The sequence below is a fragment of the Lactuca sativa genome, chromosome 9, assembly GCF_002870075.4.
Source record: "Lactuca sativa cultivar Salinas chromosome 9, Lsat_Salinas_v11, whole genome shotgun sequence".
In the NCBI taxonomy this organism is placed as follows: domain Eukaryota; kingdom Viridiplantae; phylum Streptophyta; class Magnoliopsida; order Asterales; family Asteraceae; genus Lactuca; species Lactuca sativa.
Window position 1 is genome coordinate 176,020,999 of NC_056631.2, and position 72,089 is coordinate 176,093,087.

Genomic DNA, 72,089 nt, shown 5'->3' on the forward strand with positions numbered 1-72,089 from the left:
TTTTCAGCATGTCCTTATCGTCCTTGGACTTTATAAAAGATTCGATTTTGTCCAGACCATACATATAGGTGGGATTCACATCATCAGACGATACAACACTTTCACAGTTATATGCTTCAGCATCGATTTCATCCTCCTTAAACTCAAGGAAGGGTAAAATCATACGATGAATTTTCTGCCCTATTTCACAGTTTAGATGCAGTTGAGTGATGTTAGTATAAAGACGTTTAGCAATTAAACAAAAAACATTTCTCAGTTTCAAAAGTTTTAAATTGTCTCTTTGTAAATAAATGTTTTCGTCCTTAGACTTAATCAGCTCTGACTCCTTCAGCTCTATCCACATCCTTCGTTCCTCACTCTTGGATGACACCCTGCTTATTTGGTCAGTTAGGTTAGAATCGGTGACCCGTGTTTGAGTTAAACAACTATCCAAATTTGAGATTCTTGAATTTAAGCTATTTAATTCTCTTTCATATGATTTCTGTGGGACTTTAAATGAAATAAAAAGAGATTGTACCTTGTTGATCAATTCATCAAGCTCATTGATCTGCACACTGAGAGGTTTTGCTGTGAAGCATAAGTCCTCTCGCTCCTTGGTGTCCTCATTCCCACCATCTGTATTGTATCCCCTCATGTGAGACACATCAGTCACCATCAAACACTTCCCACTGCTTTCGTCACCTCTCGCAACATATGCCTTTCCATGAGATGGCTTCCTGACTTCATCATCCTCTGAGTCGGTTGACCACACCTGCACGCCATCGAACTCGTCATCCTCTGCCGAACCCTGTACAATAAGAGCATTCATAGAAAGGTTAGTAGCAACTTTCTTCCTCTTGATCTCTTCCAGCTTTTTCATCAACATAGCCTCTTCATCTTTCTCCTCATCCTTTTCTGCCATTTTCTTCAGAATGCAGTCTTTGGCATAATGGTTCTTTCCTCCAAAGTAGTAGCAGTTGATGCCAGAATCTCCTTCAGCCTTCGCCTCTTTCTTTGGTTCTTCTGTCTTTGGCTCCTCCCTAACCTTTTCAGAACTATAGCTTCCCTGCCAATTTCGGTTCTTATTGGTAGGGAACCTTTTCTTGATGAACCTCTTTTGATTAAACACCATCATTGCATAATCTTCAGAAGTAAGATCATAGTCTTCTAGGTTCAGATCTTCATCTTCTACCACATTTTTGCTTTTAGACAGGAGGGCCAAGGACCCCAAACTTGAAACAACATTCTTCTCTTGTATGACAATCTTTTCTTGAGATTTCAAGATTCCCACCAGCTTTGCCAGCGAATAAGATTTGAACTGCTCATGAGCTTTGACTGTGGACACGACAACTCTCCACTCGGATCTTAGGCCATTCAAAAAGGTAACCTTCTGTTCAATCAGCTTCCTTTCTATATCATGTTTGATCATCTTGCTAAGAAGATGATTGAAGCGATCGAACGTCTGAGTAACAGTTTCATCGGTATTCTGCTTAAATTCACCGAAATCAGATAAAAGCAACGTCTGAATGGAATGTTCCAAATCTTCATCTGTGGAATAAAGCTCTCGCAACCTATCCTAGATTTCTTTAGCGGTACTGCAGGAACTCACTAACCTGAATGTATCAGATTGAAGAGCGAATCGGATTAGTCTCAATGCTTTGATATTGCACTGAAACTTTTCCTTTTCGTCTTGAGCGACGTCTTTTACATCTTTTAACAGATCATTATATTCTTTCTGAGTTTTGATGATCTTTGATGTTCCTAAGTGAGCGAATGGTCCAGACACGATTGCTTCCCAAATAAGATATCCATTATCTTCAGATCCGATGACATAATCTTCAAAATGATGCACCCAGACTTCATAATCTTGGGTGTAAAGAATAGGAATCTTCGTCGTTGAACCAATGCTGTTTAAGATGTTGATAGGATTAGATTGAGACTCGTCCATGCTTGATCGTTTAACCTGTTTGAAAGATCAGACTTGTAATACGTAATATTAGGGCAAAACAAATAAATGCTGAGTTACGTCAATTATGGAATGACGGCTCAATAAATATCAGTTAATGCGGAATAACCCTAATCGTAAACTCTTTAACAAAAAAGATGTGTATCGATTACACAGCCTCCCGCTCTGATACTAATTGTTGAGTTATAAACTCTTTTGATCGATTAGATCTTTGTAACAGGTAAATAAAGAACATAAAAAACAGTGAAATATAACACAAGTATGGATCACAATGAGTCGAATGATTCAATTACTCAATCCTCAGCAGAGCTCGACTAAGAACTTCCGCTGTAGAGGATTCTAGGGTTACAAAACAAGAACGATGAATATGATTGAAAATACTTATCTAATCGTTTCTTATCATTACTTTCTAGGACGCATGCAAGCATCTATTTATAATAAACCCTACAAAACTCACGGATGGACTGGCCCATACTGGAGATAAACATTGGACTAGCTAATTAGCCCAATAGACGCAACACAATACTAGACCTAACAATTAATTAATTAACATTTAAACCATTTTAAGATTAGGGTAATAGTTTAATTAAAATTTTAATTAAATATTTTATTAATTAAATAATTATCTTAAGTAATTCTTTAATTAAATAATATTTTGATTTATGTCTTCCTTTAATTCAAATTTAGGGTTTATCAATTACCTAGTTTTTAGGAGTTCAAATTTAATCAAGTAAAACAACAAATAAGGAAACTAGTAATACTGTAGTGATATTCAAAAAAGGCAAGAGAAAAATTGATAACCCTAGAGGACTAGGGATTTTTGAAAATCAGGTATAATCTAGTTTTTTTTTTCAGTTTTTCGCAAGTGTTCATATTGTAGACAAAACCCTAGGCTCTGATTCGAATGATAGCTTTTCTAGGTTACAAATTTTAATCAACATGATTTGTACAACGAAATTTACATGAAACTATTTAAAGGTATATGCAACCTAAAGATCTATGGCTTTTCTCATAATATCAACATACTTTGAAAAACCTAATCTAACCAATGTATAATCAAAACTCATAAGTTTAAAAACATATCTTTTGTAACATCCCAAAATATCAAGGTGAATATTTCATTTTTAAAGACAACCAAAACACCCATTTATCATTTACTTAACCCCTTAGAAGTATTTTATTGTAAAATAATTATCAGAGTATAATCTCAAAATCATACAGTTGCAGAAAAACATGGGTGTATGCGATGTGATCAATCTGAGCCCTTCCCTATCGAACCGGAAGTACCTAAACTATAAACAATAATTGTAAGCTCAAAGCTTAGTGAGTTCCCCAAAATACTACATACCATACATAACATACAAGTCATACATATCATACATATCCAACATTCAATAGGAGGTGCTATGTGCCAACCAGAGTCTTGTTATTATACCACGAGCCGTATCATGGTCTTTCCTTGTCAAGCCGGGGGCCAATACCCTGGGTCTTAAAAACAAGTTCCATGAGCCATCTCCTGGTCTTCCATGCAAGCATCACAAAGACAACTAGCATACAATCTACAACTAACTATCTACTTAAGTGCCAAAGTCGGAACCTTGGTCTTGCATACAGTTTTGCTAGGAGCCACCTCCGGGTCTTTAATACAAATGCCAAGGGCCACCCCTGGTCTTCTAATAACATAAACCAAATGGGCCAGCATTGGTGCCTTTGACCCATAGTACAGTGAGGAGACTCACCTTAGACAGCTGAAACCCACAGATAAAACTTTGACTGTAGATCCGCTAAAATCCCTGCTCTATCAAATACCAGAATAACATCAAATTAATAATTAGGTCCGGACTCACATTAAGATTCCAAATTCGGATAAAAGACCTTTTTACCCTTCCTCTAACTTGGCCAAAGGCCAAGGCCCAATCCAAATGTATAAAAACCAAAATCCAATATAACATCTAAGGCCCAAATATGGCCCAATTTTCCAAATTGGGCCCCATCCCTTTCATGGGCCTTTTCCCTAAAAGTCCAAAAAAATATCAATAGCCCAACCCATGAATTCTGATGGCCCAAGACAAACAAGCCCACTCAAGCCCAAAATAATCCATGTTACGGAGTACGTTGTGCGTACTCAACCTGTATGCACAACGTACAACTTAAAAGGCTTATACGTGCAACGTACATGCTTGTACGCCCCCCGTACTTACCAGGTTGGCTAACTTTCCGAATCTAGCTCTTAATCCAATAAGACTTCGATCCAAACTCAGTTCTGACTTCCCTAAGGTGGTTAATAACATAAAGTTGCCAACTTTATGTGCATGCATGACTTAATGGGGCTCTAGAGCTCAAAAGAGCTTAATAAACAACTTAATACATGCTTGAGACCAGAACCACCATAAATTTTTCACCTTTATGCCCATGGAACCCTTAATATGTCCATATCTATAAAGCTAAGCTCCAAAAATGACCTTAACTCCCAATCACCAACCAAAAAAGACCAAAATAACCAAAAACATGCCAAGGAGTAGATCTAATAAATGAAATGGAAAGGTTTGAACTTTATAATTCACAAGCCATCAAAAGAAGGTGCTAAAGCTGGATCTCAAAGCCATCCTCCAAAGAACAAGTCTTCAAGCTTCTTCTTCTTCTTCTTCTTCTAGATACACAAAACCCTCCACAAAAAACTTCACAAGAGCTCAAAAGCACCCAAATAATGGCTAACGAACAAATTAGGGTTTCAAGGGTGAGGAGGCTGGTTAAACAAGGAAAAAAGAGGCTAACTTATGGATTATATAGTGTACAACCCTTAAATTTAGGGTTTTTCTTTCCTCCTCGTACGCCATGCTTACTCCTCGTACGCCCAACGTACAAGGCCTCGGACACACGATCATCCGCCACTAGTACGCTAAGCGTACCCATGAGGTACCCCCGCACACTAATTTCTTAGCTAGTACACTAAGCGTACCCTTTTGTACGCCACACATACTACTTACAAGCGTAAAATGCAATTCTTCCAATTCCGAAGGGCAACAGGGAACATCTACATTTCTAAGCGTTACACCTTTGATATTTAAAAAAATAACAACCAACTTTTCTTCAAGATCTTCCTTGAAAATCAAGCACCAAAAGAATGATGCCTCTAATGGCTTACGTCCAAAACCCTAGAAACTAAGAAATAATTTGAGAGAGAGGAGACGGAAGGAAATTTTTGGTTATGACTTCTCTAGGGAATGATTGTCGAAAATTCCATCCCAATGGTCCTATATATAGGATACCAAGATAAACACTAATTTGAATATTAAAATAATACATTTTAATCTTTATTCATTCGTTTTCTTTTATGCATTTGGAGGCTTCCAAAACTTCTTGGAGGGGCTTCTCAAAACTGTCCCATGCAGGAAGTTTCTAGAATCTATCATTTGCTCAACCTTTAAACAATTGCAGCTTAACCCTTGTATCTATAACTAATTCTAGTTAACCCTAAATTGATTTCTAATTAATTATAATTAAATTAAATGAATTCTAGTCAATTTATAATTAATTTATTAATCATATAATAAATTAATAAGTTATTTCTCTCTCTCTCTCTCCTGATATAATTCTTAACTATTTCTGGTTACGAGGGCAACCCAAAAAAGACTTTGATATTATTCATAGGATTATACAAATTTAGTTAAGACCTTAGACACCTTAATCCAACATATATTTTTTTTCTCTTTTAATTCTCGATAATATCAAACAAACACTTCTAGTTTTCTTGCCTAAACATGAGTAAGGGGGTGTTTGATATATTGCTGACTGGGTTTGGGTCAGCACTTTTGGCTGACTCGGTCCAATCAACATGTTTGATAGATGTGAATTTCGTCTAACTCGGTTAGTCCTTGCTGACCCACCTCCTGATTTGGTCCATTAATAGAATACAGCTGACCGAGACCAAGCATCATCTTTTGCCTCCTTTCCCTTCTCCTTCTTTTGCAGGCACCTTCTTCTCACCATCTTCTCCATCGCATACACCCATAACCTCCATTCCAACGACTTCCTCCCCCAAACCAACAACTGCCTCTGGCCACCAGACATGAGCGTCGCTACCCTATTGTTGCCCTCTCCTTCTCTTAACGTTGACGTGATTTCTTCCTTCTCCTTTCCCCATACACTATTTCTTCCACAACTCCTACCACCTCCGAACAAATCCTTCGCCACCTCCCTGGAGCGTCACCTCACCTAAGCTCCAACCTCCTTCATGAGGTAAGAAAAACCCCATCTTTTTCCTCCTTTTTTGTTCCAGGTATGTATTTATTTATCCGATTTTCTGCCATATATTATCGTAGATGTTTTTCTCATCTTTATATCTTCTACTTTGGAGCTGTATGTGATTTTATGTACAAGTTCGAAGCAAAACAATGTAATATTTTGGTATGCATGTTAGCTATTTGATAAAATGCCTGAACAAAATAAGATGAAAAGTCAGTGGGATTTCTTTGTTTGTGAAGTTAGATTATGTATGTATATGTGAAATCAGATTTTATATATATATATATATATATATATATATATATATATATATATATATATATATATATATATATATATATATATATATATATATATATATGAATTTCTCTGTTTTTTTTCCATGTGGGATGTTGGTAGAAATCTTATGTATGTGTGAAATCTGATCCATGTTGGTACGTCTCCATGATTCTCTATGCAGGTACTTCTCCATGCTCATCTTTTATCAGTGTTTTTCATGCTCATGCTTGTCATGATGTTTATGTCGATGTTTTTGTAGTGAGACTCAAGATCAAATTCAAATCCCCTGCAACCAACTTGGAAGGCTTTTGGAACAATTGTGCATGCTTGAGATTAATTGTATAGGAGACTTGCTTTTCATAATTAGTGGATATGTTGTTTTTTGTGTCATTTGTTTCTTTGAATATTGTAACGACCCAATTATCAAAAGAAATTTTTTTCATTTTTAAATAACACAACATTTCCAATAAACCACAAAATCTCAAGAACAATTGTTTTCAAATTCATAACATCAACAATTTTATTTCAAATATCAGAGTGTCCCATAAAAACGTCTGAGAGAGTGCATGCCACGCCGTCAAGCCTTGCCCTTAGGCTTAGAAGTACCTGAAACAAACCAACAAACTGTAAGATAATGCTTAATGATCTCCTCAGAGCATACCCTACACAGTCCACATAATCACATAATCCATATTAGCTATAAAAGCTACATAAACCATATAAGCCATGCATACACACATATAAGGATGCCGTGGACTCCCCCAGGGTCTTACTCCAGGATGTCATGGGCTCCCTACATGGTCTTACACGTAAGTGCCATGGGCTCCCCCATGGTCTTCAATAGGAAAGCCATGGGCTCCCCACATGGTCTTACATCCACGTGCCATGGGCTCCCTCAATGGTCTTTAATAGGAAAGTTATGGGCTCCCCACATGGTCTTACATCCAGGTGCCATGGGTTCTCCCATGGTGTTCCATTCAAGTATACCACATATACAACTAGCATACCTCCTAGTACATAACCAACTAACATGCCACATAACACTACATCAACTAGTGTACCACATATCATAAAATGGGCCGACCTTGGTGCCTTCGACCCATTGGTATGGTAAGGAGACTCACCTCTATCTGCTGAATCCGAAAGGTGCTCTCCTAACAGTCCATGAGCACCCGTGTTGAACAATAACACCATTACCCCGAGTTAGGGTTAAACATAATCTAATTGAAGAACCCAAACCCCAAGTCCTTTCACAATGGCCCAAAAAGTCTTCCTTTGCTAATGGGCCCAAAGTCCATGTCCAAAATCATTAATGGGCCTCATGGCCGAATAAAGCCCAACCATAGTAACCATGGCCCAAAACCGAATAGCTGACCCACTAACTCAAAACATGACCATCCCCAATGACTAATTTAGGCCCAAAGGGCTTACAATCCCAAAACAAGTTTGGGCCCATCTGAAGTGTGTACGCCTTGCGTACCACACTAGTACGCATAACGTACTGAGTCCCTGAGCTATATGCGCTGCGTACTCTAAGTTACGCCCTACATACAAACATATTAAGCAACTCTTCCATTAAGTGCTTAATACTCGATGTGCTAACATTAAATATCAAATCTGAGCTCATTAAGACGTCCTAGAGCATAAAGTTGGAAACTTTATGCCCTTGCATGCTATATGGAAGTTAAAAACTTCATTCTTCACACTAGGACTTCATATAAAGCTTTAAAATCATGCATGTAGTCTAGATACTCTTCATGCTAGCACCTTTATGTATCTAGTATGCTCACAAAGCTCAGATCTAACCATTTCAGTCCTAGGAGTTGCTAAACTCTCAAGAGAAGGTCCAAAACCAACTAAAGGAACAATATAGAAAACCCTAGCTAGATCTAATGAATAAGATGGCAAGATCAAGACTTTATACCTCCAAAGACTCTTCAAGGTGAAGTAGATGCAGATTCTTGAAGCCCAATGCCACTCCATGCTTGCTTAGCAATTCCTTCTTCTTGAATGAACTCTAATATGGCCACAAATACACTCCTTAATATCAAAAACACTCTCACAAGGTATCTCTGGTGTAGAAGGGCGAAATGAGGCTATGGGGGCTGATTAGGGTTTGGTCTAAGAGGCTTAAGGGTGTTTAAATAGGTGTTAAGTCCGAGAATTAGGGTTTTGGCCCTCTATCGCGTACGCCCTGCGTACACGGCCACCCTCCGCGTTCATGCATCCTTAGTACGCTAAGCGTACGCTTGGAGTACACCTGACGTACTAAGGGACCTTTTATGCCATCATTTTCATTTCAAGGGTCTAAAGAATAATACCTGATTTGGAGTGTTACAAGTCTCCCCCACTTGGACTAGACTTCGTCCTCGAAGTCCGTAGATGCAAATAGATCGGGGTAATGCTCCCGCATCTCGTCCTACGGCTCCCATGTCCATTTGTCGCCTCTTCGGTGTTGTCATTGCACCTTCACCAGCTTCGCCTCCTTGTTGCAAAGAACCTTAGTCTTCCTATCCAAAACCGCAATGAGTCTCTCAATGTATTTTAGGCTCTCATCAACCTGAATGTCATCCAATGAAATAACTGCGGCCTCGTCAATGACACACATCCGAAGTTGAGACACGTGGAAGGTGTTGTGAATCTGGCTATGCTCGTCTGGCAGATCTAAACGGTATGCCAACTTGCCCACCCGGGAAAAAACCCTGAATGGACCAATGTATCGGGGCCCCAACTTGCCCCTATTCCGAAACCTGATGACTCCCTTCCGTGGCGACACCTTCAGCAAAACAAAGTCCTTCACATGAAACTCAAGATCCGATTGGCACCGGTGAGCATAGCTTTTTGGATGGCTCTGTGCGACTCGAAGCCGGTCGCGCACCTGCTAAATCAACTCGGTAGTCCTGAGCACCACCTTGGTGCTCCTCATGACTCGGTGTCCAACCTCACCCCAACAAACAGGGGTCCTACACCTCCGACCATACAACATCTTGAATGGGGGTCGGTGGATACTAGCGTTATAACTATTGTTATATGAAAAGTCTGCTACTGGGAGGTATGTATCCCAACTCCCTCCGAAGTCTAATACACATGCTCGAAGCGTATACAGTAGTGTCTGGATCGTCCTCTCACTCTGGTCATCTGTCTGGGGGTGGTAAGCCGTGCTGAAATGTAACTGAGTGCCCAGTTCCTCGTGGAACTTCCTCCAGAATCTAGATGTAAATTAGACATCCCAGTCAGAGACCACCGACACTGACACCCTATGCCTAATCACCACCTCTCACACATAAATTTCTGCTAATTTCTCAGCGGAGATGCTCTCGGAGATCAGAATAAAGTGGGCACTCTTCGTCAATCTATCCACAATAACCCATATGACATACACCCCCTCGATGTCCTTGGTAACTTTGTGATAAAGTCCATGGTGATCTCTTCCTATTTCCACATAGGAACGGGTAACGGCTGAAACTTGATGTGAGGCCTCTGATGTTCGGCCTTGACCTTCTTGCAGGTCAAGCACCGCTCTATGAACCACACAATCTCCCACTTCATACAGGGCCACCAATACGTCAACCTTAGATCCCTATACATCTTTGTGGCCCCCAGGTGAATAGAGAACTTGGATCTATGTGCCTCTTCCAGGATCTTCTGTCTCACACCCCCGATTACCGGTACCTACACCCGGCCACACTATGTTAGAAGACCTCGGCTATCCTGGATAAACAAGGGAAATTGACCCCGAATCTGCTCTATCTTCCAGTTCTCTTTCTTCAATCCCTCTATTGGAGCCTTCTTGATTATATCTATCAGTGGAGAGGCCACTGTCATCCTCAAACAAACGTTGGCCTTCCCTAGATGATACAGGATCTCACAATCATAATCTTTCAGTACATCCAACCACCTTCTCTGTCGCATGTTTAGGTTTTGCAAATCCATCAAATACTTTAAACTTTTGTGGTCAGTGAAGATGGTGCACCGAACTCCATACAAATAGTGCCTCCAAATCTTGAGGGAAAACACCATTGCCCCCAATTCCAGGTCGTGAGTGGGATAGTTCGCCTCGTGAGCCTTCAACTTCCTCGAGGCGTATGCGATCAAATTCCCTCTCTGCATCAGTATGACGCCTAACCCCAAGATCGATGCATCAGATTATACTACGAAATCAACCAACCCCTCAGGTAGTACGAGGATTAGAGCCTCACATAACCTCTTTCTCAGGGTCTCGAAAGCCAACTGCTGATCCGGGCCCCATCGAAATGTCATATTCTTCTTGGTCAGGCAGGTCAAAGGCACCATAATCTTGGAGAAATCCTGGATGAATCTCCGATAGTACCCCGTTAGACCCAAAAAGCTACGAATCTCAGATGCCTTCTTTGGTACTCCCCACCGCATCACTGCCTCAACCTTGGCAGGATCCACCAAAATACCCTCCTGGTTGATGATGTGCCTCAAAAACTTCACCTCTCGCAACTAGAAACCACACTTTGAGAACTTGGCATAAAACCTTTTTGTTCTCAGTGTCTCCAATACCTCCCTCAGATGCTGCTCATGTTGCTACTTGGTCTTAGAATAGACCAGGATATCATCAATAATAACGATCACGATCATCGACCGATCCAACACCGGTCTACACACCCTGTTCATGAGATCCATGATCCAGTTATCTCTATTGTAACGCCCGTATTTCTGGGCTAGGCATTAATGTTGATGTAATAGTCTAGTTTAACCTTTATAACTCATTTGAAATAATAAGAATGTATTATTTGAGTATTATGTGTTTTATGCTTAATTGTGTGGCTTAAATGAATTAAGAATAAAAATAAGCATCAAAATGAAATGTTAGATAAACCCGATATCTATGAAGGATGTGGTAGTGGTCGTGATGAGGTTTCAGAATATATAAAGAATGCCAAAATCCGAGTTATAACGAAGAAGTTATGACCTGTCAAAGTTTCGCGACAGAACCGACACGACGTTGTATGACGTAAAATATGAATTTAAGATAGAGCGACACGACGCACATCGAGGAATAATTAGCAACATATTTTTGATTTTCTGAATTTTTAATGTTTTTGGATTTTTGAAAATTTTCAATTTTTGATTGGATTTTGTTTATTTCTCCCCCTAAATTTGTGCATGGGTGAGAATGAAATTAAAATGTGCAAATTTAAACTAACCTAAAACAAAAATTAATCCTCAAAACGAATTATTTTTAAAAGGCTCAAAAGCACATCGAACCGGGCTTTGTTAAACGGCTTTGTGAACAAATCCGCCACATTATTAGCAATGGGAACCTGTTCCAGCCGAATGAGCGATCGCTCATAACAATCTCCGATGAAATTAATTTTGATGTCGATGTGCTTGTTTTTTGAGTGCTGGACTGGATTTTTAGCAATCTGAATAGCAACCTCATTATCACAAAAGATAGGGGTTTCTAGATAGTTCAAACCGTAATCCAACAGCTGATGTTGGATCCATATAACTTGAGAGCAACAAGCAGAGGCAACAACGTATTCAGCTTCTGCTTTTTAGGTTGAGACTGTGTGGTATTTCTTGTACTGCCACGACACCAGCCGGTCACCAAGGAATTGACACCCTCCTGATGTAGATTTCCTGTCAAGATCTCAGCCTCCATAATTACTGTCAGCAAAAACATATAAATCAAATTCTAAATTTTTTGGATACCAAAGACCCAACTTTGGGCTGCCTTTGATATACCAAAAGATTCTTTTGACAACAATAAGATGTGAAAGTTTAGGATTAGCCTGATAACGTGGGCATTGAAAAAGTGCAAACATGATGTCTGGTCAACTTGTAGTTAGATACATTAACGAACCGATCATTGATCTATAGTGAGTTTGATCTACGGATTCTCCATCGGTATCTGGAGTTAGCAGGGGTCTCTCGGCCATTGGTGTCAATGCAGGTTTTGCGTCCTGAAACCGAAACTTCTCAAGTATATCCTCCACATATTTAGCTTGATGGAGCAGGATTCCAGTTGACTTCTGTTGGAACTGAAGCCCCAAAAACATGGTCATCTGACCCAACGAACTCATCTCAAACCTCTTTTTCATAACACCTTCAAACTCTTTGCATAGCTGCGGATTGGTAGACCCGAAGATAATGTCGTCAACATAGATCTGAACTAGAATCTGATCATTACCCACATGCTTGATGAACAAGGTTTGATCGATAGTGCCATGAGAATATCCATGCTCAAGCAAGTGCTTTGTGTGAGTCGCATACCACGCTCGAGGAGCTTGATGTAACCCATACAAGGCCTTGTCAAACTTGTAGACATGATTGGGAAACTTCGAGTTAACAAACCCAGGGGGCTAATCAACATAGATTTCTTCCTTCACCTTGCCATACAAGAAAGCTGTCTTGACATCTATTTGGTAAACCATGAAGTTCATGTAGGAAGCATATGCAATGAAAATACGGATAGCCTCCAAGCGAGCCACCGGAGCATAAACTTCAGCGTAATCAAGACCCTCGATTTGTCTAACCCCACGAACCACCAATCTTGCCTTATTGCGCACTATGACTCTGGAATCATCCTGCTTATTGCGGTATACCCAACGTGTGTCAAGAGACTTTTTGCCCTTAGGTAACTCAACAAGTGTCCAAACCCCGAGTTTTTCAGATTGATTTAACTCTTCGTGCATAGCATCTACCCAACGGAGCTCATTCAAAGCCATTTCAACGTTCTTTGGCTCTATTTGAGAGATAAACCAAGAATAGAGACATGTGTTGACATCTCCACTCTGACTTTGCGTTTTTACACTATCGCTCAGCTGACCAATGATATTTTCAATCGGATGATCGCGTTGAATTATTGAAGGTATCTCCTGGCTGATATCATTGAGTGATACGGGAAGATTGTGAATGTTGATAGCTACATCATTTGCCGAATGATCCACATCAGATGAGCCTAACTCATTAGATGTATCTGCTACAAACTCATTGGCAATTTATTCAGGAAAGAGTAGTTCCATGAAAGTTGGAGTAACAACGGAAGCATTTATAGACATAAACTCTCTTTCAACAGGAGTGAGAGGTGTAGCATCAGCATTTGGATCATCAGGTTGAGCTAGAGATTTTGGACAAGTAAGTGGAATAGATGACTTCCCCGTTGGAATTGAAGAGGATGCCGTTGGAGGTCTATAAACAACTTCTTCGTCTTCATCTTCAGGAACAATCTTCGAACCAGAGGAAGAACCAGATGAACCATCTGAATACACATTGAACGATTTGATCAAAGATGTGTAATAAAACAGCCAATCAGGGCCCACTCTAGCATCTGTATCATTCTCCTCCAACCAGCGCATGTCGAAGGATTCTACAATCTGCTTCTTCTTATTGTAAACCCTATACGTAGTGCGTGCAGCATACCCTACGAAATAACAGTCATCGGCTTTGACATTAAACTTCGGGTTGAACTCCAGGTGAAGAAGGGTGCAAGGGCAACCAAATACACGGAAATGACTGACTGAAGGCTTATGACCATATAGAATTTCGTACGGAGTCTTTATCTGGACTTTGTTGATCAAAACACGATTCTGAATGTAGCAAGCAGTGTTGATTGCCTCAGCCCAAAAGAAAACAGGTAACTTAGAGTCACAAACCATCGTCCTTGAAGTGTCTTGGAGTGTATGATTTCTCCACTCAGCAACACCATTTTGTTGAGGTGTGCGAACAGAGCTGTATTGACGCACAATTCCATTTTCTATGCAAAAGTGATCAAGAACCGCATTCATGAATTCTATTCCATTATCAGTTCGAAGCGCCTTCACCCGGTTGTTGGTTTGGTTCTCAATCATCACAATGAATTTCTTTATCAGATCAGCAATCCCATCTTTGTTAGATAAGAAGAAAACCCACGTAAAACGAGAGAAGTCGTCGATCACAACCAGACAATACGAGTTTTTGTTGATGCTTAGGACGTTGACCGGACCAAATAAGTCCATGTGTAATAATTGGAGCACCTGGCTAATTGAATTGACCTGTTTTGGCAGATGTGGTTTTCTATGATGCTTGCCCTGGTCACATGACACACACTTCTTAAATGTTATGAAGACTTTGACAAGCAAGCCATGCACCATTTCATGTTTCACAAGACGATTCAGATTCTTAGCATTCGCATAACCTAGTCGATGCTGCCACAACATTGAATTTTGTTCTGAGACCTTTGAAAAAAGGCAAGGGACTTGATCAGGGATGTTTCTATTCATGTCAATTATGTAGGAATTTCCATCCCGCTTTGATTTGACAAGAATCCATTCTTTCGGGATGACAATGCCAAGCTTTAAGATCAGACATTCCTTATCAGTCAAGTGGGTTGAATAACTTTTGTCGCAAATCTAGGATACACTTAACAGGCTATGCTTTAACTCGGGAGCATAGTTAACGTTCTCAAAACTCAGCACTCCATCGGATACGGTTCCTTTTTGAGTGATTTTACCACCTTCTCCGCCCGCAAAGGAGACATATCCCCCATTAAAAGTCTGAATGTTGTGCAACTGGGAGATATCTCCTGTCATGTGCCAGGAGAAACCGCTGTCGACATACCAGGATTTGACGACATTCCTCTGCAACTGTCCCTGCACGATGAGCGGAATCATTTAGATTTGGGGACCCGGGTCATTACAATCCTTGGTTGACCCTTAACATTCACAGATTTATCTTTTGATTCTTTAGATTTTGAACTATCATTTACAGCATAAACATAGGATGATGATGACTGGTTGGAAGTTAATTTGGGCATCCACTGATATTTAGGTTTCTGAACAATCACAGGTGGTTTTGAAACATTTTTCTTTTCAGTTTGCTTTGAGCATCTGGATTTTCTACAAGAAGTGGTTGAAGACCCAGATCAGCTCTTTGATGAAATCAACCTTGGCGGAGCCTTGTTCGATTTTGGCAAACTGTTTGTGACTTTGTTATTAAAAACCTGTTTATTCCTTTGAAAAACATCCATTTTCTTGTTTTGATCATCCTTCCAATCATCATCTCGAGAGCGAGTTGTTGGGGACTTTCTAGTTAAAGACCGTCCTCTAGACTCATTCTCCCTTCTTTGTGACAAGTAATGCACAAACATCCTATTTAGACAATTCTAGCAATATGACCAGCAGTACCACAATTAATTTTATTATTATTATTATTTGAGCTGGTACTGCAATTCTCTGATTTATTTTTCTTAATAACACCCTTACTTTTCCCACATGAGCATCTACAAGAATCAGACTGTGAGATTGGTGAAGGTGAATCAGGTTGTGTGCTTTGTGAAGAGTCAGATTTTGAGGAAGATGTGCATGAATTAGAAATATCAGGATTATCAAACAAATCATCGAAAATATCAAAGAAATTATAGTCACCAACACACAAAACATTAGTTTTGACATCGGAAACATTAGAAACAGAAACATTAAAATGTGACGAAGAAACATCATTTTCAGGAACACATTTATTCTCAAAAATGTTTATAGCAACTTCTTTCTCAGATGCACTTAAGCATTGATCTGCATTAAGAGTAGAATCATTAGTATTTTCAAAATGAACAACACCTCCTGAAACAAAACCAGTGGGATTGCCATATTTGAGATGAGGTTCCCTGGCAATCTCCTCTTTTGTCAAAGGGTTATACACATAAGTGTGATTGAAAGGTGGAGGCACTTTATCATATCCTAACCCCTTTTTCTGGTTATGTTGGAATTCTAAACTGTGCTCAATCATTGAAGCAACTACTTCACTTGACACGTCGAATTTTCTAAAATTAAATTATGCATTTTCAAATTTGTTTTTCCATGTGTCAAGTTTTGCAGTTAGCTCAGTGAGTTTTTCAGTTACAAATCGATAATTGGCACATTTATTATTGTACTCTTCTTGAAGTTTCTGAAATTCATTTGTTTTTGCCTCTAATTTTGCTTTTAATGGTTTTTGTTCTTTTCTAAGTTGATATCCTTCATACTTCAAGTCCTTATTTTCTCTACGTAACAATTCTATATGTTGAAGAAGATTCCTAACATTTTCAGCGCATGTTTGAGAACAAGTAGAATGACTTACCTCCTTCTTGTCGGGCTCTGAAGCAGAAGACACCATAAAATCAAATTGTAAGTTCATCATCTCTTCTTCAGGATCTGCTACAACCTCTTCCTCAAGAATAATGTTGATTTGAGCTAGATGAGCATTCTCAGGTCCTGAGATGCTCAGGGCCTGAATCTGATCCTCCCAGTCGAAGGATTGAGCTACAATAGCAAGATTTGCAGTTTCATTGTGACATGCCACATTTCCACGACCATTTCCCATGGGCACCATAGTTCTATCATTATTCACCATCTGGTCTGGCTTTGGACATTCACGAGCGAAGTGACCTGGATTGTGACAATTATAGCATCTCAATTTTCCTTTATTGAACCCAACTTTCTTGTCAGCATTCATTCCCCAGTTATTCTTTCCATTTTTCTTTGCGAATTGTTTAGCTCTGAAAACAGCCATTGCTATTTGCCAAGTAATGTCCATTTCTTCTACATCTTCTGGATGAATTTGATCCAGATCTGCAATAGACAATTATGGGGGAAGTTCTCTAGCTATGAAGGCATTATAGCAGTTTACAAGTCCGATAGCAAGCGCCAAGTTTTCATCGCTTTATTTGGAATGGTGAGAAAGAGTCAACACCGGTGCATTTGAAGAGGATGCAACTTGTGGAACTAGGAAAGGTTGATTTTGTGGATGAGGTACAGCTTATGAAGCAATGAATGGTGCTACAAAAGGAGTAACAAAGGCTTGGTTCTGAGGTTGTTGGACGGCAAACGCTTGGCTTGGAGGGGGATTCAATGACGAGAAAGCACTGTTTGATGAGATTCCAAGATTTGCTGTCGAATAGGAATTCACATGGTTAATCTCTCGTTGTTTGTCATCAAGGTCACATGCTTTGATTATCGCCATTGTTTCAGCAAGATTGAGATGATTAAGATCTTTCTTCTTCTTGATAACATCCACATTCATATCCCAAGATTTAGGGAGTGAATTTAGTAGCTTCTTGTTGATCTCAGATTTTGTCAAGAATATCCCAGTTGTGCTGATCTCAGTAGTAAGTGAAGTGAATCGCTACAGTTGAGCCTCTAAAGTTTATCCAGGTACATAATTGAACATGTTGAATTTCTGTCTCAACATATCTTGACAACTTTCTTTCATATCCTCATTGCCCTCGTACACCTCTATCAAAGCTTCCCATAGAGCTTTGGTTGAGTCATACTCTCTGAAGCCTTGTGCAATGTCAGGAGATAGAGCCATAGTCAGGGTAGCCAATTCTCGATCTTATTCTTCAACTTTCTCAAAGTCCTCATCAGTGTAGTCAGTATAAGCCTTGTCAATTATCTGTCCATTTGTAAGGGTGGTGGTAATCCTAACCGGTCCTCGAAGAATACTTCTCCAAATTTTAAAGTCTTTCATTTTTATGTATTTCTAAATCCGGTACTTCCATTCTGGGAACCCTTCTGCAAATAACAGATGTGGAATGCGTGTGGTTGTCCCCATAATAGACTCAAGTTCATGGTGAATTGTAGGTCCTTGTGATTCCCTTTTTTAGAGGGAACAACTCAACAAGAAAAATACTAAAAAGAAAAAAAAATTGTCAATCAAGATGAGTACAGCCGCATACGCCAACCGCACACCTGGCCGCACACTCAACCACACACGTGACCGCACACGTTTAAGAGCTTTAACCGCACACCTTCAAGAGCTTAACCGCACACCTTCAAAATCTAACCGCACACCTATTGGGTTTTGAGCATTCTAACACTCCTAAGTGTACATGCAACCCTAAATACCTTGGATCTATGTTTTCTCTATTATACATGCAAATATGAACATCCAAGGTATTATCCTAATCTAGCATACAAAACAATGAATATAACAAGATAGAATACATACCTCTTTCATGTAGAATATCTTCATGAAGCTTGAGTGCCTAGTGCCCCAAGTGTGACACCTCAAATGGTTCACACAACATCAATTGCTTTTGGAATAACCTTGAGAGAAATGTAGAACACTTGAAATCGGCTAGTCCTTCTCTTTTTTTACATAGTGGCCGATTTTTCCAAGAGTTTGATCTTTATATAGTGTTACAAATAGGGTAAACCCTAATTGTGATGACTTTCCATTTCCTTGGATCCATGGGTTCAAATACACCATGGAGCATCCATGGAGCATCCTATGGGTTTTAGCCCAACTTGATAATCCATGGAGTATTAGCCCACTATACAAGTATGGATGATTTACACAATCAACCCATATATTTAATTAGTCTTCTTTTGATCACTTAATTAATCCTAGATTAATTCTTGATCAATACTAATTAAATAATCCTATTAATATATTAGAACTTATAATATATTAATAATCCTTAAGTGTTATTTCTCTCATTATAGTCTATCCAAATGCATGATGCCATGCAACCCAAATGGACCATGCCGGGTTGGGTCAAGTCTCACCAATTATAGTTATGGACTTAGACATTAATCCAACAGTCTCCCACTTGGATAAGTCTAAAACTATTATTGTGTGTGACTTCAAGAACCGACTGGCAATCGTAGCTCTCAAAAGCTTCTGTCGAACTCTGACCTTGTAGACGAACTCTGACCTTTGTCAATGACTTGTCCATTAGATAAGGGATCATATATTCCTCCATTCTAGATATCATATGGATTGAGACATGGATTATAATCATTCTCTCTGTCCATTTGTTGTTTCCCGATTTCCGATTTATGACGACTGACTAACTAAACAAATCAAATCAGTCCTGGCCCGGCCGAGCACTTCCATTTGTCATCATCAAATCATTGAGGGGCCCACAGATATCGCTTTTATCCCGAAGGTAAAAGGAATGGATAAACTTCGACTCATATGGCTTGTTCTACTACTTGTTGAATCATACACAAAGGCACGTTTTATAACACCGAGTTACCGTATGCGTTTTCGTGCAATCAATGTATAACCAACTCATAGTAACAACTCATATCTCTAGGTTTAAAGAATATAAGATTATCATCTCATGATCACTCGTGATAAAATCCATGAAGTGATTCCAATGAGCGCGGGTTGAATCCAATACTCAGAACTTATGAGCACTCACGAGTGTTGTAGCCCTTTGTCCAACATCTTAGACCTCTACAAGCCAACCCATGACAATCTTAATTCATATCTACTTCCAACATATGACCGACTGTGGATGGTTTGAATAACTTAGTCATTCCAGAAGAATAACCTAGTTTATTCTGGAAGTCAAAACATGCAAAATGAAACACAAGAATAATTGAATCCAATATGGTATCAAAACCTATGAACATAAATAAAACACCTTTTATTTATCACCATATGATTACACATTATTCATTGTATACTGTTTCAGCTATCAACTTTATTCTTGAATTTAAAACAATAGTTGTCCCATGCTCCAAGCATGCACACTATGTTTTCTAAACACTAGTCATGCCATACACCAAGTATGCATACTATGTTTGTCTATGATCTTTACTTTGTGAAATAGATCAACTGAACATAACTCCAATGATCCTCTTTTCACAGTCCCAAATCCTTACTGCAAATGCAAGAATTCAAAATTCATGCCATTTACTGAAATCTTTTAGATTCTAAACTTATATGCATTGATCTTCTTGTAATGATTATGCACAGAGTCAGAAAGACTTGACAACAACCATTACAGAGCATTCCAAAGAAGACCAGCTCCTTAAAAACATCCTTCTTGCATTAAGTTTCCTAATCGTACACAGATTGAATAATTTCTAACTTTGAAACATTTCCATATTCCATTTTGACTATCACTTCTGAACAAGAGTTTCCTCCTTACAGATTATGTCAATATGGTCCTTCCAGAATTATCACTATACTTCCAACTGTCCTTGAGCAACCAATCTTTGGTAAACCTTAGATTGTCCTCGACAATTGTTTAATCCTTTTAGTCATATCCAATTCTAGACCTTTTCCCTTCTTAATGCCCCAGGCATTTGGAAAATTTTAGAAAGGATGAATATAGCACATGTAATCGATCCTATATCCGAAGCGTATGGGACACGATTCATGATGTCTCACATAAAGACTAAACCAGTCTTTTGCTATAATATTTCCATTTCTATTTGCCATGTTCTCATAATTCAGATTATGAAAAGGGATGCCGTAATCATAATCGAATTTAAGAACGCAAATAATGGACCAATATATACATAATTTCCTTATGTTGAGCCATTCTAACATGAAATTCATATATATATATATATATATATATATATATATATATATATATATATATATATATCCTTGACTAAATACGATTAAAACCTCAATCTAGGCTTTTAGATTTGAGATGAAGTATAATTTATCTCCCTTAATTATAGCAAAACAACTCTTTCCCAATTGAAACTTTTTGTTTTCTATAATTAACATTGCTAACTTGCAATACTTATCATAATTACCATGCTCCCGCTAACATGATGATTATTAGCATAACACTTATGCTCCCACTAGCTTTGACATGTACTCAGAAATCAATTGGACTTCTAGAAATCAATACTTTATTGACTTTCTTACCAAAGTTTAGATTTCTGATACTAGATTGCTTTGATAAAACTTTATCAAAATCATAAACCTTATCTTAGATAGCTTACAAGTGTGTCTAAACAATTTTAAGAACTATGAAAAGGGATGCCGTAATCATAGTCTCAATTTTTTAGACCTTTGCCACTTCTCACATGTTAGTGTGCCGGTAAACCACACACGCTCCACTAACGACTTTGAGAATGCAAATATCACAATTGCTATCTAGCTAAAATCTACTTAGTGAAAGTGTTTCCTCACCATCATTTTCATGAATCGGAGAGAAACCTTATGACACTTAGATTTAATGGTGTATGTGCTCTTATCCATGTGAATTGTCAAAACCATAGTCACATGACAAGGATAATGACAAATCCAAACTCATATGGACTGAACTCAATCTTAATTTCTTGCCACTTGGCAGCTCAAGGGCCTACCACTGCTTCCAAGTTGTTGTGCAACCAATTGAGAACTCTAAGAACTCATATGCAAAGCCAACTTTAATTGGAATGGGCACAGAATATGTCAACACGATAGGTTATGAACCTCAAGTCGTGTGCTAGTGAAGAACTTTAGGTTTTATTCTTGATTAGTTCTTGAGACTTTCAAGACTTTTAAGACTCCCACTGTCCTCTTGACATATAAGACTTTCTTGTCAGATATTCAATAGATAGTGTGGTTCTAATCAAGACAAAAACTTCACACAATTGGTCTAAGTTGGTCTTTGTTTTATCCAAAACATCACAACTTACCAATTTCAAATGTACAAGAGTAGAAAACTTTTACTCTTACATTTGACAAGTGTTTTAAACCTTCTTTAAGACATGTCACTCAAATTACAATCTTGGAGTATGACTCTAAGACTTGTATTGGAACGAAGTATGACTCATCTTCTTGATTTAACCATTTCAACAATTCAAGTACCTCTTCTTAGTCATAAGAATGCACTAAGATTTCCTTAGAGAACTAATTGTGCTATGGTTTCTTAATCATTAAGATGGTCACAAAACTGATACTAAAGTACTCTCCCATCTTTTCATATTTGAGAATCTTTTATCTTTCTGCCTAAGTTGATTCTTCTTATTCGCTCTGCCTTACATTGGAACATTTTCCAATGTCTCAGAATTACACTTAAGCTTGTAAGTATAATCATATTTACTGAGCTTTACTAAACAATGACGAATAGTCTTATCGATCTTTTGTGGTGGACTTAATCAGTGCACAAGAATGTGTACTCGATCCCTTAGTCCATTACTTGACTCACACATCCATGTGAACAAGTAATTAGTCTTAATTTTTCCAATACTTGAAAGTTCTCATTCATCATGTTATACAACTTTCATGATTCCAAGTTCCGGTCCAATTGAAACTTGGGTGATGAAAATCTTTCCTTATTTGGTAAATTTAGACATTACCACAAATGAAAAAATCAATTTCATATTTCCACTCTTGCTATTAATGGAATCTTATAAACAACAAAAATTTTCACAGATGCCATTGTAAGGATATTTTAAAATAAATAAAATCAGAAATTTTCCTTTTATTTTAAAACTTTGCGGAAGAACTTGTCCATACAGTGCAAAAGCACATGAAAACTTTGTTGTTATCTATTCCTAAGCAATATATCATAACTCCTAAGAAGTAGCTCAAGAACCCGATCTTCAAACTATGCAATAGAAATCCATCTACGCGATCAGATTCACCATATTCTTTTTTTAAGTTTCTTAATTTTTCTTTGATTCTTAAAACATCAACATGTGACCTAGTCACATCTTGTATCAAGAATCTCAGAATAGAAACTTAGCAGAGTTAGATAGTGGACTTTACCTAAATTAGAGTCAAACTTATTAACTTTAACACCCTCAGGTAAATAGGCAGCTTCGCAACCAATGCCCCTTCCTTTGGCAATATAAACATATGGACCCTATGGTAATGGTGCACAGGACTATCACAGACTTAGCTTTTCTCTTTACCATTTGGTCAACCGAGTTGACTATGGCCGATCCCTTTCCATTGGGAAGAGAGAGCTTTACTGGATATCCAATGTCATCATTGTCAATGTCCATAAAGTTTTAGGAAGTTGATCTTAGCACATAGATAAGATCATTAAGGGTCTTGTCATAGTCTGGTTCATAGGAGTCCCAAAGGAGCTCACTATTTGACTTAGAAAGTGATTGAACCACCAACTTTCTCAAGACTTTGACACCCAACTCTCCCGGCTTGTCAATATGTGACTACATCTCCAAGATGTGATCACACCTAGACCTTGCCTTGCAATTAGGGCTTGAGTGACCTTGAACTTGTGGGTTTAGGGAGAATAATTAGAGGAGGAGAAAGAAGTATGATTTCCATGGGACATCATCTTCATTTAGGAAAGCTTGTTTCATGAGATTTGGGAAGATCATAGATGTCTAAACCATACATATTTTGGGAGATATTCAAGATAGTTGATTTAAAGTCCTTAATATAACACCCAATATGAAATATTAAGGTTACGACCCAACAAACTATTTTATAACTTAGAAGAGGGATGTCGTAATCCAAGCTATAAAATATTTGAAGGTAGGTGAATGACAATTCACCAATTTCCACCAAGATAAACGAAATGTGTTATTAGGTTTTAATTGGATTTGAAACTCCTAGATCTTTTGAGATTCATTGAACTGTTCAATGGCATGTTTCAATATCGAGTGTGCCCTTCAGGTTTTGTGACTGGGATGCCGAGGATCACAAAACAAGGTGTGAAGTAACCATGCAAATTACTTGGCACCCTTAAGTTTTTACCCCTCAATCGATGTGCCGGTTAACCACACACGCTCCATCGATACTATGATAAACATTAAGTTACCCTTTGCCTACCTTGTTAAATACGTGTTAGTGTGCCAGTTAACCACACACGCTCCACTAACCGACTTAAACAAAGTGCAAAGTGTAATTTCATGGATTAGCACCTTATTCACATTTTCCTAAGTAACTAAGATTGGGTATTTATTAAAGGTTTAGTTACTTAGTATTTATCATTAATACTTTTAATGAAGGGAGAATTACAGTCCTGTCAAAACCGTTCGGCTAACGACCCTCCACTGGTCAAGGAAGCGGTGGGTGAGAGTGGACACCCATTAAACTACCATTTTATAGGCAGTAACCTTATACCCCCCTTATAGACCGACTTCGTGAATGAGGCCTACTAACGGTAAGACTGACTTGCTCTTATACATATATATATATATATATATATATATATATATATATATATATATATATATATATATATATATATATATATATATTATTAACTTATAATATTATAAAGTATAAGAGTTGAATTTTAACTTTTAAAATTCTAAGGGCTAACTTGGAATTAAAGTATACATCAGAGAAAACTTTACAAATTCCAAAACTTGAGGGCAAGTTTTGAAACTATTCAATACTAATTAATTCCATAACTGATGTGTTTAAAGTAGTTTTAATCCAAAAACTCTTCAAGTTCCATAACTTGAGGACAAGTTATGGAAGACTTTAAACTAATAAAAGAACTAACTTATCTTTATTTTATAACTTATGGAATTAATTAAGGTTACACTTTTTATTATTATTTAATGAAGAGACTCTTGGTCCTCCATAACTTGAGGAGAAGTTATGGAGTCATAAAACCATTTAATTAGAACTAGACTCTTCATTTTGTAACCTTTGCCAACTTTTATGAGTTTTATGAAACTTAAATGTGACTTTTCATATAACTTGAGGACAAGTTACAAAAACACATTTTAGAATCAACTCTTAGATTAATTTGGATTGAAAACAACTATTTCACTTAACTTTTCTATTAATCTAAGCAACTCATAAGAACAAGATAATTCAAATCAAACTTTTTCATGTAATTAGTCTAAACCTTAAACTAATACAAAACATGAATCTATTGACAATTATCTTTAAAATTGGATTTGCATGAACATTACCACATCAAAAACAAGTTTATAAATCCAAAAATATCATAGGATAATGTTCCTAGTCCAATTCCAGCCAAAAAAGTCGAATTTATGATGTCTGCGGGTCCAACTCGTTGAGTGCACGAACCAACTCGGTGAGTTGGATGCATTTTGTCTTGAACTCAGCGAGTCATTCATGGACTCGGTGAGTCTGCTGGGCAGACAACATCAAAACTCGATTTTTCAGCTACTTTTGCAAGTATAACAAGAAAACAAGCTTAGGCTCTGATACCACTGTTGGGTTTGGAGCATTCTAACACTCCTAAGTGTACATGCAACCCTAAATACCTTGGATATATGTTTTCTCTATTACACATGAAAATATGAACATCCAAGGTATTATCCTAATCTAGCATACAAAACAATGAATATAACGAGATAGAATACATACCTCTTTCATGTACAATATCTTCATGAAGCTTGAGTGCCTAGTGCCCCAAGTGTGACACCTCAAATGATTCACACAATATCAATTGCTTTTGGAATAACCTTGAGAGAAATGTAGAACACTTGAAATCGGCTAGCCCTTCTCTTTTTTTACATAGTGGCCGATTTTTCTAAGAGTATGATCTTTATATAGTGTTACAATTAGGGTAAACCCTAATCGTCATGACTTTCCATTTCCTTGGATCCATGGGTTCAAATACACCATGGAGCATCCTATGGGTTTTAGCCCAACTTGATAATCCATGGAGCATTAGCCCACTATACAAGTATGGATGATTTACACAATCAACCCATATATTTAATTAGTCTTCTTTTGATCACTTAATTAATCCTAGATTAATTCTTGATCAATACTAATTAAATAATCCTATTAATATATTAGAACTTATAATATATTAATAATCCTTAAGTGTTATTTCTCTCATTATAGTCTATCCAGATGCATGATGCCATGCAACCCAAATGGACCATGCCGGGTCGGCTCAAGTCTCACCAATTATAGTTATGGACTTAGACATTAATCCAACAGTCTCCCACTTGGATAAGTCTAAACTATTATTGCGTGTGACTTCAAGAACCGACTGGCAATCGTAGCTCTCAAAATTGTGAGGCTTCACGGTGTTCCGTTAACGATTGTGTCAGATTGTGACAGCCGTTTCACCTCACGATTTTGGAGAAGTATACAAGAGGAATTGGGTACCAAGTTGTGTTTAAGTACAACTTACCATCCATAGACTGACGGTCAGAGCGAACGAACGATACAAACGCTTGAAGATATGCTGAGAGCATGTACCCTGGAATTCCAAGGCAACTGGGATGAACATTTGCCTTTGGTAGAATTTTCCTACAATAATAGTTTCCACTCGAGCATAAAGATTACACCTTATCAAGCTATGTACGGAAAAAAAATGTCGTACGCCGTCTTGTTGGCTTGAGGCTGGGGAAAAGCAGTTTATGGGACCCGAGATAGTCCATCAAACTGCTGAAAAGTTGAGGATAATTAGGGAGAAAATGTTAGCATCTTAGGATCGTCAAAAGAGCTATGCTGACAACAAGCAAAGACCAATGACTTTTGAAGCTGGAGATTCGGTTTTGCTTAAAGTATCGCTGTGGAAGGGACTTATAAGATTTGGAAAAAGTGGAAAGTTGAGTCCAAGGTTTATTGGACCGTTTAAAGTTCTTCAGATAGTTGGGAACCAAGCTTACAAGCTCGAACTACACGAAGAACTGAATGGAATTCATAACACTTTCCATGTGTTTTATTTGAGGAAGTTCACGGGAGAAGTTTCCGACATGATTCCACTTTCGGAATTAAGAATTGATGAAAATAAGAGGTTAATTGAAGAACCAGAGGCAATCATTGACTGTAAGACTAAGAAGTTGCGACGCAAGATGGTCGAATTAGTGCTAGTCCGTTGGAAACATACGAATGGGCCAAATCTCACTTGGGAAACGGAGAGTGACATGATGAGTCTCTATCCGCATTTGTTTGTTGATGTGTGATTCGGGGACGGAATCATCCTAAGGTGGAGAGAATTGTAACGCTCATGTTTCTGGGCTAGGCATTAATGTTGATGTAATAGTCTAGGTTAACCTTTGTAACTCCTTTTGAAATAGTAAGAATGTATTATTTGAGTATTATGTGTTTTATGCTTAATTGTGTGGTTTAAATGAATTAAGAATAAAAATAAGCGTCAAAATGAAATGTTAGATAAACCCGATATCTATGAAGGATGTGGTAGTGGTCATGGAGAGGTTTTCGAATATATAAAGAATGCCGAAATCCGAGTTATAACGAAGAAGTTATGATCTGTCGAAGTTTCGCGACAGAATCGACACGACGTTCTATGACGTAAAATATGAATTTAATATAGAGCGATATCTAGCCTTAGTGATCTAAACGAAAGTCGTAGAATATGTTAAACCGAGAGCGTGCATAAAAAGAACGTCTAAATCCGACTTCGTATGAGGAAGTTATGATTTTTCGAAGTTTCGACTTAGCGGTATGCAACCCAAAGTTCGAATATGAGATCGAGTGGTTTCTAGCTGAAACAATCTAAACGAGAATCGAAGATCTCGTAGATAGTAGCCCAATGGTGACAAGACAGATGAAAACGGATGTCAGATGCAGATGATATGATTTTCTAATGGAGTTTTCCTGTCCCGTTCTACTAAAATAATATAATAAAAGTTAAACTCAAAATTAGCCGACGGAGTCTAAACGAGAGTTGTAGAGCATAATCTCACCTACACGTGGATATAAAGAACGTCGAAAAAAGAGCTCATATGTGAAAGATATGAATTTTCTGAAGTTCGGGGCACAAACTTCCACTTGTGTCAGAGCTCACGACGTGAGCACAGTGGCTCACGACGTGAGCAGGTAATGGACGTCTTCCAGAGCAAGTAGACGAATGACAAACACAATAACATCTTCGGGCTCACGACGTGAGCATGGATTTTCAGCTTCCTATAAATAGAAAGCGAGGTAGCCGAATTTAGTTGCTCAATCTCTTCTCTCTCTCTCTCTCTCTCTCTATCTCCCGTATTACATCGTTTTACGTGCAATTTATACCCCCGAAGCCCCGGTATCATCCCGAGACCTTAAGCGAGTCCCGAAGCTCCGAAGATCCCAGGAAGAAAAGAGTTTTTGAGTCGAAGCTTTGTTGTCCGATCGTCTTCTGATCAAGAGAGTGCATAGTCCCTTTCACATACAAGATTTTAATACAAGTATTGATGAATGTATTAGATATATGATATGGGTAAGTGTGTAGTTATTTTATGATAATACACATATATGAATTATACTCTATGAAATACGTGCTATATGATTATATATTATTTGTTATGTGGTCTGAGTATTGAATGAATATGTTATACAGGTTTTAAGCTGTATATAAACAAGTATATTTTATCTACAAATGTGTTGGGTTGAACATGGGTAGATAGTGATGTGTGATGAAATAAAAATGATGAGAGGCCTCGATGTGTTTGTGATTTAGTCGTCCAACAAAATATGGATGACGACCACAGACTTTTCTAGACAGTTCAGTGGAATGCTGGCAGACTCATAACCTGTAGGTGTAGTGAACTTGGGTGTTCATTTGTTGTATAATATCCCCCTCATGGTTGCCTTAGGACATTCATTGTTGAGGAAACCCCTCTGCAGTAGTGTCCGTCCCAATGAAAATACTAGATTAGGTCCCTTGTAATAGTCGTTGTCGTAGGGACGTAAAGTGAGGATAACATGAATGGGTAATCGGGTTATTGTTGGTTGGTGAAATTAAATATAATTATTTATTGTGGGTTGAAAACCCTATATGCTCACCAGGCTCCCAAGCCTGACCCACTAAGTTTCTTTGTATTACAGGTAGTGTCGCGAGAGCATAAGTTGGGGAACTTGTGAAGATGTTTTTGTTTATAGACCAGCAGTTGTATATAACTATGTAAGGTCTATGTTTTATTGTTTATGCTTTTGTGTCTGTATCGAAACATGAGATCACGAGTTTTGATATATAATGAAAATACATTTCTTTAAGAAATGCTTTGATAAATCTTATTTTATCATGTAATGTTTTGGGGTCAAATTCCGCAACTCTTTTAAATCAATGGATTTACTCTGAAACTATTTTAAAAGCATAAATGAAACTGGTCTTTTCTGGTCGTGATTTTGGGGATGTCACATCTGTCGGAGATGATAGATACTGTCACCGCATGTAGTCGCACGATCTCTTTAGTGTCTGTCCTGGTTAGCTTCTCCATATTGTCGGTCTCTTTTTTTGGCAGGAAGTGTGCGGATTTGGTTAACTTCTCAATGATCACCCATATGGTGTCAAGTCCATCCGTTGTCTTGGGTAACTTGGTTATGAATTCCATGATTATCTGTTCTCACTTCCAGTCAGGTATGTTCGGTTGTTAAAGAAAAACCGAGGGCTTTTGATATTCTACCTTGACCTTGGCACAAGTCAAGCACATGACCATATAGGTAGCAAATTCCACCTTCATGTGTGGCCACCAATAAAGTTTCTTTAGGTCCAGATACATCTTTTCTGAACCAGGATGAACAAAGTATTTTGTCTTTTGAGCCTCGTTCATGATAACATCTCTGTACCACCCGAATCTTGGTGTCCAGATTTGATCCATGAAGTAACGAGCTCCATCACCCTTGACTTCTAAGTTTTTATCCATTCCCCACAATTCCTCCCCTACGACGTTCTCGTGTTTCAGGGCTTCTAGCTGTGCCTCCTTGATCTATGTGGACAGGTGTGAATGAGTGGTCATTGTCAATGATTTTACTCGGCGGTATGCGTATTCTTTCTGACTTAGGGCTTCTGCTACTACGTTGGCCTTGCCCGAAAGATAACGAATTTCACATTCGTAGTCATTTAGCAGTTCAATCCATCGTCGTTGTCTCATTTTAAGCTCCTTTTTTTATTGATAATGTGCTGAAGACTTTTATGGTCTGAGAAGATGGTGCACTCTTTGCTGTAAAGGTAGTGTCTCAAGATTTTCAGGGCAAATACTATTGCTGTCAGTTCGAGGTCTTGCGTGGTCTAATTGACCTCATGATTCTTGAGTTTTCTTGAGGCATATGCGATGACCTTCCTCATTGCATGAGCACACATCCTAGGCCCTACTTGGATGCATCACAGTAGACCACAAAGTCTCCGGTCCCTTCTGGGAGAGACAATATTGGAGCACTACACAGGGATCACTTAAGCGTTTGGAAGGTATTTTCTTGTTTATTCTCCCAGCTAAAGGTCATTCCCTTTTGAGTAAAGGTGGTGAGTGGCTTTGCAATCTTAGAGAAGTTTAGGATGAATCTTCGGTAGTAGCCGGCAAGACCCAAAAATTGGCAGATCTCTATCGATGTTCTTGGTGTTGCCCAGTTTTCAATTGCCTTAACATTGGAAGGGTCCACGTGTATCCCTTCCTCGCTGACTATGTGCCCCAAGAAATATACTTTTTGAATCCAGAACTCGCACTTTGAGAAATTTACATATAGCTTTTATGCCCTTAACGTCTCCAAAACCTGTCGTAGGTGTTGACTATGTTCCTCCTTTCTTCGTGAGTATATTAGTATATCGTCGATGAATACCATTATGAATTTATCGAGATAAAGCTGGCACACACGGTTCATTAAGTCCATGAACACTGCTGGTGCATTAGTCAAGCCGAAGGACATCACTAGAAACTCGTAGTGACCATAGCGAGTTTTGAATGTCGTCTTAGGAATATCCTCCTCTTGAATTTGTAGCTGATGGTACCCCGACCTTAGCTCAATCTTCTAAAAGTAGCTCGATCCTTGTAGTTGATCGAATAAGTCGTTGATTCAAGATTGGGGTGATGGTTTTTGATAGTGAGCTTGTTCAGTTCTCGATAGTCTATGCACATGCAAAAAGATCCATCCTTCTTTTTCGCAAACAAGACCAGTGTTCCCCAACATGAGAAGCTTGGTCTGATTAACCCTTTGCTCGGCAGCTCGTTTAGTTGGCTGGACAATTCCTGCATTTCAGCCGGTGCTAAGAGGTATGGGGATTTGGCTACCGGGGTGGCTCCGGGGATTAAGTTGATTCTAAACTCGACTTGGCGTAAGGGTGGGATTCCTTAAAGGTCTTCTGGGAATACATAAGGAAAATTACATACCTCGGGAATATCCTTGATATCTTTCACTTCTTGTTTCTTATCAACAACATAGGCTAAGAAGGCGTGGTATTCCTTGCGTAGATACTTCTAAGCCTTGATGCAAGAGATGATTTATAGATTCATGACGGGTTTATCGCCATAAATGACAAGGGTTTTTATTTATTTGGTAGGTTGAGGCTAATGACCTTTTCGTAACATAGAATATCGGCATGGTAAGGACTCAACCAATCCATGCCAACAATAACGTCGAAACTACTTATTGTGACCGACATAAGGTCGATTCGGAAGGAATGATTGTTTAGAGTTAGTGTGCATCCTACAAACATATCTTTAGTGCTTTATGTCTTTCCATTTGCCATTTCTACGGTGAATGTTTCATTTAGTGTTTGGGGTTTCTGTTTGAGTAAGTGTTTAAACTAGTGGCCGACGAAGCTTTTCTCTGCGCCATTATCAAATTGTATGCATGCATATGAGTTGTTTAGGAGGAACGTACCAGTAACCATGGTGGGATACCTCAGTACTTCCTCATGTCCCATTGTTAGGACTCTTCCCACACCCCCCACTATTTCTGTTTTGTGCCTTCGGGGAGTCCCTCTTGAAATGCCCGGTCTCACCGCAACCATAGCATGTGTGGCTCACCCCACATTAGGAGCTTGGGTGGTTTGTTGTGCCGGTGCTTTGCAGTAATGAGCGGTGTGTCCCACCTTGTTGCAGTTGTTACATTGTATATCTTGGAAGGCACCATGGTGGTGGTAGCTTCACTTGTTGCATTTCGGGGTTATGATGCCTTGGCGAACTCCGCCATCACCATGGTACGTCCTGGGTTAACAGTTCATGAATTCTTTGTATGAGCACATCCGTTGGTGCCCTTGGTTTTCTCCCTGAGTAGAACTGTCAGTCCCGTTTTCTCCTCTGTTGCTATTGTTGCTGATTTGGGCCACAACGGCTGTTACAGTAGCCTAGAACACAGTTGAATCCATTTGTGGAGGTGGTGGCGGTTGTGGGTCTGTTGGTGTGTTTTTCTTACGTCTGTTTGACTTCCTTGGTGGCATAATTCTGCCATAAGTTTAACGGTGGAATGATGATAAGTTTTTGAGAAAAGTTATGAATCTGGCATTATCGTAATGGAATGCCTTGTTTGTGTATGTATCAAGTCTTGTTGTTATTGAAATTTGCAAGCATATCACAAGTGGAATTTACTATAACTAGTAAATAATTGCATAACAAATAGCAACATCCAATGAAATAAAAAATACATAACTAGTTCATTGATAATAGGGTTCTAGTACATAGTTTTGTGAAAATTAACCTTTAAGAAGCTCTACATGAAGGAGTAGCACCAACGCTTACTCGAAAAATAAAAACATAACGTGAGTAGGATACACCCTACTCACGGCGGGTAGTCCCCTGTCGACCATGGGATGAAGTCGAGGTGCCTTGTAACTATGTTATCCGACGCTCAGCTATAATCACCCTCTCCTTTAGAGCTGAGTGCCTATCCTGGTACTCTCTCACTTATGCCCGAGTGGTGGTAAGGTCCTCATAGAGACTATCCATGAGGTGGCATGTCTGAGGGTAGTCCCTCTCCAGAAATCGTGTCCGTGCGTCAATGGCTTCAGCAATAGCTCCTAGCTCCATGATCTGGTTGGACGATGCCCTAGTCTGATCTACGAGGTGGGAGATTTGTTGTACCATGACAGGGACGACCCTCTCTGCTGGTCCTTCATGGCTGAGGTTATAGAAACCTCGACAGATTTCGTATGGTGAGCGCTTGTGTTTCTGTCTGCTCCACCTCTCCAGGTCATCTGCCCAACGGGGCATGGGTCCTTGGTAGCCCATCGGTTTGCAGGGACCCAGGCGACATAGGGTTGATTAATTACTTGGTATACACCATACTCACGGCGGGTAGTCCCCTGTGGACCAAGGGATGAAGTTGAGGCGCCCTATAACTCTGCTCTCCGACGCTCAACTGCAATCACCCTCTCCTCGAGAGCCGAGTGCCTCTCCTAGTACTCTCTCACTTCCGCTCGAGCGGTGGTAAGGTCCTCATAGGGACTTTCAATGAGGTGGCATGTCCGAGGGTAGTCCCTCTCCAGAAATCGAGTCTGTGCGTTAGTGGCTTCAGCAACGACTCCTAGCTCTATAATCCGGTTGGCCGACACCCTAGTTTGATATCTGAGGTGCGAGATTCGTTGTACCATGACAGGGAGGGCCCCGTCTGCCGATCCTCCATGGCTGAGGTTATAAAAACCTCGCCGCATGCTGTATGGTGAGCACTGGTGTTGCTGCCTGCTCCACCTCTAGAGGTCATTTGCCCAACGGGGCATGGATCCTTGGTAGCCTATCGGTTTACGGGAACCCGAGCGACATAGGGTGGATTAATGACTTTAGATATGCCCTACTCATGGCAGGTAGTTCCCTGTGGACCATGGGATGAAGTCGAGGCGCCCTGTAACTCTGCTATCCGACGCTCAGCTGCAATCACCCTCTCCTCGAGAGCCGAGTGCCTCTCCTGGTACTCTCTCACTTCCGCCCGAGCAGTGGTAAGGTCCTTATAAAGACTGTCAATGAGGTGGCATGTCTGAGGGTAGTCCCTCTCCATAAATCGAGTCTGTGCATCAGTGGCTTCAACAGCGACTCCTAGCTCCATGATCCGATTGGGTGATGCCCTAGTCTGATCTCCGAGGTGCGAGATTCGCTATACCATGACAGGGAGGGACCTATCTGTCGGTCCTCCATGGCTGAGGTTATAGAAACCTCGCCACATGCTGTATGGTGAGTGCTGGTGTTGCTGTATGCTCCACCTCTCCAGGTCATCTGCCAAACGGGGCATGGGTCCTTGGTAGCCCATCGGTTAGTGGGGACCTGAGCGACGTAGGGTGGATTAATGACTTTGGACTCTACATCCGAGTCCTCCTCTTCCTCTTCCTCGTCTTCTTCTTCCTCCTCCTCTGGACTCTCTTCGGGCTCTTCCTCGGGTTCTTCTTCCATTAGCTTCTCAGGATCCTATTAGATACACCCGCCATTTCCCTGTTTAGGGAAATAGGAGTCTCCGGGCATGTGAAATCTTGCCATGATGTCTGTGCGAGAATAGAGACGTGAGAAATAAGTGAAGATTTTAAGGTTATGATCTTATAGTATTCTAAAATACTCTTATAGTATTTTTAATCTTTATGTTTGATTCTAGAGTTTCTTGGTGTATAGGGTTTGTAAGTTTTAGATTCGTTACCCATTGCGACCATTCCTAAACACATGTTGGTCATATCTCGTATAAATATAGTTGATCAGGCTATATTAATCCCATATATGATTACATAACTGCCCAAGCTTAATCGCATTGTTTAACTCATCTAAATACTTTTCATATGGTTCTTATTACAATGTTGTTTCTAATATGTATGCATGTATGTATACTCTTATAAAAATACTTATATTTTAAAAAGTATACTTTTAGCCAGAGTGTTTTATCCCCATTGTATTTATAATTTTATATCTTAAATGGTCTGATATCCTTAGTTCACTATAAACAATGCTCTGATACCAATCTGTCACACCCCAAACCAGAACGTCAGAAACGTCTGGGGGCGGATGAGTTCATGTACAATATCATAACAATTGAATAATAGAGATCAAAGCATTACAACCATTGTATTGAATATTTAGTAAGTTACATCGTACTCAAAATATTGTTTACATAACATCAAGTGCACATGACAAAAACAAATGACGTGATGCGGCGATGCCTCATCCTCCTAAAACGCTTTGATTACCTTTTACTGATTTCCTAAGAATACAAGTGATTTTGGAAAGTCTCAACAATTAAATTGGTGAGTTCATAAGTGTTTGTATGAGAAAAAGTTGTAACTGTTTCGTGTAAAATGATAGTGTATACTTCTACAAATCCAATATTTTCTTTATAACTGAGTGGTAAGTCTTAATCTAAAGACTAAAATAATGTAAGTAATGTGAAAGTAATGTTATGAAGTTTTATCTTTATATAAAACTACTAGAATGTATGTTAACCCGTAAATAAAATGTGTTGTCGATACCCTATATGAGTTATTATAACCATGCTAATGCGACTAGTTGCCTGGACGACATGCTTCGGACGTCGGAACTGTTACGACATTTGTCACCCCAGATCTGTCGGTCTAACTGTAGCTAACAGTTTAGGTGCGGGGTTGTCAATCCTGTATAGATATATACACAAGTGTCAGGCTCTCCCTACAAGATACTCTGATTACAATGCAGGTCTTAGTATGTGTACTCTGGTGGGTACGGTGAAGCCAAATGTCTCACAACTTGTATCTATCGATTTACGTGAACTGAAAACTCTTTTTTCTTGTGGATGGACTAATTATACCTTTAAATAATTAGATGTTTCTTCTGTAATGATAATGTAGTTTTGTGACTCCCAAACTATACCAATTATAGTTTATCATGTTTGTTTGTCAAAAACATTTATATAATCATTTATATAAATGCATAGTAATCATCTTGTTTAGTTTCAAAATGTAAGATCCAACTTCATATTTTTGCGTTTTAACCCACAAAATAGTGAAATAACTTGAGTGTACTCTTTTTGTTGGAAAAGCTACATTTGGTAAAAAGCTTGCAAAAACCTTGTAGTTTTGCAAATCATAATTTTTCTCATGATTTTTATAACATAGATCATGCTTTGTTTTTATTAGTTTTGCATTTGAAAACTAATATATCACAAATATTTGTAAAAAAGCTAGTAATAATCACATCTTATGCAAATAGTGGCTTATACTTTAACATAAAGATGACACATGCAAGTATTTGTATGATAAACAAATTTTGACTTGTATCCCCTCCCCCCCCCCCCCCCCCCGCCCTAAAACATGGAAAATCTCAAAAATATGGGGTTATGAACTCATATTGAGTGGATTTGTGGGTTGTTTGAGGAGATGGTGTGAAAATTTCCAAGCCTAAACACTTGAATGGGGTTGATGAACTTCCTTGGAAAGAATATTATCCTAAGAGTTTTAACACATAGTAATATGTGTAAATATGATGAAACTAACATAAAAGTGTATAAATATACTAGATTTTGAAGGAATACTTACCAAATTCTAATAATATGTGTAAATATGATGAAACTAACATGAGCTGACATATCATTGATCAAATGGTCCCTATATATGAGAGTATATAGACACATAAGCAACACAAATCAATATCAAGCAGGAAAGATAAAACACGTACCAGCCATGACGTTTGGCGCTGCCCTAGCCTCCTCGATAGTCAACTAAAATGTGCGGTTCTTCACCGCTGGAGCTCCGCCTTAGCAGGGCGACCATCAGTGATCCTCATTGTGGTGGGCAACAGCGCCACCACTACTCCTCCTCCTCCCCGTAAACTCAGACAATCGGCCCGTTTGTGGCCGGTCTGGTTGTAGTGAAAACAAATCAAGCCCTTCTTGGGGAAATCCCTGATCAGGTGGCCCGACTGGACACATGCGTAGCATCCCGAGCCTGCCATCCGACAAGCCCCACTATGCGGTTTATCGCACTTGGCACACCGACCACAACCCTGATGGCCCCTACTAGAAGAATCTGAGGTCTTAGGCTTTTTAGCCTGACCTACTGTTGTCTGTGCCTGATCGGGCTTCCGCTTGGTGCGAAAATCCAACTCCATATCCCGCTCACAGTCCTTCTCCACCATCTAATTTAGGGTCTTGCACCCTATAAAGCTCACAAACTCTCGGATATCATCCGTCAGCATGGAATGATACCTCATCCTCCTCATATCCTCGTCTGTAGCATACTGTGGGATCAACAATGCTCGTTCCCGAAACTTGGAGGTGATCTCCACCACAGTCTTGGTGGTCAGCTGGAGCTCATGAAACCCCCTCACTAGCCGTTGCACCTCAATAGGTGGTGCAAAATCCAAATCGAAACGCCTGACGAACTCTACCCATGTCATCTCAGTCACATCGGCTGCTCCCACCTGGCTAGTCACCTCACCCCACCAATCTCGGGATCGATCCCTCAGCATACACGAAGCAAAACCCACCTTTGCCGCATCAGGGAAAGAAATTATACATTGGGCTTTCTCTATGTCCTCCACCCAGCGTCGGCTAACTATGGGGTCCCTGTCCCCGAAGAACTCCGACTCCCCGCACGCCTTGAACTCCCGGAACGAGGGAGTTCGGGCCCCGACCTGGCCCGCAACAATCTCGGCTTTGAATGCCTTGAGCCTCTCCTCCATAATCTCCATCATCCTTTCCTCGACTGTCCCAAAAATCATTGGGGTAGCATCAAGGATGACCCTCATAACCTCGACTGAGATGATATCGCGTAGCCTCTCGTCAATGGGCTCGGTACCATCGCCCAAACCAGCCCCGGATCCTGATCCTGATCCCCCAGCTCAATTTCGTGTCACCACCATACTATACTGCAATACCATAAAACATAATGATCCGGATATCTAGAAAGGGGGTCCTTCGACACCGGTTCTCCTTAGAGCTTCCAGATTTTAACATTGGTTCGGGTACAAGTCCTGTGCTTCCTATAGTACGGGCCCAATACTACCTTCTACACCTGCCTGTACCTTCCCCAAGGCTCTACTTGATAACTCTAATTCATCCCAGAACAAGCCATATCTCACAGACTACCGCATAACTCAAACCCTAGGCTATCCTAAGATTTACTCCGTTAATATCAAACTAGAACTCAATCATAACAGGTTGCCTTTATGCATGCAAATTATACACAAAACATGATCAAATACACTTTCGAATAGTATATTCTACCTTAGGACCACAACCAGACAAGGAACAGGAAATAAGGCCAAATCAATCATTCTAAGGCTATAAGCTCCTAACCGTATACAATTTTAAAAGCATACATCTAGCAATATCCATCCGACTATCATAATCTAAATATCAGTATAAAACGGCTAACATATTGGGGAACTACTTACTTGGCTCAGCCGCTCACGTGCATTGCACTCTCCTCTTTTCCATTTTAAGAAGTTTTTAATTTTGTTTTAAAACAATTTTACCATTCCCTTAGTTTGAGTCCTAGCACACCCGAGAGTGTGCCCGAATCCCTCAAACCAAGGCTCTGATACCAACTTGTAACCACCCAATTTTCAAAAGAATTTTTTTTTCATTTTTAAATAATCACAACGTATCCAATAAACCACAAAATCTCAAGAACAATTGTTTTCAAATTCATAACATCAACAATTTTATTTCAAATATTAAAGTGTCCCATAAAAAACGCCTGAGAGAGTGCATGCCGCGCGGTCAAGCCTTGTCCTTTCCCTTAGACTCAGAAGTACTTGAAACAAACCAACAAACTGTAAGCTAATGCTTAGTGAGCTCCCCATAGCATACCCCACACAGTCCACATAATCACATAATCTATATTAGCTATAAAAGCTACATAAACCATATAAGCCATGTATACAAACATATAAGGATGCCATGGGCTCCCCCAGGGTCTTACTCCAGGATGCCATGGGCTCCCCACATGGTCTTACACCTAATTGCCATGGGCTTCCCCCATGGTCTTTAATAGGAAAGCCATGGGCTCCTCACATGGTCTTACATCTAGGTGCTATGGGCTCCCCCATGGTCTTTAATAGTAAAGCCATGGGCTCCCCACATGGTCTTACATCCAGGTGCCATGGGCTCTCCCATTGTCTTCTATACAAGTATACCACATATATAACTAGCATACCTCCTAGCAAATAACCAACTAACATGCCACATAACACTACATCAACTAGTGTAGCGCATATCATAAAATGGGTCGGCCTTGGTGCCTTCGACCCATTGGTATGGTGAGGAGACTCACCTCTATCTGTTGAATCTGAAAGCTGCTCTCCTAACAGTCCGTGAACACCCATGCTGAACAATAATATCATTACCCCAGGTTAGGGTTGGACATAATCCAATTGAAGAACCTAAACCCCAAGTCCTTTCACAATGGCCCAAAAAGTCTTCCTTTGCTAATGGGCCCAACGTCCATGTCCAAAATCATTAATGGGCCTCATGGCCCAATAAATCCCAACCATAGGAACCATGACCCAAAACAAATAAGCTGCCCTACTAACTCAAAACGTGACCAGGCCCAATGACTAATTAATCCAAAAGGGCTTACAAGCCCAAAACAAGTCCGAGCCCATCTGAGGTGCGTACGCCCTGTGTACAAACAAATTAAGCACCTTTTTGCATTAAGTACTTAATACTCGATGTTCTAACGTCCAATATCATATCTGAGCTTATTAAGACGTCCTAGGGCATAAAGTTGGCAACTTGATGCTCTTTCATGCTATATGAAACTTAAAAACTTCATTCTTCACATTAGGACTTCATATAGAGCTTCAAACTTATGCATGGAGTCTAGATACTCTTCAAGCTAGCACCTTCATGCATCTAGCATGCTCACAAAGCTCAAATCTAACCATTTCAGTCTCTAGAGTTGCTCAAATCTCAAGAGAAGGTCCAAAACCAACTAAAGGGACAATATAGAAAACCCTAGCTAGATCTAATGAATAAGATGGCAAGATCAAGACTTTATACCTCTAGAGGCTCTTCAAGGTGAACTAGATAGAAATTTTTGAAGCCTAATGCCACTCCAAGCTTGCTTAGCAATTCCTTCTTCTTGAATGAACTCTAATATGGCCACAAATACACTCATTAAGATCAAAAAATACTCTCACAAGGTATCTCTAGTGTAGAAGGGCAAAATGAGGCTATGGAGGCTGATTAGGGTTTGGTCTAAGAGGCTTAAGGGTGTTTAAATAGGTGTCAAGTCCGAGAATTAGGGTTTTGGCCCTTTTTCGCATACACCTTGCATACCTATATGTACGCCCTGCGTACGCTGCTACCCTCCGCGTTCATGCATCCTTAGTACGTTAAGCGTACTACTAGAGTACGCCTTGCATACTAAGGGACCTTTTATGCCATCTTTTCCATTTCAAGGGTTTAAAGAGTAATACCTGATTTGGAGTGTTACAAATATGCTTTTTTATTATTACATTATAATTTTCAAAAAACCATGCTATTGATTGTTCTTTTTTATATTTTGGTGAAGAATACTATGAATTATCTTGCTTTTATAAGTTTTATATTTGGTGGAGATATTATAATATCGTTTTGTTTCTTTGAACATGAGAGATCAAATGTTTTTATAGAAAAATATAATGTTATAAATTAAATTGTAAATTATTAAGGAATTATATAAAAACTATTGTTTGAGGGTAATATAGTCATTTTATACTATCAGTCAGATGCAAAATCAAACAACAAGTTTCAGTTAGAAGTTAACTTAGTCAGAACTTCTAACTCAGTCAGCTTCTAACCCAGTCAACTCTAACCCAATCAATACCTATCAAACGACCTCTAAGTGTCCAAAAATGTGTATACCTGTCTAAAGTGTTGTTTGTTTTTTCGAAGCAAAAATGTCTGAAGTCTGCGGATCACCTCTGTAACCCTCTGTAGTAGAAGAGATGGACCAAACAGATGTAGCATGTAATAAAAAGTCTGTTTGTTTTTTAATGTCTACAGACTACTGCAATAAGTTAAAGTAAGGTGTGAAGAAGTTTGAAAACAGATGGTCTAGTGCTGCGCATCGCAGCACGCGCAACAATTTTTAAGTTAAGAGTCTTCTAAAAAACTAACAACTGTGAATAGCCAAATGCTACACATGTGCTATGCAACACAACAATAAGTGGTCAGAAGTGATTTTTTTAAAGAAAAAACAAACAACACCTAAGACTGCCATACACGATGATTTTCCATTTAGGTGTAACTAGGGATTATATAAATAAATACGAATTTAAACCAATATTTTTTTTGTCTCTCCAATTTCAATAATATCAAATAAACACTTCTGGTTTTAGTATCCAAATTTGACTGACTGTCTAAAACAACTTTGAACCAGCACAATGATTGTTATCTATTTTAGGTTTTAATTAGTGATATAAATAAGTATATATAACAGCATCTACAATGAAGCTTTTTTTTTGTAGCTTATTATTATTTATTTATTTATTGACTATTTATTATTATTATTGAAACAATAGCTTATTTATTTTTTATTGATCTCTCAATATATTTTGAGTGATCATATTGGATGGTCGGATATACTTTAATTATTTATCATTGATTATATTTTATTTACCCTTTCAATTTTATTTTAATTTTGAATATTTTTTAATTACTAGTTAATTATTTATATTAAATATTTAATGATATTTCATTTTGAAATTAAAATTTATAACTATAATACTTTCAAACAATTTTTATAATTACGATGTATTAATTTTTTCGGACTAGTTAAATGAGGGGTTTTATAGAACATTTTAGATGGATATTGATAAATTAGTTTATATTTTTTTAGAAAAAAAATATATTAAAAGAGATTAATATTGGAGATGTTGTTTGAACAGTATAAATTTATCTGTATCTAAAATAAGTATATATTTATACCATCATTTTGTCTGTATTTTTAATGTATATTTTAATTAGTTTTTAGATGATTTATAACCATTCGAGGTACTCTAAAATAAGTATACACTTATAGCATAATTTTGTCTCTATTGTTAGTGTATATTTTAGTTAGTTTTTAGATGATTTATATTTGTTTGTTATAGGCTTCGCCAGGCAAAATCGTTGATGTAATTGTGTATATATACTTCGCATGAATATGAAGGGAAAGACTAGGAAATTATTCAAATAACATCTATTTTAATATTCCCTATGAACTTGAAGTTGGTTTTTATTTTTCTTATCGGATTATCCTTCAGCAAATTTAGTGATACAAAGACAATTTATTATCCTAAGTTCTTGATTATCATATACCATGTTTATGTCCATTTTTCTAATAATTACTATACTTTTAATCTAGGATATTTCGTGTTACTTCGTCTGAACTGATTTGTACACGAATGCGTGAGTTATAAGATGATATATACAGGGGATACTTGTTTTTTTAGAACACCACATGCAACTCTAAAGGTGTAGCTATTTAATAATGATTTTCAAATGGGGTTTTGGATAGGTAGCATAATTCTCCATAGGCTGGATAGTTGATTAAACAATAATGATTAAATAAAATATACATGAACCCTTAATTTGTGCTATCAATAATATCACGTTGCTTCTCCTTTGAAGCATCATCTAGCTTTTGCTTAAGAGCTTATTCAAGTGATTTCAAAAGATTTCCTAGCTCATGCTCACATGTTAATACATATCGAATTATACTAATTAAAGAAAGAAACTCGTTTCATGGTTCACGCATCAAAAATACCCAAACTAAAAGGTCATTTTTTAATTTTCAATCATTATCCCCAATTTTAATAAAAATCTCTTTTACCGCCACATGGCAACTCCTAAGTCAAGAAATTTTGATAGTGAAATACTTAATATTCCCGATCCGGTAGGAACCAGGTTGATCCGTCATAATTGGGGCCAGGTACTCTTCGTAAAAACAAGTACTGAAGATCAGGCTAGGGATCCCCATAATGTTAAAACTGGGGACGGGGTCGGGGACAGGTATAACAATCACCAACCCGCATTGTCCCTGCATCAATATATATATATATATATATATATATATATATATATATATATATATATATATATATATATATATATATATATATATATATATATATAGTTAGGTTCATGTGAGACGGCCTAATTTTGTGAGACCGTGAGACGTATTTTTTATTTTTTTTAGTTAATTCAAGTTCCGAAAATAATATTTAAAAAAGGAATTTTTTGATTTTTCCATTTATTTTGCATTTTAAAATTATTTTTTAGAATATATACAGTGTAATATTCTATTAGAATATTTCACGATTTAAAAAAAAAAAAACGGGATTTTTGTTTTATTTTATTTTATTTTTTGGTTATTTCAAGTTCCGAAAATAATATTTAAAAAAAGAATTTTTAGATTTTCCATTTATTTTGCATTTTAAAATTATTTTTAGAATATGTACAGTATAATATTCTATTAGAATAATTCACGTATTTTTCAAAAAAAAAAAAAAAAACGGGATGTTTTTTATTTATTTTTAATTTTTTTAGTTCATTAAAGTTCCGAAAATAATATTTAAAAAACGAATTTTTGGATTTTTCCATTTATTTTGCATTCTAAAATTATTTTTAGATTTGGTCTCACGGTCTCACAAAATTAGAATGGTCTTAAATGAACCTGAACATATATATATATATATATATATATATATATATATATATATATATATATATATATATATATATATACATATATATATATGTATTAGACATGGAAATTTCACCTAATCTGATAGCGAACCCGGTTGACCCGTCCTAATTGGGGACAAGTATTCCCCGTAGAAAACAGGTACTGAGGATGGGGCTAGGGATTCCCATTATGCTAAAACTGGGGACGGGGCCGGGGCCGGGTATACCAATTTCCAGCCCGTCCCACCCCTGCATTAATATATATATATTCATATGTGAATAACGAATGTACTGTAGCAAAAATTTGATTCATTTTTATTCACTTATAAATAATGATATCTAAAAATATAAAGAAAATAAATTTTTTTTTTATTTTGTCTTAAAACTATATCAATATTGATGTCTATTTGTAGAGAATAAAAAATCATGAATTTTTTTATATTTAAAATCATTTTTCGATAAAAATAACTTCTTAAAAATTAAAAAAACAAAAAAAAAACTATGTTTTTGTATATATTAAGTTAATGATTAACATAGTTTAAGGAAACATGTTTTGTTGGAAAACACATGTGTATTCCTTTCCAATTTCCGCTGGTACCACGAAGGTTTTGTGGCAAAAATAAATGAGTGGCTAAGAATGATTCTCCCATTCTCAACCTGTTTTATTTTCTTAATTGAACCCTCATATATATATATATATATATATATATATATATATATATATATTGATAATTTATTAATTATGAAATAAGTCCGCTAAAAATGAATTGATTTGTATTGAACCGAGAGTTCATATACCAAATTATGTTCCTAATTCCAAAAGATCTGAAATCCTCACTTTGTTCGACGGTCTATATACAAAAGATCTTAAATCCCCATTTCCATCCCTAATTAATATGCCCTTAATAATATTTTTAACTTGCATGTTGTTACACCTTAATTGAACCCTAAATTTCGGTAAATCACCTAAATTTCGGTAAATCATTGCCACCGTATCTCATAGGGGTGCAAGTGAGACAATCCAACTCGCGAGAAACTCGAGACCGACTCGGAAATTACTCGAAATCGACTCGACCTTAATCGAGCTGAGCTCGAGCTACTCGAGCACCTTATCGAGCCGAGCTCGAGTACAAAAATACTCAGCTCGTAAGGCTCGCGAGCTTAGTCGAGCTTAGTGTAATTTACATATATACCATTTCTTTATAATTGTTCATTTATAAGATATATGTCATTTCTTTATAATTATTCATTTATGACATATATGGTTGATGTTATATTGATATTAGGTGGTTAATAGTGGTTTTTTTTTGTAGTTTGGACATTTACATGTGGAATGTTTAATATTTCTTACTCAATTTAGTGATTTTGATTTTTTTAAAATGTTAGTCGAGTCGAGCCGAGCCAAGCTCGAGACTGTCGAGTATTTCATGAGCCCGAGCTCGAGCCGAGTTCGAGCCGAGTTTCGAGCTCGTGTATTTTAGTCGAGTCGAGCTTCGAGCTTGGTAGTATTCGGCTCGACTCGGCTCGTTTACACCCCTAGTATCTCATTTAAACCTCTGTTTGCTGGTAATCTTCTTCTTTAACCTAGGCATCCGTTAGATATGGTGCTTCCGTTAGATATCGTGCTGAGATGGTGAGCCCTAAATTAATCTATGTATCAATGAATCTATCTTCTTCTCCATCGTATATAAATTTATTTCGATATTTTGATTTTTGTAAAAAAAATATTTCAAGCGATTTTGTGGGGTATTCAAAATGCATCATCAATGGAGGTTCATCATTAATCAAGATCCCTAAACCAAAAATTGATTTATGGGTGAAAAGAAATAGAAACAAAAAAAAGAGTATGAATTCATTGAATACAATTCCGTTTTTTTATTTGAATCAAGGTTATTTCTTCTTCCCCTTCGTCTTATTTCTTGCAATCCTGTTCCTCCTCCTGGTTTGTTTCATTTTCTCTTTAAGTGAATTTCTCATTAAGTGGATGTAGATGATACCATGTGTGATTGTGAAGTTAATTAAGGGAACAAGTAGATCCTAAGTAAGATTATCAACTAGTTTGTTTTGATGTTTTGGGAACCCTGAATTCATAGGTTGTGGTGATTTAGGTGTCGGGCTGATTATGATACTCCTTTTCTCAAGCATGGGTTTATAGATGCCTATTTGAAAACCTTTGAAATTTCAGCAACATAAACACCTCGGGATCTAGACATGTCTGATGTTGGTATATTGTATTTCATTTTATAGTATTTGTTTTGGTATGAATCAAGGTTGTCAAAATCTTGATTTTGATCTTACGATCTTACGATTTTAAGATCCTACAAGTGAAAAACGATCTCGATCACACTACAATCCCGATCCCACCTCTTTAGTTCTATTATATAGTTTAGTATAAAAAATTCATCTATTCATACTTGAAATTGAGCGTCTCAAGTTGCAAAATGTCTTCTAGATCATCACCATTTTATCAACTCACATCGAGTTAAGTAGATCACACCCACAATAATCCCTTTTCTGATCTTATGTCTTACCTATACATGATCAAAATAATCTTATTTCTAATTAAGATGTTTTATTCTTAATGTTTGTGCTTTTTAACAACAAAAATTATGGGCGACTCTTAAGAAGTTAAAGTTAATTACACCATCTTGCAAACAAATTTGAATATGAGTTCATTTTGGTAGGATCTTACGATCCCGATTTTGCAAAACGTAAAACGATTTTAACTACGATTTTGATTTCGACAACCTTGGTTTGAATAGATTGTTGATTCTACCACCTAAAAAACTAAAATTAAGGAATCTATGTTTATGTATTAATTTTCATTGAGATTCTGGTATCTTGGCTTAATAATGTTTGTCAAAGGGTATCTATGTGTACAGGTGTGTGTGTATGTGTGTATGTTTGTAATGTGTCATTATGTCAAAGTGATAATGTTTTACCTATTTACATGTTTGATTTGGAAAGTATGTTGATATGACAAGAATTTATAGAAGCGTATGTTGCTATTTCAAGCATTTAATTGCAATCTATATTGTTTTTATAACCTTTCCATTTTTTTTCTAGATTTGTTCATTTGTGTGACAAATTGCAATTTATTTATTTATTTTTTATTTTCCCATATTTCATGTTTGATTTTACAGATTGTAGTTTGATTTTTCGAACTCAATCTTTAGTTTCATCATTTGATGTTTATATAACCAGTACCACTATGTTTATATCGGCCAGGACCAAAGAACATTATCTACAACCTGTCTACCTATTGAAGAAATCGCAGTACTAACTTCTTTGCTACTATAAACATAGTTGGTGTAAAACTTGTAAGTAATTGAGTTTATTTTTTTTTTGCTAGGAAAGCCTATCAAGTACCTAATGCGGTTAACCAAGGGGTGGTTGTAATTTAGGGATGCATTGGTGAGAAAACATCAGTTGAATGTACGATAAAACAAATTGAATCGAACCCTTTAATGTTAAGGTCCAATTTCTTTCTATAAAATGACATATAAGTTAGCAAGGTTTTGAAAACTATTAAATATTTATTATCTTTGTTATCAAGAATTGTTCACATCCCTTAACAACAGATGGCGCAAAATGGATAAACTTTTGCACTACTTGATTTTTTTTATGTTATTTTATTTTTAGTTTTTATTTTTTTCTTTTTAGCTCTAATCGATGGTACTAATGATTGTTAGGAACTTGTGGCATCGCCTAACCTGCAATTTAATATTGATTTGCTTTTTTGTGTGTCCCAAAGAGGTTTCGAATGAAATAATAGACATAAAGGTTATCAGGTTAATAATAATAATGTATGTGTTATTCTTTTCTTTAGAACCGCTACACATATAACCACTATACACTCCTATTGTACACCTTTTGTCTCAAACCATATACTTAAACCCTAAACCTTTGTTTGAGGAACACCTATCCGTCAATTCCTAATACTGCTAGGCCAAAAGACATGTATATGTTATTCCTATATAAGTATATTGGTATATATTTTATTTAATGTATATGAGTCATAAATTTTAAATAATCAATATAAATGTCTAAATAAAAGCTATATCGTATTTATCTAATAAAATTTTATAAATGTTATGTTTCATAACTATTTTTAATTATATATATTTTTTCTTTCTTATCCGTGGTTTCCAAATATTGTAACCTAATAGATAAATAAATATAAATGTTTAAATATCAAATAATATGACTAATAACCTAATAGATAAATAAATATAAATGTTTAAATATCAAATAATATGACTAATATGAAACATAATGCTCATACAGTGTTATAAGATAAGCATAATAAGCACATGTCTAACCTTATTCTAAAGACATGTTTCTTTTTTGTAGTTAATGCACTTAAGGGTGGTCGGAGTGGTTTGAGAGAAACTGGTTTGGGCAGGCGGGATATTATACCGAGCATCAATGGCTTTAGGTTTTGGCTTCACATGGGGGATGAAGAACCCGCCTCTTTCGTACTCTTTTTCTTCTCTGTTCTTTCTTTTCACACACAAGTAATATATATATATATATATATATATATATATATATATATATATATATATATATATATATATATATATATATATATATATATATATATATATATATATATATATATATATATATATATATATATATATATATGGCTTGGTTATAATGTGGATGGACAACTATTCTGTAGACATGTGGATAATGCTATTTTATGAAAATTACTAAGATAATATGTTGTTTAGTAATGTGAATATGTTTAATTTCACAGAACTATTGTTATTTTAATGGATTCTCACAAATTATAATTCATTTTTGTTCTCATGCATCGTTTTTTTATTTATTTTAATTCTAACAGAATACGACTCAATAAATATTCTGATAACATTCTGATAGAATGAGAATAATTAAAAAAAGTATATAATAACCTTATAGACGATTTAATTAGTGAAAATGCTTAATAATTACAATAATTATATAAGATTGAACGTATTTATATTATCAAACAACATATTTTGTCATTCTCACAGAATAAAATTATCCATACGTTCACACAATAGATATCAATCCATATTTGAACCTAGCTCTCTCTCTCTCTTTCTCTCTCTCTCTCTCTCTCTCTCTCTCTCTCTCTATATATATATATATATATATATATATATATATATATATATATATATATATGATTTTTTTTGATAAAATTGTATAAATTTAAAATTAGTATCAAACCTAATTATTTTTGTTTTATTTTGTATTAGTTATATAGTTTATATATTTTTAATTATTAAAAGTAATGATGTGGAAAATGGGTTGGAAAAAATGTTATTTTAATATATTGTGGGTTAGGAAAAAATTGAATAAAAATGATAAAGAAAAACTGATTTGGTAGCAGGTTGAGTGAGTTGGGAGGGAACCATTCCTACCTCCCTTAGGGAGGTCGGAATGGCTTAGAGTGGCCGTAATTGGGCTGACGGTACCTGGATTAACGTCGTGAGCTTTGTTCCGCTGTGTAAGTGGTTGGAGTTTTGACATGTAACACATGTTGAGGAGTCTGCCTATCCTCTCAACGGCTCCAACATTTTTTTTGTGTTTTTCTTTAAATTAATTTTTTTTATTATAAATAGATTTATCTACAAATTTAAAACCACATGTTTCCTTCTTTTAGTTCCATTCCATTCTCTTATACTTTCTCTAACTTATTTTCTACCAATTCCCCTCCATTTTAGTCTATTCTCTTTACATTTCAATTTAAAATTTTAAAATGAATGTCATTCCTAAATCAGCTGTATCTGTAGAATGGTTCGAGATCAAAGAAGTGGGGTTGTCTTGAGCATAGATTGACACTTTCGAGAATATGCATGTGAGTCAACACAGATCGTCATATATCATGACGATCAATTCTAGATCATTTTAAGCAACAACTTAGTGGTTTAGATCGTTAACAACATCAAATTTTTTCAAAATAAAAAGATGTGTAGGGAAAAGTGAAAAAGTTTAATGTATTCACCCACAAGATGAATACATGCTAGCCCGAAGTTATTGTAGCGTGGTTTTAATTAACGTTATTGTAGTGTGCTTTTTTAATTAAATGTTATTTTTAATGTTTTTAATATTTTGTTGGTTTAAATTTAGTATACGTTTATTTTAAAAATCAAAAAAGTTTATAAACGAAGTTATGTTTTATTTTATTTTGAATTTTCTAAATATATTAAATTAAAAAAATGATGTGACAAATATGTTCATGGGTTGACAAATATATTATTATGATGTGTTGTATGTTGGAAAAGAATGAAAAAAGATAAGAGCAAAAAGCTTATGAAGCTAATATGATAGTAGATTGAGTGAGTTCGAGGGTTCCACTACTTCCTTTCTTAGGTTAGAGGAAGTATTTCCCTTCCAACCCACTCAACTTATCACCACATCTGATCTATATCAGCTTATCTTTCTCATATCTTTTTCATCTTTCTCAACTATGAAAACTCATCTTTTCCAATCTATACAACTGACTCATTTTTAATTTTAAAATAAACATAAACTAACTAAAGCCATACAAATTTTTTTGAGTACAAATATAGAAACATAATGTATAGGTATAATGTATAGGTAGTCATTGCATGGTTGAAAATGATGGAGGCGTGTTAGAGAAAATGAGTGGTGACACATGCAAAGGGGCAATGCTCTTGGAGGTATCCCATTACCTCCAATCTAATATTTGTCTTCGGGAGCCACTCCAACCTCACTAGTAGATTAAAAATTTAATCTTGATAACTGTATACAAATGATTTTTTTTTTATTTAATTCGAACAAAATAAATTAACTAGATGTACATAAAAGACATGGCTTAACTTATAGGAAATTAACTGTTTATCTATTTGTTTTTTTCCTTCTTAATCTATTAATGTTAAAATTGATAAATATTGTAAAATTTATTTTTGGAATGAACATATAAAATGACCAACATTCTGACAGTTTATTTGCTTTTGAAAAACAATATTTATATACACAATATTTTATATGAACGTGATCATCAATTTATGCATGGTATCCATATAAGACTTAATGGAGAAAAACACTTGTTTTAGAGATTTAGATTTTGTCTCTGTGTTTTCGAATACCAAAATTTACATTTTTTGTATCTATTTATATTCAACATACAGTTTAATAAAATTTGATAGCCCAGAAAAAATAAATATCCATACAACTAAACAATATTTTTTTCTTATGAAATTTCATTTTTGAAAAAGGTGGTTTTCTCATATTTTGAATCGGTCACATCTCAACTCTAGATCAACGATGGTTTCTTATAACTTTTGGAGAAACACGTGATACATAGTGTAAATTTATAGGAGTAAAATTATATGTAAGGTGGTCTTCACCATGACAATAAAATGTCATCTAGACTTTGTCGTTTCCACTCCATACATTCTAACTAATTAATAACATTTGAAATATATTATGTTGGATTTAGAAGTCAAGTAACAAAAGCTAACTTTTCCTCATGTCATTTCTCATTTTTCTTTCCTTTTACCGTTATTGCAATTTGTTTGGTTATTACTAATGGCATGATTAGAAAAAAGGTCGCTAGCCGAAAGTTGCAAGCTAGAAATTATATTTTATTTGTTTATAAATATCTGACAAAAAGTAACTGTAAATTTTTAAATAGTATAAAATACATTGATTATAAAAGCTTAATTTTTTCTTAAAAGCTACTTATGCTCTTTTGCAAACTAGCTTATAAGCTATACCAAACTAACCTAATAAAAAGTTCGTTTATAAGCTAATTTATAAATTACAATAATTTATTTTTATGGTTTCACTAAATACTAAATTATAATAATTAGCTTTGTAACACTCCTAATCAAGTAAATCGTTCTAACCTCTTGAAATGATCTAATTTGGCAAAAATGGTCCCTTTTGTATGTTGGGTGTACCTAAGTGTACGCTTAGCGTACAATGGAGGAAGGATCGTGAAGGAATATTGTGTATGCGAGGCGTACATGAAGGTACGCTGCGCGTACGCGACAGAGGACCAAAACCCTAAAACCCGAACTTGAGACCTATTTATTCATCCTTAAGCCACTTGGACCAAACCCTAATCAACCTCTAGAGTCTCATTTTGCCCCTTTACCCCATTTTTCCTTTGAGAGTGTGAATTTGGAGCATAGAAGTGTGTTGGGGGCCATTTTGGAGCTTATTCAAGAAGACGTTAGTGAGCAAGCTTGGTGTGGCATTCGGCTTCAAGAACCTGCATCTAGTTCACCTTGAGGAGCTTCTAGAGGTATAAAGTCTTAATCTTGCCATCTTATGCATTAGATTGAGTTAGGGTTTTCTATATTGTCCCTTTTGTTGGTCCTTAGATCTTCTCTTGAGAGTTGAGCAATTCTAGATACTAAGATGGTTAGATCTGAGCTTTGTGAGCATGCTAGATGCATAAAGGTGCTAGCTTGAAGATTATCTAGTCTCCATGCATGCGTTTGAAGCTTTATATGAAGTCTTAATGTGAAGAATGAAGTTTTGAAGTCCCTTATAACATGTAAGGGCATAAAGTTGCCAACTTTATGCCATATGACGTCTTAATGAGATCAGATCTGATATTGGACGTTAGAATATCAAGTATTAGGCACTTAATGGAAGTGGTGCTTAATCTGCTCGTATGTTGTGCGTAATATAGCGTATGCAGCGCCGATAGCCAAGGGCTCAGTACGCTAAACGTACTGAAGTGGTACGCTTGGCGTACACACCCAAGTCGGTTTTGGGCTTCACGTGGGATTGTAAACTCTTTGGGCCTTAATCAGTTTTGGGGCCTAGTCATATTTTGGGATAGTGGTCTGATTAATCTGTTTTGGGCCATGGTTGTTTTGGTTGGGCCTTATTGGGCCATGTGGCCCAATAATAACTTTACACATGGACTTTGAGCCCATTAGCAAAGGAAAGACTCTTGGGCCATTATGAAAGGACTTGTGCTTAGGTAATTGGGTTCTTTAATTAGATTGTATTTAATCCTAATTTTAGGTTAATGGTATTATTGTTCAGCACGGGTGGGTTCGAACTGTTAGGCGAGCAGCTTTCGTGTTCAACAGACTTAGGTGAGTCTCCTCACCATACCAACGGGTCGAAGGCACCAAGGCCGACCATTATTTGCTATGTGGTATGCTAGTTGATTATGTGGTATGTGGTATGCTAGTTGTATTTGTGATACTTGCATGGAAGACCTCGGGGGGGGGGGGGGGGGGGGTTCCCGAGGCAGTTGGATATAATACCATGTAGGGGTTCCCATGGCATTCCCAGGCGAAGACCATATAAGGGTTCCCATGGCACCCAGTATAAGACCTTGGAGGGTTTCCATGACATCCTTAGTTAAGACCATGTCGTGGTTCCCATGGCATTGGGCTAAGACCATGTGGGGTTTCCCATGACACCCAGAGTAAGACCCTAGAGGGTTTCCAGTGCATCCTTATATGTTTATATGCATGGCTTATGTAGCTTATATGGCTAATATGGTTTATGTGATTATATGGATTGTGTGGGGTATGTTATGGGGAACTCACTAAGTGTTAAGTTACAGTTTGTTGGTTGTTTCAGGTACTTCGGGATCTAAGGGCAAGAGCCCGACGTGATGGCGCGTTATGCACTCTCTGGTGTTTCGTTTAGGGACAAATTAGAGTTATGCGGTAGTTTGTGAGATATGTTTTGTTCTGGGAGAAATTAGAGTTATCAGGTAGAGCCTTGGGGAAGGTACATGTAGGTGTAGAAGGTAGTACTGGGTCCGTACTACTAAAAGCACAGGACCTGTACTCGAACTAATGTTAGACCTGGAAGCTCTAAGGAGACCGGTGCGGAAGGATCCCCTTTTTGAATATCTTGATCATTTTGTCTTATGGTATTTCAATGCAGTATGGTGCTGACACATCATGGAGTAGGCGGGTCAGGATCAGGATCAGGATTAGGATCTAGGTCGGGCTATGGTACTGAGCCTATTGATGAGAGACTGCACGAGCTTATTGCATCAAAGTTTACGAGGGGCATCCTTGACGCTACCCCAACGATTTTCGGGACCGTCAAGGAGTGATGATGGAGATCATGGAGGAGTTGAGATTGTCGTGGTCCAGATCGGGGCTCGAAATCCGTTTTTCCGGGAGTTCAAGGCGTGCGGGGCGCCTGAGTTCTTTGGGGTCAGGGACCCCATAGTTAGTCGACGCTGGGTGGCAGACATGGAGAATGCCCAACGCACGAGCTCTTGCCCTGAGGCGACAAAAATGGGGTTTGCTTCATGCATGTTGAGGGACTGAGCCAGGGACTAGTGGGAGGAGGTGACCCACCAGGCGGGATTAGCTGGAGTGGTTGAGATGTCATGGGAGGAGTTTTTCAGGTGTTTTGACTTGGAGTTTGCACCATCCATTAAGGTGCAACGTTTAGTGAGGGAGTTTGTGGAGCTACGGCAGACCACCGAGACTGTGGCGGAGATCACCACCAAGTTTCGGGAACGAGCACTATTGATTCCGCAGTATGCTGCAAATGAGGATATGAGGAGGACGAGGTATCATTCCATGCTGAGGGATGATATCGTGAGTTCGTGAGCTTTTCAGGGTGCAAAACCCTGAATGAGATGGTGGAGAAGGCTCGGGAGCGGGAGATGGAGTTTAAGTTCTGCACCAAGCTGAAGCTAGAGAAGGCTCAGATAGTTGTAGGTCAGGCTAAAAAGCATAAGACCTCAAATTCTTTTGGTAGGGGTCAGTAGGTCCGTGGCTGATGTGCCAAGTGTGGGAGGTCGCACAGTAGATTTGGTCGGGTGACTGGCCCAGTATGTTATACCTGTGGTCAGCCAGGCCACGTGAGCAGGGATTGCCCCATGAAGGGCTTGATTTGTTTCCATTGCAACCAGACGGGCTATAAAAGGGTCGATTGTCCGAGGTTACAAGGAGGGGGAGGAGTGGTGCTGGCTCCTGCACTCGTTACAATGAGGATCACTGATGGCTGCCCTACCAAGGCGGATGCTCCCGTAGTAAAGAGTCGCGCATTTCAGTTGACCACAGAGGAGGCTCGAGCAGCGCCAGACGTCATGGCTAGTACGTAATCTATTTTTCCCGCTCGATATTTGTTGAGTTAAATTTATTGTAATGTGTCGAAGTTTGTTGAGTTAGTTTCGATAGTTTTGTAATCTATTTACTAAGGAATTTTTAGTAATGAAGTCTGAATGTCGAGTCCTTAGTATTTTTTGTGTACGTTCCGTTCTCCTATAAATAGGAGATGTACTCTGAGATAGAAAGAACTTTGGCATGTATTTTCTGTCTAATACTCTTTGTGTACTTTGAAAGTATAATCGAGCTGAAACAAGATCTTATTTACTTCTCAGTGTTCATCTACTTTGATTACTCTGATTTCTTTCATACACTCGATTAATCACTTCTATAATTGGTATCAGAGCAGGAATCATTATTGCAACTGATCTGATTTTCATTCTGAATCATAAGTTTTTGATTCAAAAGTTTCCGCACTTTTTGGTTCTGAAAATCACCTCATATCTTCATTTGTGATTTGATTCTGCATTTGATTTGTTTAGTCGAGTGATCGATTTGAAATTCCTGATCAATTCATTCATTCATTTGTGAAATTCATCAAGTTTTTCTAAAATTCACATCCGTACTTTCATGGCGAGTTTTAACATGAATACGATGACCTCTTTTTCTCATCTTCTAGGATCTTCAACGAAGATTCCTATGCAAATCCAGATTATTATGATAAGTGGGCTGATTGAATGGAGGATTATATGAATGGACTAGACGAAGAGCTTTGGAATTGCATTACTAGAAATGTTCAACCTCCTTTGAATGTTCAGAACATTGGTTCATCTGGTTCACTCAAGCTGTTAGTGAAAAATCTAATAGGCGGAAGAAAAATGAGAAAAGATGCATGAGGGAACTGTGAGGTGCATTGCCACATGTTGTTTACAACTATATGCATGGTTGTAAAACTGCTAAAGAAATCTGGAATACTGTCAAAGAGAAGTTTCAAGGAAGTGAGAAGATGAATATTAATTTTGTGAAGTAATGGTTGGTTGAGTTGAAAGATGTCAAACAAAAAGATGGTGAATCTATTGAAGGATAATATGATCGTTTGAACAAACTCATTTACAGATGCAATCGTTATGGAATCACACGGTTAATCATGGAGTTCAATCTCACATTCATTATGGGACTTCGTAAGGAATGGAGAAGCGTTAGCATGATGGTGAAAAATCAACAGAGTTTTGATAATTCAACCTTGAATGATCTATACAACTGGTTGAAGACCCACGGAGGATAAGTTAATGAAATAGCCGAGGAGACAAAAATGAGCATGGGAAGTCCATTAGCTTTGGTTTTGAAAGTGACTGAGAAGGAGACAATGGAGAAAGAGAATTCTGATGAAGAATGATTTTTAATGAATTCTGACGATGAGGCTATTGCTTTTTACTCTAACAACAGAGTAAAGAAGTTTTTCAAGAAACCTTTTAATCCAAAGTGGAAACCAATTGATGGTAAAAGAAGTTTATCAACAAAGTTGTGAGTGATGATAAGAAAAAGGTCGAAAAGAATGCTGTGAAGACTGATAATGTAAAACTCGAAAAAGAAGCTCAAAGGTGACTCTGGAATTGATTGTCATTATTGCCACAGTGCAAATCACATGGCTAATGAATGTATGCTTCGAAAGAAGGATGAAAAGAAGAACAAGGTGAAAGACGAAGCATATTATGTTGAACGTCTGGAGGAAGTTCGAGCAAAAGCTAAGGGAATGTCTTTGGTTGCTAGAGGTGAAGGTGGAGATGATGGTACTTATCAGATATGGTCATCTGGATCAGATGATGAGGAGATGCGTAATCCTATGCATGGAGAAATGTATGCAAGGTTTGAGGAAAAAGATTAAGAAGTGGTGATTGGTCGTTGTTTTGTGACCAAGGGTGGAGATAAATCACCAATGACTACCAAGGTACATTTTATTCTTCAATCTTTTAATATTCCTTTACAAGCATATGATTCTGAGATAACTGCTTTGATGATACTGTTGCTTATTTCGATACTCTTGTTGTGTCTGCTCGTAACGAGGTTAAGAAATATATGGATTCGAAAAGAGGGAGGGTTGAGTATCTAGAACTTCAATTGAAAAATCTTAGTTGTGATAGGGAAAATTTGGACAATGATGTAAGGATGTTATTAGCACAAAAGAACATATATTGTAATTTTGCTAAACGTCTATATGTAAAATTAACTGTATTGCATCATTCATCTGATATAAGCAAAGAGCAACATAGGAAGTTATTACATTTTCTAGCTTTCAAAAGAGAAAAGGTTGATAGCATATCTTATGACTGTGAAAAAACCATAGCCAAATTCGACAAAATTCCTGATAATCGATTTGCTTATGGTATTGTTAAAATAGATGAATATCTTGATGCTGATGAACTTGTTGAAATTGTGAATGACACATTGACCAAAAGCAAACAAATAATTTTTTTGAAAAGAACTGAGAATTCGAAATCTGACTCTCAATCTAATTTCGCTGATATCGATGATAATTCTGATAGTTTTAGCGAAATCAGTGAAATTGAGGAAGAGGAAAGTGTCGATTGTTCTCAGTTGTCTGTCATTAATGTCACATCTAAGTCTAAATACAAAGAAATATGTAATGATTCGATGGTTAAGATTGACACTCACAAACCCTCTACTTCGAAAGTTTTTGATTTCGATCATGCGAGTGTTAGAGATAGTCAAACTGATAGTAGTGATGATGAGGACGAGGATGAGGTTTCAAAAAATTCAAAGTCAGAAAAGAATGCGTCAAAAGAAACAATCGTTCCTTGAATTGTTGTTGATCAAGTGTATGGAGATACTGAAAATTTCGACAAAGTAATGACTGAAAAAGGTGCTCATTATCTTGAAACGAATACGGCTATGTATCCGAATGTCAAGTGCACAGATGATATCATTTTTCCAAATCAAGTGTTTGTCACTACTGGGAATATTGATAACATTAAACCGAAATTTAAAAAGATGGTTGAAGAAGATAACAAGAATACATCAGATGAAGGATTCTTTTCAAATCAAAGCACTGTCGAAAATAATCTCACAAAGAATTCCTACATTTTTCAAAGACAAAAACCACAACGAAAGTGGGTTGAAAAACAACAATTTTCAAAAGAAGTTTCAAAACAAAATGTTGTTGAAACAAATCAAATGGTTAAAATCAATTCATGAGATTTTAAGGAACTAATTGAAATTTTTTTTAAAGAAAATGGAATTTCGATAAGACAAGCAAGAAAGAAATTTTTTTGGCAAGTTGTGGATAATCGTAAGAAACCAAATGATTTGACAAAGAAAAAGACTGAAAATAAAGTGTCTAAATCTGTTAAGACAATGTCTTCAATAAATTCAGATATTAAGAAAAATCCCGCTCAAACACAAAAGTCTTTGTGTCAATCATTACCAACAGAAAATTCTACGAAAGTTAAATCTCAAACAACCAAGTTTTTGTCCCGGAATCTTAATCAACATGATCACACAAAGAAGTTTTCTACATCTCAATCATCAAGGAATTTTAGAATCCACAATTAACAAAGGTTTTCACAAAATTATTTTTTAAAACAAAATTCTTTTACACAACAATCATCGAATTTTCAAAATCATTTTTCTTCGAAAACAGGTTTTCACTCAAATGTTGTAAATCAAAAGTTTGTAAATGTTAGAAGAAAACCAAATGAAAAATTCACTCCACAAAAACCAAACTTTCCAAATCCATCTATGAAACAACCTTCGAAAGTTTCCTACATAAAGGGTCATTTCGATATGAACAACTTAGATAATTGGCTTAAAGGTAAAGGCAAAATCTATCAATTTGGAAAATATTCTCAACAATAAATCAAAGATGCCTATGAGACATCTTTGAATGAATCTTCAAGTGGAAGCACTTCTACGAAAGAATCTAATCCGTTTGTTCAAACTTGGCGACTAATTTTGAAAGTAAAGAGTTTTGAGAATCTAACTGAGAGGAAAAAGGCGAATGTCAATGACAATCCTAAATCTTCGAAAGTTTATGTTTCTACGCCTTTAACTCATGATGTGGACTTAATTGATAGTTTCAAATCAAAAGTTTGAAATTGGGTCTGAAGTTCAAATTTACATTCTGTTTTTCAAGCTAATTACCAAGGACCCAAACAGCCTTGGGTACCTAAATTCTTTCATTAATTGTAGGTTTTGTGTGACGAGCAATATGACGAAAAATGGTATATTGATAGTGGTTGCTCGTGTCACATGACTGGAAAGAAAGAAAATTTATGAGACTTCAGAAGTTTGGATGATGCATGAGTCGTGAAGTTTGGAAACAATCACAAATGTGAAGTGAAAGGTTATGGTAAAGTCGTGAATGGTAAGTTTAAAGTCAATCGAGTTGCTTATGTCGAAGGTCTTCAACATAACTTGATAAGTGTTTCGAAACTTGTTGTGGGAACTGGAAATCAAATAGTGTTCAATAAAGAAGGAAGCATTATTTCAAATGTCGAAACAAAAGAGGTTTTGTTAAAATCCAAGAGACTTGGTGACATGTTCACTCTCAATATCAAACTAATTGTTGGGAAACCTTCAGTGTGCTTACTTTCGAAAGGTCCAACAGATGTTAGCTGGTTATGGAATCGAAGGCTTTTTCATTTGAATTTTGAAATCTAAACAAATTGGTGGTAAATGATCTTGTTCGAGGTTTACCTGTTTTAAAGTTTGACAATGATACTTTATGTGTCGCTTGCAAATAAGGAAAACAACATCGTCAAGGACATCCAATTGTCATAGAGTCGAACATTGTTGAACCGTTGGAACTTCTTCATATTGACTTATGTGGACCATCAATTGTTGAAACACTCAACAAGAAACAGTACATTTTAGTCATTGTTGATGATTTTTCACAATTCACTTGGGTTTATTTTCTCAGATTAAAATCTGAAGTAGCTCAAACAATGATTGATTACATCAAGCAAATAGAAACAAGCTTAAGGAAGAAAGTTTGAAAAATCAAGAGTGATAATGGCTCTGAATTTAAGGACAATGTTTTTGATTCGTTCTTAACGGACAAAGGAATTTCGCATAATTTCTCTTCACCATATACACCACAACAAAATGGTGTAATTGAAAGACGAAATCATTCTCTTTGTGAAGCAGCAAGAACGACGCTCACATATGCGAATCTTCCTCAATATTTTTGGGCTGAAGCAGTTTCTACAACATGTTTTACTCAAACTCGATCATTCATTCATCGTCGTTTCAATATTACTCCTTATGAAATTATCAATAACTAAAAACCTAATGTCAAATTCTTTCATGTTTTTGGTTGTAGGTGTTTTATTATGAATCTCAAGGATAATCTTTCGAAATTTTAATCAAAGGCTAATGAAGGCATATTCTTGGGATATTCACATAATTCGGTTGCATATAGAGCATTGAATAAACGAACGAGAAAAGTGAAAGAAACATTTAATCTCACATTTGATGATTATTATGTTAAAAGAGTTGCAAAAAGCTTTGAACAACATCCAATTATTAATGAATCAAATGATGAATCTACAAATGTTAATTTGATAGATTTTGAGTATGATTTAATTTTTGGTGTTCCTGATAGTGCTGTTGATGCTGAAGTTAATGCCGCGGACAATCGAATATCTGAAGCATCAAAGCATTTTGAAAATTCGACATTAACACAAGAAAATTTAGCTTTAAACTCAACATTGATTTCTCCTAGAATTGACGAAAGTATGCTAGATGATCAAGTGGAGGAGGAGCACATGCATTCAACTTCTCATGTTGAGGGGGAGCATTCTTTCGAGGGGGAGAATAAGAGAATGAATGGAGGTGTCGAGGGGGAGCATCAAGATGATAATAATGTCTAAGGGGAGCATATTAATACAAATATGTCGAATGTGAATCAAAATGAAACTTTTCTTGATTCAACTAATAATGTTTCTGTTGCATGTTCAGAAATGATGAATTGTATGAAGATGCACCATTGGATATTCATCCAGCATATCCACCACTAGAAAATGGACACGAAATCATCCAAAAGAACAAGTCATTGGAAATCCACAAGATGAAGTATTGACTACAGCTCAAATTCATGCAAAGAATGAGGTACTTAATGCTCATCAAGAGTTTTGCCTGATTAATGTTTTTATTTCGAAAATCGAGCCTAAGACAATTAAGGTTGCAATGGAACACTTAGATTGGGTTGTTTCTATGCAATCTGAATTAGCTGAATTCGAAAGAAACAAGATTTGGAGATTAATTCCTAAACCTGAAGATGTTTCGATTATTGTTTTAAAATAGATTTTAAAAAATAAAACCGACAAAGATGACAACATTGTTCGAAATAAAGCTAGGTTTGTAGTTAAAGGCTATTCGCAACAAGAAGATATCGATTATGAAGAAACCTTTTCCTTTGTCACAAGACTCGAGGCTGTTCGAGTATTTTTAGCCTATGCAGCTCACAAGGATTTTGATGTATATCAAATGGATGTCAAATGTGCTTTTCTCAACGACGAACTTGAAGAAATAGTTTACGTTGACCAACCTCCAGGTTATGTAAATGAAGAATATCCTGATCATTGTTATATCTTAGATAAAGCTGTTTATGGGTTAAAACAAGCACCAATAGCATGGTATGCAACTCTTACCAATTTCTTAAAACAATCAGAATTTAAACAAGGATCAGTTGACCCCACTTTATTTCGAAAGAAAGTTAGGGATCATCTAATGCTTGTTCAAATTTATGTTGATGATATTATCTTTGGCTTTACTGACGCTTCTTTGTCTAGTGAAATCAAAAGCTTAATGAAAAGTCAGTTTGAGATGAGTATGATGGGAAAGACTAACAATTTTCTGGGGTTAAATATTAGTCAAAGTAGAGAAGGCATTTTTATCAATCAAGAAAAATATACCAAGAATTTGCTTGAAAAGTTTGGATTGATGAATAGCACAAAGTTAAGAGTACCCAATGGCGGTTGGAACAAGGCTTACACCTTCGTTAGATAAACTTGATGTTGATCTTACTTTATATAGGAGCATGATAGGTTCGTTGCTTTATCTTACTGCAAGTCGACCTGATATCATGTTTTGTATTTGTAATTGTGCTAGGTATCAAGCAAATCCCAGAGAACCTCACTTAACTGCTGTGAAAGATATCTTTCGTTATCTCAAAGAAACAATTTCGTTAGGATTGTGGTATCCTTCGAAATCAGGCTTTTTCATTCAAGCATTCTCAGATTCAGATTTGGGAGGTTGCAATCTTGATCGAAAAAGTATAAGTGGCGGATGTTAGTTATTGGATTGGAAGCTTGTTAGTTGGTAGTTGAAAAAGAATAACTTGTGTTGCAATTTCAACTACTGAAGTAGAGTATGTTGCGGCGGCTGCTTGCACTTCTCAAATCATATGGATCCAAAGCCAATTACGAGATTATGCAGTAAATATGAAAAAGATTCCATTGTATTGTGATTCTTAAAGTGAAATATGCATTTGTCATAATCCAGTATAACATTCGAAATAGAAACACATTGCACTTCGTTATCATTTCATAAAAGATCATGTGGAGGATGGAAATGTTGAAATTCATTTTGTAAAGACAACTGATTAGCTAGCTGATATCTTTACAAAACCCTTGCATGAAAAGTCATTTGTTAGAATTTTAACAGGTTTGGGAATGATAGAAGCAAGTTATGTTCCAAGACTAATTTCGAAAGAATGAAAAGATGGTGTAAGGAAAAGTTTCAATTCAGAGGTAATGGTTAATCATTCAGAGCTTACTGTTCATATTCAGCGCTTCGACACGCTTCGCTTTCGATATCCATAATGAAAAACTTTCGCGAGTTTGGCACATTTACATTTTTGTTATTTTTCTTTCAAAAACATCAAAAACCGCAAAAATATTTTAGTTAGTTGTTCTTTAGTTTCGAAAAATCAAAAACCACAAAAATATTTTCGTTAGTTGTTCTTTATTTTCGAAAAATCAAAAACCACAAAAATATTTTCATTAGTTGTTCTTTATTTTCGAAAAATCAAAAACCACAAAAATATTTTCGTTAGTTGTTATTTATTTTCAAAAAATCAAAAAAAAAACACAAAAATATTTTCATTAGTTTTTCTTTAATTTCGGAAAACTCAAAAATACAATTTTTTTTGTTTTGTTTGTTTTTCATTTCGAAAATATAAAATCCAAAAAGATTTTTGTTACCTCATGCAGTTTACAATGAAGATTTTCAGAAATCATGCTTGCAGCTCTGGGGACAGGTATTCTTTCGAAAAACTTTGAACTAGTTAAGTTGTCCCTAGAAGCATGCTGCAGCATGTCGACCCAAGCCTCCATTGATTCAATGTGTATTTTCGAAAGCCTTAATGAAATTTTTCCTTACGAAAATTTCTTCCCAATCAGGTTGTATTCACATTAGTCCCTGAGCTACCTTACTCTTCTCAAACGAGTTAAGAGTTTACTGCTTGGTCTAATCATAGTAGAGGTGCAATCGTTTCGAAAACCAATCTTTTCATCCTTAATTTCTAACACATTCACACACAAAGACGTATGTCCAAGAGATCTTTGTTCGAAACCAATCAAAATTTAGACATATCAAACATCTGTGTTTATGATCTGGATTCATGAGGCCATGATGAAAGTGAAGCCCACTAATTTGAAAACTTTTTAAGGAATTAACGAGGAACTTTGTTCCAGATTTTCACGAAACACTTGTTTCAGTACCAATTTTTTGATACTCAAAATCATATTCTTTCGTTATGAGTGATCTTGATCAAATTTTCAAAACCCATAACATTTGTTTCCTAATATGGTCCAGATAAAAGGTTGTCTTTCTGAATATGATTTCTATATGAGTATCATTCGTTATCTTTGTCACATCAAAAGTTATCCAAAGCATATTTGTCACTAACTACACTGGTTAAACAAGTAATTTCGGTTACAATTGCTCAGGTCATCCATATGTTCAACGAGATGTGTCATCAACCACCTCTTACCAAGATCAGTGACTTCAAGAAATCAAGCCTGCCCTGTATCTGGAACTTTCTCTTTGACATTTACCTTCGATGCTTAATTGGTCGAAGTGTAGGGCTTGACAAGAGTCGAATGGAAGTGTATGCTATGGTGGATGGAACATACTATGATCTGAATGTGGATTATGCCTCGCCGATGTGGAAGGAGTTTCTTAAAAGCGTAGAAAACGAGAATGTGGTTCAAGGGGTTTCGTGTGCTTGGTATTAGAGTTTGATCATATGTTATGCATATGAGAAAGAAGGAATTCATGTTCCAGTTGATGAACCAAAAGCCGAATTTTTGAAATATCATTTTTCGAAGACAGTTGAAGATGAGGCAGAGGTATTTCCAAACATTGCAAGAATTCTGGATGCTATGCTCAAAAAGATAGATCCGTCGAATCCTATATTGGTGGCGTATTTACGAAAGATTAATCCTTCAGTGGAAACTGGAGTTCCTTACCAGGAAGTGATGAGGGGTATTCCAAGAAATCCAAGAAGTCAAAGAATGAAATTGAAGCAATTCCTTCGTAAAAAAGTCCTAAGAAGATCCTGGCTAAATCGCCAACAAAGCATGCTGATAATAAGGAAAAAGAAAAGAAGAAAGTGGTCAAGAAAATTGAAGTGACTAAAGCTGGTTCTTCGAAGGACATAATACCTTTGAAATTAGGGGTGTTTAAAAGATTGAGGAAGTTGTCACACAAGTCCAAAGTATCCTCTGATGATCACTCTTCTTTAATTCGAAAAGCACAATTGAATAGGAAGGGAGTTCTTGTTCGTGAAATCCTAGCACCAGTTTCTCCATCCTCAAAGAAAAGAAGAGCTGAAGATGTTGCAAAACATATAGCTGATAAGAGAAAGAAGAGGAAGCTGGTTATTCACGAAGACTCATCAGACAGTGAGATTGTCCCAGAAACACCTTTGGGATCGAATTCACCACTCAAAACATCTACTCCTACAACGGTTGTTGTAATTCCATCTGAAGTTGTGGTGATTAAGTCAGTTACTGAGGAGGTTCCAACTTCAGGTATTCTTGTAACACATATCTGATATGGGTGCAATGTCAATATGGGTGAGGATGTCACGATGTCCTCTATTTCTCAAGGTATAATCACTTCATCTACTGTCGAACCCACTTCTGTCATGAACACTTCACTTCTAACATTTATTTTGAAAGTTCTCACCACCACAACTTCACATACTTTCAAAACAATCTTACAACAGCCCTTCACTACTTTGTTCACATCTCAATCCACTGATCCACCAAAGCCTACTTTCGATGATGAAACTGATGAAGGAGGTTTCAGAGGAGTACTTGCAGACTTAGAATTTGATTATGAGGAAGAAAACCTTCAAGATCATATGCTAATGTCTGGCAAATAGTTCAAGATACTTAATCGCAAACTCAACTCTATTCTTCAATCCCAAGGACACTCAGGGGCAAAACATTCTGTTTCGGGTATAGAGGTAGATGTAATGCTCAAGGCACAGGAGTTACGAATTCAAGAAAAGATAGATCTCTTGGATAAAAACAATGAGCTCAGAGTCAAGGCTCAAGCTGACTTATTCAATGGGGAAATCAAAGATCTGAGGATGGTAGCAAAAGAACGTCATGTTCTATTTGTTAAATATGTCAAGACTATACGAGAAGATGTAAATCGCAATCTTGAGGATATGACGGTTGAAGTTTCGAAAGAAATTCACGACTTGAGTACCAATTACTCTTCTCTTCATTCGAAAGTTGATATCATTGTTGGGGCTGTTAAGAAAGTAGTGGAATACTATCAGTCCTCAGTTTCTTAGAATGAAGCAAAGGCAAATGAAGATGTTCTGAATTTCGAAAAGCTCGGAGTCTTACTTAAAGAATTGAAGAAAATTGTGTCAAAGCCTATTACAACTTATATTTTCACTCCTGAGTTTTTAACTCATAAATTCAATTATCTTGAAGCAGCAATAACGAAAGCAGTGGCTCCTCTATCAAAATTTGTAGATATCTTACCAACCGGTGCCCCACATGTTGTCACATGGGTGCAAGGGAGAGAAAAGGAGTTTGTTGGTATAGAAGGGAAAGTAAGCAAAGGAGGAGAAAAGAAAACAAAAAACAGTTGGCAAGGTGATTTCAACTCAAATCCCAATTCCCATTGTTTTGAAAGTTACTACAGTAATGGCAACGAAAACAACGACAAGACCCATTCAAAAAGGGATTGTTATTGGTTCGGAAGTTGTTGGAGGGGGTTCAAGCTCTTTGAAACCAAAAACAACTGAAGCTTATAGAGATAAGGGAAAGGGGATTGTTGTTGAAAAGTCGAAAGATGAGAAGAAGGTAGAAATTGAAGAAGAAATGGAAAAGCAAAGACAGATACAAAGTATTCTGAGGCTTCACGAAAATGATCCACTAACACTGGATAAAGGCAATCCAACGAAACTTCATAGCTATGAAAATATCGAAGCCATATTATTATACAACCACATGTATGCATTCAAAAAGAAGCCAAGAAGAAGGTATTCTATCGAAAATACTGATATGAATCAGCTTGATTTTCCGGTAAATGAAATGATGTTCATCATAACACAATACCAAATAATTGAGAAGTTTTAGAATGAAGATGATTTTCTTCATATTTCATGCTGTGGTTGGAAAAGATCAGGAGGAGGTATGGTCCCTTATCAAGATAGTTCGAGTGATAAGCGTGACAAAGGATGTTTTGTTTGAAGACACGATCCAAATTTTTTGGTTTAATGTGGTCAGAGCGAACAATGTAGCATGTGATTTTTCTGTTGCTGATTTCCCATTGATGAACTCGAATGATGTTATTCAAGTTGCATTAATTCTTAAGGTTATGGATGTTTCGAAACTACAAGGAACAGGAAAGGAAATTTTGAGACTTGGGCTTGGTCATATCAAAATTTTCATAGAAAATTACTATGATTGTATAGCCTTGACTGATATAGAGCTATCTTTTGCATTTGGAAAAGAAGTAAAAGTGGATATGGAAGTTGTGAAGTCACAAGCTGAACTTAAGAAGTTTGCTGATGGAGAAATTTGTTTAAAGCCATTGGGGTTAGTCTTTTCAGGAAAAGACAAAAAGGGAAAAGCAAAGAGATTTTTATTTCAAGCTTTGGAAGTTGAAAGGTATACAACAACTCAGTATATGAACTTTATTGTTCGTATGGATAACTGTAAAAAGAACAACGAAGGAGATAAAGATGAAATGAAGAAGGTGACAAGCTTGTACACTGAAATTCGAAGGATGATGCATTTTGCTGCTCAAATTCTCACAAACTAAAGTTCGACACTGATTACAAAGTGGGAGAATGTTGAGTCAAATTTATTGTAATGTGTCGAAGTTTGTTGAGTTAGTTTCGATAGTTTTGTAATCTATTTACTAAGGCATTTTTAGTAACGAAGTCTGAATGTCGAATCCTTAGTATTTTTTGTGTACTTTTAGCTCTCCTATAAATAGGAGATGTACTCTGAGATAGAAAGAACTTTGGCATGCATTTTCTCTCTAATACTCTCTGTGTACTTTGAAAGTATAATCGAGTTGAAACAAGATCTTATTTACTTCTCGGTGTTCATATACTTTGATTACTTCGATTTCTTTCATACACTCGATTAATCACTTCTACAATATTAATTTGTTATGCTTATGTATGTACGTGCTCTTATATATGGACTTTTTGGTTGATGGTATGTCGGCTCATGTTCTTTTCGATTCGGGAGCTACTCGATCGTTCATGTCTATTGCACTTAGCAAGAAGTTCCGGGATGATCTAGGGACTTTGGATTCCCCGCTTTAGGTTGAGATTGCGAATGACCGCACCGTGAGTGATGCGAGGGTATATCGGGATTGTGCCCTGAATGTGTTTGGAGAGAGGTTCCGTGTTGATTTGATTCCGATACCAGTGCGAGGACTAAAGGTGATTGTCGGGATGGATTGGTTGGGGGCCAATGGAGCCCTGATAGATTGTGAGTGCTAAGTGGTGAGGGTTCGAACCCCAAGTGGGGGAGAACTAGTTATTCATAGGGAGAGGTCCTCATAGGGCCAACCCTCTGTTCGGCTGCGAGGGCTAGGAGACTTCTCCATCAGGGTTGTTCGGGATTTTTGGCATACATCGCAGATACGAGGGTTGAGTCCACGACAGATTTGGGCAGTGTACCGGTTGTACGAGATTTTCGGGATGTCTTTCCCGAGGAGTTATCTGGGGTCCCTTTGGAGAGGCAGGTAGAGTTTTGCATTGATTTGGTTTCGGGTGCAGCTCCGATAGCCAAGGCACCATACCAGCTAGCTCTGCCTGAGATGCAAGAACTATCCACTCAACTTCAGGAGCAACTAGACCAAGGGTTTATCCGTCCGAGTAGCTCTTCGTGGGGAGCACCGATCCTGTTTGTAAAGAAGAAGGATGGGTCACACAGGATGTGCATCGATTATCAGGAGTCGAACAAGATAATGGTGAAAAACCGTTAGCCGCTTCAGAGGATCGATGATTTGTTCGATCAGCTTCAGGGTGCATCTTGTTTTTCCAAGATTGATCTTCAGTCGAGGTACCATCAGATGAAGATTAGGGATGAAGATATATTGAAGATAGGTTTCAGGACTCGGTACGGTCACTATGAGTTGGTGGTGATGCCATTCGAGCTCACTAATGCCCCAACAACGTTCATGGACCTCATGAACAGGGTGTGAAGACCGATGTTGGATCGGTCTGTGATCGTTTTTATCAATGATATATTGGTCTATTATAAGACCAAGGAGCAGCACGAGCAACATTTTACGGAGGTACTGGAGACACTGAGGGCGGAAAAGCTTTATGCCAAGTTCTCAAAGTGGGATTTTTGGTTGGGTGAGATGTAGTTTTTGGGGCACATCATCAACCATGAGGGTATTTTCATTGATCTAACCAAGATTAAGGCAGTGAAGCGATGGGAATATCGAAGAATGCATATGAGATCCATAGCTCCTTGGGCATAGCGAGGTATTACCAGAGATTTATTCAGGATTTATCCAAGATTGTCGTACCTTTGACTCGCTTGGCCAAGAAGGATGTGACGTTTTGGTGGGGCCCTGATCAGCAGTTGGCTTTCAAGACCATGAGATAGAGACTATGTGAGGCCCCTATTTTAGCACTACCGGAGAGGTTGGATGATTTGGTGGTTTTTTGTGATGCGTCTATCATAGGGTTAGGGGCTGTTTTGATGCAGAGGGGGCATGTGACCGCGTATGCCTCGAGGCAGCTGAAGCCTCATGAGGCAAACTACCCCACTCACGACCTGGAATTGGGGGCGGTGGTGTTTGCCCTCAAAATCTGGAGGCACTACTTGTACGGAGTTCGGTGCACCATTTATGCTGACCACAAAAGTTTGAAATATTTAATGGATCAACAAAACCAGAATATACAGTAGAGGAGGTGGTTGGATGTACTGAATGACTATGATTGCAGGATTTTGTACCACCCCAGGAAGGCCAATGTGGTCGAAGATGCTCTGAGCCGTAAGGCGGAAAGTGCTCTGATCATAGTTATTTGTCTGAGGATGATGGTGATTTCCCTATTGCTGGATATGATCAAGAAGGCTCAGGTGGAGAGTCTGAAGAGAGAAAATTGGAAGTTAGAGCGGATTCGGGGTCAGATTCCCTTGTTTGTTTGGGATGGTCGGGGTCTTTTGACACAGTGTGGCCGGGTGTGGGTACCGACATCTGGGGGAGTGAGACAGAAGATCTTGGAGGAGGCACACAAGTCCAAGTTCTCTATTCATCATGGGGCTGCAAAAATGTATAAAGATCTGACATTGATTTACTGGTGGCCCTACATGAAGCGAGAGGTCTCTTAGTTCATGGAGTGGTGCTTCACCTGTAGAAAGGTCAAGGCCGAACAACAAAGGCCTTATGGAAAGGTTCGGCCTCTACCCATTCCCATGTGGAAATGGGAAGAGATCACCATGGACTTCATCAAAAAGTTACCAAGGACGGATAGGGTGTGGATTCCATCTGGGTCATTGTGGACAGGTTGACGAAGAGTGCCCATCTTAATCCGATCTCCGAGATTATATTTGCTGAGAAATTAGCAGATATCTATGTGCGAGAGGTGGTGGTTAGGCACGAAGTGCCGGTGTCCGTGATCTCGGATCGTGATGTACGCTTCACCTCCAGGTTTTGGAGGAAGTTCCATGAGGAATTGGGCACCCATTTCCATTTCAACACAGCTTACCACCCTCGGACCGATGGTCAGAGCGAGCGGACGATTCAGACACTCGAGGATATGCTTCGAGCTTGTGTATTGGACTTCGGAAGGAGTTGGGATACATACCTCCCACTAGCAGAGTTTTCATAAAACAATAGTTATCTTGCTAGTATTGACCGACCACCGTTTGAGATGTTGTATGGTCGGAGGTGCAGGACTCCCATGTGCTGGTGTGAGATAGGGCATCGAGTCATGGGAAGCACCGAGGTGGTGCTCAAGACTACCAAGTTGATTCAGTAGGTGCGCGACAGGCTACAAGTTACACATAGCCGTTAGAAAAGTTATGCAGACCGGCGTAGATCATACCTTGAGTTTCAGGTGGGAGATTTCTTCTTGCTAAAAGTGTCACCATGGAAGGGTATCATTAGGTTTCGGAAGAGGGGCAAGTTGGGGCCCCGATTTATTGGTCAGATCAGGATTTCTGCCCGAGTAGGCAAGGTTGCTTATTGACTTGACCTTCCGGATGAGCTGATTCAGATTCATAACACCTTCCATGTGTCCCAGCTTCGGAAGTGTGTCACTGACAAGGCTATACTTATCTCTTTAGATGACACTCAAGTAGATGAGAGCCTGAACTACATTGACAAACCCGTTGCGGTTTTGGTAGGAAGACTTAGGTTCTTCGTAACAAGGAGGTGAAGCTAGTGAATGTGAAATGGGAGCACCAAAAAGGCTCCGAATGGATATGGGAACTGGTGGATTAGATTCGGGAGCATTACCCGGATCTATTTGCGTCTACGGACTTCGAGGACGAAGTCTAGTCCAGGTGGGAGAGAGTTGTAACACTCCAAATCAGGTAAACCGTTCTAACACCTTGCAATGATCTAATTTGGGAAAAATGGTCCCTTTTGTACACTGGGCGTACCTAAGTGTACACTTAGCTTACAATGAAGGAAGGATCGTGAAGGAATATTAAGTACATGGGGCGTACACGACAGAGGACCAAAACCCTAAAACCCAGACTTGAGACCTATTTATTCATCCTTAAGCCACTTGGACCAAACCCTAATCATCCTATAGAGTCTCATTTCGTCCCTATACCCCAGTTTTCCTTTGAGAGTGTGATTTTGGAAAATAGAAGTGTGTTTCAGGCCATTTTGGAGCTTATTCAAGAAGAAGAAGTTAGTGAGCAAGTTTGGTGTGACATTGGGCTTCAAGAACCTGCATCTAATTCACCTTGAGGAGCTTCTGGAGGTATAAAGTTTGAATCTTGCCATCTTATTCATTAGATTGAGTTTGGTTTTTCTATATTGTCCCTTTTGTTGGTTCTTGGATCTTCTCTTGAGAGTTGAGGAACTCTAGAGACTAAGATGGTTAGATCTGAGCTTTGTGAGCTTGCTAGATGCATAAAGGTACTAGCTTGAAGGTTATCTAGACTCCATGCATGAGTTTCAAGCTTTATATGAAGTCTTAATGTGAAGAATGAAGTTTTGAAGTCCCTTATAGCATATAACGACATAAAGTTTCCAACTTTATGCCCTAGGACGTCGTAATGAGCTCAGATATGATATTGGACATTAGAATATCAAGTATTAGGCACTTAATGGAAGTGGTGCTTAATCTGCTCGTATTTTGGGCGTAATATAGTGTATGCAGCAAGTATAGCCAAGGACTCAGTACGCTAAGTGTACTAAAGTGGTATGCTTGGCGTACGTACCAGTTGGTTTTGGGCTTCACATGGGCTTGTAAACTCTTTGGGCTTTAATCTGTTTTGGGGCCTTGTCATATTTTGGGATAGTGGTCCGATTAATCTGTTTTTGGCCATGATTGTTTTGGTTGGGTCTCATTAGGCCATGTGGCCCATTAATAGCTTTAGACACGGACTTTGAGTCCATTAGCAAAGGAAAGACTCTTGGGCCATTATAAAAGGACTTGGGCTTAGGTAATTGGGTTCTTTAATTAGATTGTATTTAATCCTAATTTTGGGTTAATGGTAATATTGTTCAGCACGGGTGGGTTCAGACTGTTAGGCGAGCAACTTTCGTGTTCAGCAAACCAAGGTGAGTGGTCACACGATACCATTGGTCGAAGGCACCAAGGCCGCCCCACTATTTGCTATGTTGTATGCTAGTTGATTATGTTGTATGTAGTATGCTAGTTGTATTTATGATACTTGCATGGAAGACCTCAGGGCGGGGTGGGGGGGGGGGGGTTCCCGAGGCAATTAGATATAAGATCGTGTGGGGGTTCCCATGGCATTCCAGGATAAGACCATGTTAGGGGTTCCCATGGCACCCGATATAAGACCTTGGAGGGTTTCCGGGTCATCATTAGTGAAGACCATGTGGGGGTTCCCATGACATTGGGATAAGAGTATGTGGGGGTCCCCATGGCACTCGGAGTAAGACCCTGGAGGGTTTCCAGGGCATCCTTATATGTTTGTATGCATGCCTTATGTAGCTGATATGGTTTATGTGATTATGTGGATTGTGTGGGGTATGTT